We start from the raw sequence: 59,509 nt of genomic DNA, 5'->3' as shown, positions 1-59,509 counted from the left end.
AGGGGGCGGGCCGAGGGGCGGGATGGGGAAGGGGGCGGGCCGAGGGCCGGGGCGGTTTTACTGGCGCAGTAAGCCTAACTTCCCGGATGTTTGTTTCCTGATGTTTGGTAGGGTATGATGATTAGTACCTGCCTTGTCTGGTTTTTAGGGACAATGAATGAACCAGCTAATGTAATCACAGTGATCCCTATACTGGGGGCTCGGTCCCTGGTAACGGTTACTATGCCAGTGACTCTAAAGCCAGTTTTCTTTTCCTTTTTAAATATTAACGCTTCTACTTTTCTCCCTAGGAAGGTGGTTCTTAAACCTCCGAATCTGGAGGCTTTACTAAACCACGTGAACTTCAGCACAGCAGATTGGTTGTTGACGTTTGTTCAGTCAATATTTAATAGGGACCTACTATGTGCGGGGCTCTGCTAGTTTCTGGGTTTAAGACGATGATGAAAACAGTTCTAGGCGAGCCTACAGTCTGAGAAGAAGATGATGTTCAACAGGAGGTAATAAGCCCGTGTGTGAAGGCCCACGTGATATGTGACCTACTAACAGGTAAGCTGCCCAACATAGGGGTCAGGGAAGGCTCCTATTTAAGTGGAGGTTTGAGGGATGAGGCGGGAAAAGCTCATTCCAGGTTGATGAAACAGCCTGTGCAAAGGTCCCAAGGAGGCAACTGGTGAAGAAACTGGAAGAAGGCTCAGATGGCCTGAAAGAAGTCAACGTCTCATGTGAACTGATGTTGGGGAGATGGACAGGGACCGGGATCTCTGGCTATGGTAAAGATTTGGGGTTTTATCCTAAGAATAATGGGAAACTATTTTCTTAAAGGTTTTGCTTTTTGTATTTCATATAGATGATTCTAGCACTAGTATAGAAAATAGATTGCAGGGATGGGGCGGCTATTGCAGTTTAAAGCTATAGCCATACTCCAGAAGAGAGTGATGGAAGCTTGGAGGGCTATGGAGAGACATATACAGAGTGGAGAGGTTTTGGAGGGAAAAGCATAAGAACTGGGAAGTGGATTGGATATGGAGTATAGTGAGGGGCGAGAGGGGACAGACAAGACTCCTGCCTTCAGCACCTGGATTGCTGGTGCTACTGAGATGGGGAACACTGGACAAATACAGGTTTGGAGGGAAGGGGTTGAGGAAGACCACGTGTTTGAGGTGCCTTTGAAACATTCCTGTGGAAATATCAAGGTGTTGGATATATACATCTGGAGCTCAGAAGAGAGATGAAGGCTAGACATGATGTCAGAGGTAGGTTCTGGGGGGCCTGATAGTCGGCCTCAACCCACCCTGTCCTCTTACCAGATTCTTGACTCAACCATAGGAAGAGTTCAAGGGCAGAGTCACAGCAGAAAGTGAGAACAAGTTTAATATAACATAAGAAATACAGGTTCCACAGAGAGAGTGTGGCGTAGCTCTAGAAATTGAGCAGGGCCCACACCAAGTTTAACACAAAAGTAAGTTGAGGACAGACATCAAATCTAATGCAAAAGCAAGAAAAACATAAAGTTCAGTACAGAGTGCAGGCTGGCTCAAGAGAATGAACAGCCCTTGCTGAAGCTGAGTTTGATAGAAAGTAAAGTATACACACCTCAGTCAGCCAAGTGCCCTTTACCTCCAGGAAAGTTAGCAACAACCCCACCTTCTGCTGGGATTGGGCTTTCCTAGTTTCTCCATCTAATGAATATTCAGTTGAGGGGGTGGCTCCCAGTTATGTAACATTTCATCTTGCACATGCTCAGTTGGTCTCTTCCTGGAGCATGTTCATCAGTCAGATCCTATCACAGGCACCACTTATACTCAAGAATATTCTGGGCTCTCTACTGAGCATGCCCAGCCACTGGATTTGCATAAGTCAGCCCCTTGTGGTTTCATTTTCCCTGTGTTGGTGCTGAAAATAGGTCTAACTGGCAACAGTAACTTTCCTCCATAGGAGAGCCCAGAGGAGGGGGCCTGAGACCTCCAGGAAGTGGCTGGAAACCCAGAGGCGTGTCCTGAAATCTGAACCCAGGGAAACTGAGCACCTTTTGTATCAGAGATGCACATCTGTGTGACATCTGGGCGTAGGTGGGAAGGGAAGCTGTGAGAGTGAGTTCTAAGGGGTAGAGTGTAGAGTGAGGTGAAGAGAGTGTCTAGAACAGAGCTTTGAGATTTGTTGGCCAGCCAGAGGAGGATGAGCCTGCAAAGGAAGCTCAGGAAGACAGCTGGAGAGGAAGGACAGCCAGAAGAGTGTCTTGGATGTCAGGACAGGAGTGTCTCAAGGTCGGGGGAAGACTGTTGATAGGGGGAGAGGGCACGACAGCACCTAATGCAGCTGAGAAGGCAGGCAGAGATATGGAAGACGCTAATGACCTCAGCTCAATAAGTGACGGAGGAAGAAGCCATATTGCAGTGGGGCCAAGTGAATGGATCATGAGGGAATGGAGTCCATAAGGAGGGACAACTCTCAAGAAGTTTAGCTGGGAAAAGAAAGCGAGTCCTGGAGCAATAGCTGCAGGAGTTGTGAATGCCAGGGAGGATTTTTTTTTTTTTTTTGATGGTTGTTAGTGGGAGAAGAGTTGAGTATGTTTAAAAACCAGTAGGGAAAAACAAAACAATAGGAATAATCTAGTTAAGAAAGCTAGTCAGGGGCCGGCCCGGTGGCGCACTGCTACAGTGCGCTGCTTGGGAGTGCGGTGGCGCTCCTGCCGAGGGTTCGGATCCCACATACAGACCGGTTCCCGCTCACTGGCTGAGCGAGGTGTGGGAGCAACACCGAGGGTTGCGATCCCGTTGCCGGTCCCGGTCCGGTGCGGGCGCGACACTGAGGGTTGCAATCCATTGCCGGACACGAAAAAAGACAAAAAAGAAAAAAAAAAAAAGAAAAAGAAAGCTAGTCAGTGGGGATGGGTTCAAAGCATAGACAGGAGACTTGGCTTTAGACCTTACGGTAGGAGAGAAGAAGGAGTTAGATGCCTTCCTTGGTCGACCAGAGGGTAACAAGAAGTTAAGACAGTACCTTTGGATGATTTCTGTTTTCTCAGTGAATTAAGAGAAAAGAGCGTCTGCTGAAAGAGGGAAGGTGGGGAGGTCCGAGGTTTGAAGAAAGTAAAGATGGTTTGAAAATCATTTTACGTGAACCAGAAGTGAGCATCATTGAGGAAAAACCTGGTAGAGGTCGTCAACCTCTATAAATGTATAGGGAGACTGGCCGGTTAGCTCACTTGGGAGAGTGTGACACTGATAACACCAAGGTCAAGGGTTCGGATCCCCGAACCAGCCAGCACCAAAATAAATAAATGTATAGAGGTATCGATTTGCCTTGGATTTTTCTCCCCAGTATTCAGCTACAGGCACAGTGAAGGAAGAGGGCTGGGTTCATGCAGGTGGCTGCTATGAAAAGACAGAGAAGCAAGGGAATTCACAGGTTTGGCACTGAAATGGATGCTACGGAATCAAAGCCGGGTAAGGTAGGAAGTGAAGAGAGAAGGCAAGTTAATGGATGAACTTAGGACCCAAAAGGTTGAAGGATAGTGACAGGAGTGAGCTGGAGAGGGATGCTCTAGTTATTCATTTTGGAAATAGCTGTTTCAGGCAGTAACGCAGTCCAGGGGTAACTATGGGAGCAGAAGGGTGGGCGAGCTAGAGTGAAGGGGCCATTGTTGCACGTGAGGAGGTTAAGGAAGCAGAAGGCCAGGGTGTTGGAGCATCCCCAGGGACACTGGAGTCAGGAATATGGCAGGAGTGGTAGGACAAGGCCTTTGATGCGTCTGGGCGAGAGATGGGGAGGAACACACTCTACAAGTCATGGCTTCTCAGCTTCTACCTGAACATTCTGCTCTTTCAGCCATTGGTAGAGCTGAGTGGGGAGGCCTTTACTTGCTGTTGTGACACTTGGCATAGTCACTCTCCGTTTGCATCGAGGGGACAGGGTGGGGTCTCCTACAGGAACCTAGCACAAAACAGATATTCAATATCTGTTGGAAGGATTAATAGTTAATTTATTAAGAATAAATGAGCAAACAAAAGAGAGAGACCCTAACTGGTGGATGAGGTGAGGCAGAGAAGTCCAGAGCATATTAACCCCACACATTGGATAGCCTGCCCAAGTTGGAAGATGGAATTAAAACAAAAGGTGTCTATAATTAGAAGGAGCCGTATTAGCTTGCTAGGGCTGCCATAACAGAATACCACAGGCTGAGAGGCTTAAACAACAGAGATTTAGTTTCTCACCCTGTCCAAGATCAGGGTGTCAGCAGGGTTGGTTTCTTCTGAGGCCTCTCTCTTTGGCTTGCAGATGGCCACCCTCTCACTGTGTCCTCACATGGCCTTTGCTCTATGTGCACGCCCCTGGTATCTCCCTGTGTCCAGATTCCTTTTCTTACAAGGACACCAGCCAGATTGGTGGTGTCCTTGTATGAAGGCCCATCCCAAAGGCCTCGTTTTAACTTAATCATTTCTTTAGAAACCCTACCTCCAAATGCAGTCACATTCTGAGATACTGGGGGTTAGGCTTGCAACACAAATTTGGGGTAGACCGAATTCAGCCTGTGACAAGGGCTGGGTTTGAGACCCACTAGCTGTGTCGCTTCTCTAGGTTATGCCTGCCCAGCCTTGTTTGACCCCTTCCTTAGCTTCTGTCTTTCACGGAGTCTACCGTCCAGACATCAGCCACCCAATTTGCGAGGAAGGGCTTCCCAGGCAAGACTGCCTGCTCCTCCTCCTCAGAGCAATCTCTGTGCTGAGCAGCTGCTTCTGAGGGCAGGGACAGGGATCTCCCCATCTCACTGGTCGCCGTTGTAAAATTTCTCTTTGGAAGCCAGATGATGATAGCTTGAAAACAGTCTCTGTGAGGCCCTCGGTTTTGCAGTGATGCTGCCACTGCTGGGGACAGGGGCAGGCACATGGAGGAGGGAAGGAAGAATACATGCGCTACAGTTAAGTTATCTGGGGGCTGGCACATGTGACATATTTAGCTTGATGATTCTGAATCAGATCAATAACTTCATGTGCTAACTCTCTCACTATAGCAACAATCAGATTCTCTGCTCCCACACTTTAGGTAGAAAGTCATTGACTTTCAAATGCATCATTCCCTTTGCTCTTTCTCACACAGCTCTTTTCTAGATTGAATTCTGCTACTGCTAAGAATGTGCTACTTATTTTAAACCCAAGCTTGGACTAGTGAGTCAACTCTGGTTAGCCAGTACAGTGTAGTAAAGTCAGACTGTACAAACTCCTGCATTCTGGGGCACATGCTAAGGAATGAGCTCTCGATTCCTTAAAGAGCTTGAAGTCCCTTGGATGGGGACTAAGAAAAGTGTGGAGGGAGGAGGAACAAAAACCAGGTTCAGGTGAATATAGTTTTGAAGAGATAGTGCCAGGGCAAAATTTTGCTGAGGTACCGCACAAGGTGAGTGACTGGTACCCAAATAATTGGAGCATTGATATTCCTGAGAAAGAGACTCCCCTTTCCCTCTCCCCTCCTCCGTGTGAGTCAAAGAATGATAATGGTCACACTGGCCCAGTGATTAAGCTCACATCACACAGTCAGTGGTGGAACCAGAGCAAAGTTTTTGTTTTGTTTTGCAGCTGGCTGGTACAGGGAACCAAACTTTTGACCTTGGTGTCACAAGGCTGTACTCTAACCAACTGATTTAACTGGCCACCCCCAAAACTAAGTTTTTAGAAGTGGGGTTGTTCTAACCTGCTTCAAATGGCACCAGAGGCAGGTGACCCATTCATCCACAAGACTCTCTCATGAGAAGATGTTGAGGGCAAAAAACATGCAAGTTGCTTCTGTTCCTACCTGCCCTTCCTTCCCATGACCTCCCCTGCCCCGCCTGCTGCTGAGATGTTAGTTTCCAAGGAAGAGAGTGGAGAAGGAAGGGATGCCATGCAGAGGCAGCAGAATGCCCAGAGGTGCAGGGGTGAGGGTGGGGAGGTGGGGCGCTGAGGAGCAGTGGCCTGAGTGGTTGAGATATTAGGTACATTGAGCAAATAAATAATTGAGCAAATAAGTAAGTGTATTGAGAATAATGGGAGTCAGCTTACTCACTGAGAAGGGATTTACAAACCTGGATGGGGGAAGCTAAAAGAAACCTCATGTATTAGAAGTATTAGTGTGAACCCATGGCTTTAGAATATATGATATAGAAATAGATATAGATGTATATGTATACACATAACACACACACATGTACATACATGCATATTTTCCCTGCTCTGTAATCATGAGCAAACCAAGCACCCAAAGCAGCCAAATATTCCTGGGTCCTAAGGCAGGAGCCAAGGGCAGCATCCCCCACACAGAAGCAGGCAAGGAGTACACTGAAAACACCACTTCCATGCACATGGCCCACCATAGCCACTGCCACGGCCACAGCTCCCAAAGAAGCAGCTCAATACCACAGCAGTAGCCACAGTCACCATGCAGGTGGCCTGCCAGACACTTGACTGCATTGACACAAGGAGAGTCAGCAGCAGAACTGGAAAAAGAGGACATCTCTCTCCTCAAATCCCACTCCGGAGTAATAGAAGAAGCAACTGCTCTATCAGATGACCAGACATCAATGTAGTGATACTAGAAGTACAAAAATCCAAGAAAATATGACACCACCAAAAGAATACAGTAATTCTTAAATGCCAGACCCCATAGAGCAGGAAACCCTTGAAATGACTGAAAAGGAATTCCAAGCAACAATCTTAAGGAAACTCACTGAAATATGAAAAGACTCAGACAAAATAATGAAATGAGAAATAAAAAATCCAGGATATGAAGGAGGAAATTTACAAAAAGATTAATACCTTAAAAAAGAATGTAGCAGGGCCGGCCCGGTGGCGCACTGCTATAGTGCGCCGCTTGGGAGCGCGACGGCGCTCCCGCCGAGGGTTCGGATCCCACATACAGACCGGTTCCCGCTCACTGGCTGAGCGAGGTGCGGGTGCGACGCCGAGGGTTGCGATCCCGTTGCTGGTCCCGGTCCAGTACGGGCGCGACACTGACGGTTGCGATCCGTTGCCGGACACGAAAAAAGACAAAAAGGATAAAAAGAAAGAAAAAAAAAAGAATGTAGCAGAACTCATGGAACTGAAAAATTCACTCCATGAAATAAAAAACACAACAGAGAGCTGAAGCAGAAGACTAGAGCAAACAGAAGAAAGAATTTCTGATCTTGGACCAGCCCGTGGCTCACTCGGGAGAGTGTGGGGTTGATAACACCAAGGCCCCGGGTTCGGATCCCTTCTAGGGATGGCTGGTTCGCTCACTGGCTGAGCGTGGTGCTGACAACACCAAGTCAAGGGCTAAGATCCCCTTACCGGTCATCTTTAAAAAAAAAAAAAAAAAAAAGAATTTCTGATCTTGAAGATAGTCTTTTCAAAATAACCCAGGAGTAAGAAAGAAGGAAAAAATATTTTAAAAATGAAGAAAATCTAAGAGAGCTTTCAGACAGCCTTAGCACAAAAGGGGAGGAGAAGAGAAAAGGCATAGAAAACCTGTTCAATGAAATAATAACAGAAAATTTCCCAGGTATAGGGAGAGAGACAGACATTCAGATCCAGGAGGCTCAAAGATCCCCAAACAGATTCAACCAAAAATGGTACTCCAAGACACATTATAGTAAAACTGGCAAAGCTCAAAGACAAAGAGAGAATCTTAAAAGAAGCAAGAGAAAGTGTCATCACTTATTAAGGAGCCCCTATCAGACTAACAGCAGACGTCTCAACAGAAACTCTATAGGCCAGAAGAAAATGGGATGATATATTCAAAATACTAAAAGAAAAAAACTGCCAGCCAAGAATACTATACCCAGCAAGGCTATCCTTCAGAAATGAGGGAGAAATAGTGTATTTTCCAGACAAACAAAACTGTGGGAGTTCACCACCACATGACCAGACCTGTAAGAAATCCTCAAGGGAGTCCTGCATTGGGTATCTGAAAAATTATAATCACTTATCTTACTAGCTATAGTTCTGTTCAAACTCTGTTGTTTTCATAATTTAGTCTTGGTAGGTGGCGTGTTTCTAGGAATTTATTCATTTCATGTTAGACAATCTAATTTGTTGACCACCAATTATTCATAGTATTCTCTTGAATTTTGATTGCTGTGTTTGGTTGTAATGACCCCTTTTTAATTTCTGATTTTAGTTATTTGAGTCTTCTCTCTTTTTTCTTAGTCCATCTAGGTAAAGGTTAGTCAATTTCGTGGATCTCGTCAAAGTACCAATGTTTGGTGTTTCATTGATTTTCTCTGGTTTTTTTTTTTTTTTTTTTTCTATTTTCTATTTCCTTTATCTATGCTCTAATTTTTATTATTTACTTCCTTTGCTAGGTCTGGGCTTAGTTTGCTCTTCATTTTCTAGTTTCTTAAAGTGCAAAGGTAATTGTTGATTTGAGATCTTACTTTTTTATTAATGTACACATTTACGTTAAATAAATTTCCCTTTTAGCAAACAAAAACAAAATACCTAACCGGTAACCTCAAACCTGTCAAGGTCATCAAAAACAAGGAAAGTCTGAGCAACTGCAACAGCCAAGAGAAGCCTAAAGAGATGCGGCTACTAAAGGTAACGTGGTATCCTTCATGGGATCCTGAACACAGAAAAAAATGTCAGATAAAAGTTTAGGAAGCCTGAATAAACTATGGACTTCAGTTATTATTAATGTATTATATCATTGGTTCATTAATTGTAACAATGTCTATTTTAATGTAAAATGTAAATAATGGGGGAAATTGGGTGTGGGTTACAGGGGAACACTCTGTACTGTCTGCTCAATATTTCTGTAAACCTAAAACTCTTCTAAAAAATAAAGTTTATTTTAAAAAAAGGAAAACAAGCACCCAGATCTTGGTTTGTAACAGTAAAATACCTCAGGGCTTCGTGGAAAAGGGGCTGATTTCAGGACTGGAGCAGGGAAAGTACAAAAGGAGCCCTTGTTATACCAGAAATAAAAAAGAAATATTTAAAGAATGATGGGGACATATCAAAAGGACAAAGTAACCACTTTGAAGGAGCTCCCACTGGCCAAATTCTAGGATGATGTGGGCAGGCCGGTTAGCTCAGTTGATTAGAGCGTGGTGCTGGAACACTGAGGTCGAGGGTCGGATCCCCATGTTGGCCAGGTGCCAAAAAGACTTTCCAGGGCCGGCCCGTGGTTCACTCGGTAGAGTGCAGTGCTGATAACACCAAGGCCATGGGTTCGGATCCCATATAGGGATGGCCGGTTCGCTCACTGGCTGAGCGTGGTGCTGACAACACCAAGTCAAGGGTTGAGATCCCCTTACCAGTCATCTTTTGAAAAAAAAAAAAAAAAAGACTTTCCCATTGATCTGCTTTGGCCAATAGAGCTTAATTTTTGTGATTTATCTTACTAAGGATACTGTATACTGGGCCCGGTGGCGCACTGCTACAGTGCGCCGCTTGGGAAGTGCGGTGGCGCTTCCGCCGAGGGTTCGGATCCCACGTACAGACCGGTTCCCGCTCACTGGCTGAGCGAGGTGTGGGAGCAACACCAAGGGTTGCGATCCCGTTGCCGGTCCCGGTCCGGTACAGGCACGACACTGAGGGTTGCGATCCGTTGCCGGACACGAAAAAGGACAAAAAGGAAAAAAAAAAAAAAATATATATATATATATATATATATATACTGGCTTAAAACCCACTTAAAAAACAGGAAGCCATGAGTCTTTACTATAAATCAGTCGTCTGTGGGAGAAAGGGGAAATTCTTTTCTTTTTTTTTTTTTTTTGGCAGCTGGCCGGTTTGGGGATCCAAACCCTTAACCTTGGTGTTACTAACACCACGCTCTAACCAACTGAGCTAACCAGCCAGCTGATTCTTGCCTCAGAATACCTACTAATAAATGTAAAAGAAATGATGATAATCACTTTTGGCAATCATTACAGTGATAGAGTATACAGGAAGGAGTTATCAATGGATGTTAAGGCTGGTAGCGGTGGTTTGATGAATATCTGAATTTCTCCCCACAAAATGCTTATTAAATGCCAAGGGGAAAATAGTGGCGACACTAACTTGATGATGTGATTGAAGTTAATTTCATATCCCCCATGGTGGGATGAGTTGACATTGTGTGACTCCAGCTATGATGCTCTGAGAAGGCATGGTGTCACTTCTGGTCCTGAGGCGGTATGGGACAGAGCAGGAGAAGGGTGGTCCTGCAGAATGAGAGGTCTCTGCTCTTTAAGACTCTCAGGCACCTGAGAATTAGAGTGAGACTGAGGAACTGTTCCAGACTGATGAGACGTGACAATCAAAGCCACATGTGGTACTGGATAGGATCTGGGCCAGAAAGGAAAAGGAGACATTGTTTGGATGGTTGGTGTCATTGAATAGGGTCTATGGAGTGGGTGGTAGTGTTGTACTAATGTTGATTTCCTGATTGGGAGGGTTGGGTGGTAGCAATGCAGGAGTGTCCTTGTGGTTTGGAGGTTTACCCTAGATAATTTAAAGGTAATAGAGCATCATGTCAGAAAAAGACAAGACAGGGCAATGGAACAAATGTGGTAAAATGTTAACAAGGGAGAAATTTGGGTGAAGGAGATAAAGGGGTTCTTTGTACTGTTTTTGAAACTTTACCTGTAGGTTTGAAACTATTTCAACATTAAAAAAGTGAAAATAATACAAGTCTTAAAAGCAATTTTTTTATTTACAGTATAAAGGTTACAAAGGTATATGTGTATATATATATATATAATACCCTTAAGTTACAGATTTTCATTGTAATGTACAATGCTACATGTTGATGTGCAACTCAAGGGGAAGTGTTGTCTATGCATCTATATTTATAGAGTATAATAAAGCTTTTTTAAAATTAAGAACAGAAATTCTGCCCTATTTTATGCCATGAGTTTTTGATTTGGTAGCCAGAAGATTTGAGACTTAAATTTTAAACAAGACTTAAAAAGAAGTCTTGTTTAGATACAGGGTTCTAAAAAGAAGAAAAAACCAGAATATCATGTAATTTTAATTATTTGTAGAAGTATTATTCTAGTTTTCTAGTCTTTATATTTAACAAAAATGAAAGCAGTGTGGGAAAGAATACATACAAGTGGGTATTTTCAGCGTTTGCACAGATTTAGCCAAAATAGGCCTTCATAGGTAGTGGTTTCCCAAATTATCTTCTAAAAGACCTCAGGTCTGGTACCAAAAAGAAAACAGATTCTTTGGGCACCAAGGTCTTGTAATGCTGAACTCATCCAACAGGTTGTAAACATAACACTGGAGTCTTGTAATGGAGAAAAAATATATGAAACTGGTTCTTATGATGAGGGCAGATTTGCTACGAGGTGAGAATATCATCGACATTTACGATTGTGCCAAACCCAAAACAAATCATTTCCTCTCCCCCAAATTCTATTAATTCACAAAACAGAGGTGAAAAGACATAACTGACCCCCACTTTAACAGGACTGAGATAGAAGGAAAGTACTTCTTCCATTCTAGGAGGAACAGACACACGATAATACTTATGTGCTGGATTCTATAATATACAGTTGTTAGCACCTGATTGTCAAAGGTTTAAAGTAAAAACCAAGACACTGAAGGCATGACCTATTTTGTGAACAACTCCAGGACACTTAAAAACAAAGGGAAAGGAACACGTGTGATTATGTTCCCTATGTCATTCCAGTCACAGATAGCTCAGGTACTTTCTGGGCATGACTAAGGATGTTGCCTGAAAAGCTGACCCCAGTAATAAATGGAAGGCGAGCTGGAAAGAAAGGGACTGTTACTGTATGAAATTTATGGAAAAATTCAATCAACCTCTCTTATTTTCTTTAGGTGCCCTTTTCACTGAGTTTGAATGCCAGTGTTCTAGAATAAGTGGAATATTGCCAAGTTTTAAATATCTTCATTTTAATCCATCACTAATGGTGAAATACAGCATCTACCATGTTACAAGGACTTTCAGCAGATGCTTAAATGGTGTAAGTGTTGAAATGAATGTCAGCAAAATTCAGAAATAGGGAGTTGATGAAATATGCATTTAGCTTTGCTGTTTATAGTTAAGAGAAGCATTTTTTAAAAAAGACTTTCCAGGGCCGGCCCGTGGTTCACTCGGTAGAGTGCAGTGCTGATAACACCAAGGCCATGGGTTCGGATCCCATATAGGGATGGCCGGTTCGCTCACTGGCTGAGCGTGGTGCTGACAACACCAAGTCAAGGGTTGAGATCCCCTTACCAGTCATCTTTTGAAAAAAAAAAAAAAAAGACTTTCCCATTGATCTGCTTTGGCCAATAGAGCTTAATTTTTGTGATTTATCTTACTAAGGATACTGTATACTGTTTTTAGTTTCCCAAACTAAAGCCTAATTTTGCATTTATAAAAAAATCATGCACGATGAAAAGACCCACCTATTTATGTTTTTATTTATTTATATTTTTTGGCAGCTGGCCAGTTTGGGCATCTGATACCATGCTCTACTGAGTGAACTCACTAGCCAGCCCTAGACCTAACTATTTAAATGTGCTTGAAGTCCTTTCATGTTGGCATGGATCAAAGCCTGAGCATCACTTTAAACATTTTTCAGTTTGCCAGATCCAGATAAAGAACTGTAGATATACTTTGGTAAAAATATAAAGTGGTTAGGGCTGGCCAACTAGCTCATTTGGTTAGAGTGAAGCCTTCTAATGTGAAGGTCACGGGTTTGGATCCCCATACTGGCCAGCCACCACAAAAAAAAAAAAAAAAAAAAAAAAATACACACACACATAAAGTGGTTAATTACTGAACTGTTAATTGATAAACAGATGGCAAGGTGTGATTGAGAAATAATGGATTATGTGCTACTTCAGGATAGGAACTTTCTTTTGGACACTTCAGAATGCCTGGTGCAAAACTGTACATTAATATTTATTAGATGAAAGAATATATGAATTAATATGTCATTAATTAGCCTTGCAGTTTCAGAACTTCTCCAAGTTCTCAAAGAGTGTTTTCTGTATTCACAAGAGAGTTCTATTACTTTGGAAGAGGTGACAGAACAGTCAGGTTGCAAAGGTATATATATATGTGACTGGAATAAAGAGAGACTCAAAAACTAAAGAGCATTTGTATCAATTGCATGGAAGTTAAGATTACTGCAAAATTGAGGAAGGTACTTAGAGGACTCAGAAATTAGAAATCTAACTAGGATTCATAATCTTACAATATAATGAAGTATGATTTCTCTGTTACAGGTTTTTAGTTTTAACCAATATATATATTTTCTTAATGGCTGCTGGCCGGTACAGGGATAAGAACCCTTGACCCTGGTGTTACACCACCATGCTCTAACCTACTGAGCTAACCAGCCAGCCCCACAATATTTTAAAAGGGGCAATTCAAAGTTTACAGTTCATATAGTAGATTTTTGTTGAACATAATCAAATGTTCATTGGAGAGCAAGCAATAATTTGCAAAAGGCATATGTATGCATTATATTAGATGTGGGTTTACTTCTAAAACTAGAACATGCTTTAGTTCAGTTTCCCAAAGAGGGAAGTAAGAATAAAGGTGGCAAGTTTATGTTTTGAAACAGAAGAAGAAATCTTGTTAAAATATTCTTTCTAGTTATCATAGAACAACCATTCTTCTAGTTGGCAGTTTAGCTAGTGTCAAAAAGAGACAAGAAAACAGATGTGCTCTATGTGCCTATTTATTGTACATTACCCTTAACTTGAAATTCTATCCTTTAACAGAATGAATTTGTATCACTGATCCCTGCCAGATGTTTGGTTTTTTTTAGAGAAAGGGTTTCAAATCAGCCACTTAAGCAGTCTACATATTACTAGCATAAAATAAATTCCACTTAACATCATTACAACATAGGAATAACTATATTGCTCAAAAATACATAATTTTGGTATACAGCATAATTATTTTAGAACTGTTGATCAACACACATTTATCAAGTGTCTATGTACCCAGCACAGTGAAAGATATAACTTTTAAAAGGGGGTGGGAATGGACTACTATTATCAGTTGTTTTTTTTTTTTTTTTACTGACCGGTAACGGGATCGCAACCCTCAGTGTCGCGCCCATACCGGGGACCGGCAACGGGATCGCAACCCTTGGTGTTGCGCCCGCACTGCGCTCAGCCAGTGAGCGGGAACCGGTCTCCACATGGGATCCAAACCCTCGGCGGGAGCGCCGCCGCGCTTCCAAGTGGCGCACTCTCCAGTGCGCCACTGGGCCGGCCCCTATTATCAGTTTTTAAAGATAATATGTGGAAAGTCAAAATAATTCTCGATTACCAAGCAATTAAAATAAGGGCACAAAGAGAGAATGGTAGGAAACGGCAGATTCCTCCACTTTCATCTTCAGAGGGAAAAAGAAAAGCCCCAATAACAATTGAAATTTAACTGAAAGTGATTTCCAAACTCAAAGTAGACTCTGTCATACCTGATATATATAAAAAGAATGAATATGACTATAAATTCAACTTAAAGTTGAAGCAGAATCCCAAATTTAAATGTCTTTTTTCATACATAGATATTCAGATCTGACCACGGCAATTTGCTTTGAGACCAAAGAGATCTGGCAGTTTACTTTTATTAGGGATTGAAAAAGAAGACCTTTGGCTTTCTCACCAGCCATTCATTTATGGCATCAATACCAATGGCAGCCATGTGGAAATGTATGCTGGATATTTGGATAGTTTAAACATTATGTACAATCTATAGCTTATAACCAGTGAAAATAATAAAAAAATAATTCAGCATAAGTGTCCAAGATAAGATACAAAAAGGAGAGAAAGTGCTTGAGTCTACAGGTCTTCCCTGAAAGTTTCAAAAATGTTTAACTCTTTAAGCAGGTAGGGCTTTTAATAGAATTTGCATAGCAGCTTACAAGATAATTTGCATTAAAAAATATAAACAGGTTCTTCCATGGTTTTGAAAACAAACAAAATATATCTACATGCATATAAGTTAAACAAGAAGACCTGGAGTTTCTCACAAATTTAAAAAAAAACATCATAACCTTTTCTCACACTTTTGTCCATCAAAACCATTTACAGCAAAACCTGTTTCTGAAACATAATCTTGTCCAGATTCCACACAGCTCAATTTTTTTCAATAATAAATTTGGTTCATCAGCTAAAATGCATTTAATCAGCTGAAAAAAGCTTAGTTACCATTCTGCTTAGGAGGGTAAGTTAAGAAAGCAATCAGTAAAAATGTTAGCCATCTGTTGGTTAGAGAGATTTTTCTACTTACAAAAATATAAGAAATAAATAATTCAATCTCTCCTGCCATGCAATAATTTTCAGTGACAAAGTTTGTGAGAGTATAGATAACAGGCACTATCAGACTTTCCCTAGCCTAAAAAGTGCTAAAACATGGCTTTAAAATAAGTGAATGACATTAAAAGTACTATTTTTGATTGCCTGTACATGTCCCAATATTCAACTCTGTCTACTAGGTAGGTGAACTTACAATTACAACCTACTAATAAATACTGCATAAACATACATTTAAGTATTTCTTCATATAAAATATTAGATACTAATTTCCAGGTAAAGTTCGTTTGATGACTTCAAGGAAAAGACGTGTCTTTTTTTTTTTTTTTTTTTAAAAAGATGACCGGTAAGGGGATCTCAACCCTTGGCTTGGTGTTGTCAGCACCACGCTCAGCCAGTGAGCAAACCGGCCATCCCTATATATGGGATCCGAACCCATGGCCTTGGTGTTATCAGCACCGCACTCTCCCGAGTGAGCCACGGGCCGGCCCAAGACGTGTCTTTTTCTTTTGTTCCTTTCCTTTTCTTTTTATGGAGAGAAAGAAGAGAAGTTTTAGGGAAAGAGAAGGAAGACTTTTCTATACCAACTGGCTACTTATAGGCTCTGTGTGGAAGGTGGAGAAGATGTCCAAGCCCCAGGCCACAAGGGGCACGAGAAGCAGGTCACCTGAATGGTGGGGCCCTACTCTGCAGTTCCCTTTCCATTCTACACACAGGAACCCGCAACATGCTCAACAATTTTCCTAATTCAAAGTGAAAAGGCAATAAAAAGTTAGCTGGTTCTATAAAAGAGGTGAAATATCAAAAATGCCCATTCTTAGTTATCATTTGAAAATAATTTGCCATATTTTGGCATCTAAATACAAAACATATTATTTATCAAGGCATCCCATTCATTAAAAAATACTTCGTGGGTGGTACGAAAACCCCACAAACACACTTAATTGAAGAACAACCTTGGTCACCCATGATTGAAAAGCTGTTAAAGTATGTAACACAAGCAGCTTAAAGGCTCTTGCACTTCAGGCTGATAGTGGACAAAGAAACCTCCCATACACTTTCATTTCACATCAAGACTCAAAAGATATTAAAAACTCTATAGACCTCAGTGCTATACGTGACAGTTTAAGCTTGAGCAAAATAGGCCGAAATGCACACATGCCCTGCCTCTCCTGCTCATGTTTTAATCATACCTACTTTACAGATCTTCATATAACTAAAGAGCATGGTAGCTTAGAAGTTCCCCTGCAAATCTGCTCAGTGGCTTAGCCTTTCACTTTAACACAGAAAACCTCAACTAAATGGCCTTGCTGCTGAAGTCTGTGAATGCATCATTCAAGTTCTCATATTAATAACACACTAACTGCAATGAATGTCCAAGCTTTCTTATTATGTGTCGAAATTCTGCTTCTAGAAATCATAGCTGGACCTTCAAGACATTTTTTTCTGGGCCGGCCCGGTGGCACATTGCTACAGTGCGCCGCTTGGGAGCATGGCGGCGCTCCCGCCGAGGGTTCGGATCCCACATACAGACCGGCTGCTCACTGGCTGAGCGAGGTGCGGGCGCAACACCGAGGGTTGCAATCCCATTGCTGGACACGGAAAAAGACAAAAAGGAAAAAAAAAAAAAATTTAAGGGGGCCGGCTTGTGGCTCACTCGGGAGAGTGCGGTGCTGATAACACCAAGGCCACGGGTTCGGATCCCATATAGGGATGGCCGGTTCGCTCACTGGGTGAGCGTGGTGCTGACAACACCAAGTCAAGGGTTAAGATCCCCTTACCGGTCATCTTTAAAAAAAAAAAAAAAAAAAGACATTTTTTTCTTCCCTGAAATGCAAATTTATCTCAGATAGAACCAATCTTAGGTTTATGAATTTTCAAAACACAGAAAGCTCTTGAAAAACATATTCTTGTCTAGGTTTTAATTTCCAGTTTTAAGGGGATCAGATAATTCATTTTTGGAACTTCAACAATTATTTGAAGCTGGGGGAAGAACAGACATCTCTCCCCAACCTTGGCATACTGTTAGTCTCACTGTACATGTGGAAGGAAGGCTGCCTTACGGGCAGAGGGAGGACAACGGGGTTACAATGTCCACCTAGAACTCTCTCTGCTCATGAGTCTATTCTTTCACATCACACCTGTCAGGCCACACTCAAACCAAATAGCTCATGTTTTGCATACACAGTTGGGTTTTCTTTTCTTTCCTCCTCACCCACCTCCCCCCTCTGTAGTGCTCACATCCTCTTACGGCACTCCTGAAAAATCGAGTAAACAAGAACTAGTCCTAGAGAGCATCCGAATCAATGTTACCTTTTCCTTCAGATCCAGGGACTGTGCTAATCTTGATATTTTATATAGATATTATACTATATTAAATGTTTTCAGATATATACCCCCTTCAAAAGTGAGGAAAAACAAGGTGTGATTCTCCACTACCAAAAAATCAGCGATCTTACTGCTACTGTGTCCTAATGAGGACACCTGGCAACGCTTAGCAAAATGCAGGTGGCTGTTCCACAGTCTCATTACCCTGCCCACTGTAGGATGCGCTATGAAGCCAGCACTGAGTCTTGAGTTAGCAGCTGCTTGTCTGTGCTGCTTTGCTGCCACAAAGGGAGAGGGCCAGGGCCAGGATTCTGCGTGGGCTCACACAGCCCAAAGCAACTCGACGTGATGTTAATGTTGAAGAGCTGGCTTTGCCCACAAAGTATACTGTTTAAACAAACTCGCTCTTTGGGATTTTTCTTCCTCAAAGAGATCTGCCCACTAGAAAAGATATCATTAAGGAAACCCTCCTCAAAACTAGAATAGATGATCTCCCTGGAATGGCAGTGATATCCAGTTATTCAAACAGTGACTAATAAAGCTCCACTAACCTAACCAAAGGCACATTTGGTAAGGAATAAAAAATGGCTTAGCCTAAAATGAGGACTTTCCCTTAAAGTAGGTTTTAAAACCTGGCTCCTACCAAAGATAAAATCAGAAAAACCTAAAAGGAGCAAAACTTTTGTTTCAAAGCAGTGGTTTCCAACTTGGTCACCACTAGAAAGGGAGTGGAAGGCAAGGCAAATCAAATTTTGCAAGTTCTCAGTCCTAAAGTTAGCACTTATTAGTGGCAAAGCTTGTGATAAAGTGGGAAGTGATGGCTGCGGTGCGATGTAGCAAGAGCAAGGACAGCTAGAAGAACCCTCTGGTGATGCAACCCAAGGGCTTCCTAGGGTGGAAGGAGAAGCGAGGACGGGAAGTTCCCACAGAACATACAACCTATCTGGAGTGAACAAAAAGCAATGGGCTGCTGCAAACTAGCACCTGGGAAGGGAGAGTCATCCTAAAAAACAGATCCAGGCTAAGCCCGAAACAAATCCTACAGGAAGAAGAGAAAGAAAACTGCTCTTGGCTATTTGATTACGTGCAAAAAGAAAAACAATGAACCACCCTTTTTAACAGGAAAAATAAACCTAATTACTTATAAACCACATTATGCAACAAGACAAATCAATAGCTTCATTTTGGAGCTCATTAGAGTCTTGGAATTTCTGGCCAAGGTCGCTTGTGAAAGGTAGGCTCTTCTTGAAACACAGTTATGGTTCAGCAGTGATTTGCAGGTCCTCGGGAAGGCACTGTGCTGGAGGAGAGAGCAAAGAACTTTCTTTTTGTGCTTTTTTTTTTCCTTTTTGAGGTGGAAATACTTCTTGTGACAGTCAAGGCTCTTTTCTGATTTTTTGCTGCTCATACAAGCAGTCCCATGCGAGTGACTTTGGCTGACAAGAATGTGTGCAACACAAATACAATCGGCTTCGGACAAGAGTGCAGGTCCATGGTCTGTGGACAAAGGACATTAATTATCACCACCACATACAGACACTTTAATAAGCAAAGATGCAAAATAAACAAATTTAGATGTGATGTTTTACTTTTAAAAAACTTGGATAAAGACTGTGCCAGCACTATGGCAACTCTTGGGAATTTACAACCATAAACAAAAGTGTACTTTGAAGTAAGGTTATTCCATGCCATTATTTAACACTGGTTTGAGGTTTCACATCCACAATTAGGAGACAATTGGTGGTGTACTGGGTTACACCATGCCTGGTAAGAACCAAAAAGTAGAGGATTTAAAATAAAGAGGAATATCCTATATGGAGACCATGAATTGTAATTATATTCCCAGGGGGAACCACAGTCAACTGCTGGAGCATGACCACGTACGGGTGTGATTTTTTGATATACCTCATTAGGTTTGTTGTGGAAATGACAACTCTTGAGGCTAGTTAGGAAGGCTAGTTATACCTTCTTAATAAGCACAGGCCTCCAAATTGTACAGTTGCCACCAGATGAAACAGGAGACCTGGGGTCAGGCTGCATGAGTCAAATGGTTAGTCAATCTTCGGCACTGATAACAGAGATCAGGAAGAGGACCTGGTTTAGTTAACTATGCCTTTTGAAGATAAGTGCAACTTTATTAGAAACAAATTATAGATCACTAGTGTCACCACTAAACTTTATATCTATTAAATATAAAGCAGGGGTTAAAAACATATAAATAGCCAGGAATAATCTAGCACCTTTCATTCTAAGTGGCAACTGATATTAATAACTGGCTAACTTAATAGAGAGAAGGATTTAACTCTCACTAATACCCCAGGCTTTTGTAAAGCCCTGAACCATGGCCTATCCATAGTCTCCTAAAGGTTCATTTAAAATAAGGTTTCTAGCCACAGTTTTCTCATTTCGAGTTTGAACTACATTATCTCTAAAACCTCTTTCAGTTCTAAAATTTCAAGATTCAGTGTTTCTGAATTTACACCTTTTGTGCCTATGTCAGTGGACATAGATTTCATGTATGATAAGACTTGAACTACTGGGTCAATACTGATAAGAGAGAAAAGGTACTACTTTATTCCTTTATCATAATTTATGATTTCTGAAATATATATGACACATTTCTCTATTCCCTCTAAGAGGAATCATGACTTCCTGTCAATATTTCCTTTAAAGGAAAAGGAGATCATAAAAGACAATAGCTGTGTGGATATATCTGTTTCTTTTCCCCTGATCAGCAGAGTTTCTGTAGCAATGAAGTCACTCTATTACTCTTATCCCAACAAACTGCCGATAATAGCAATGGATAGAATTTATGCATTAATGTTTCCCAGCTTTAGAATTTTATATCTTATTTTTGATAAAAACCTGTTTCTTAAAAGGGCTATTTTTTTCTTTCTAACATTCAAACAAAACTTTAAAAAAAGAGAATGGTTTTCTTTTTTTTCCTTTTTTTTTGTCTTTTTTCGTGTTCGGCAACGGATCGCAACCCTCAGTGTCGCGCCCGTACCGGACCGGGACCGGCAACGGGATCGCAAACCTCGGTGCTGCGCCCGCACCTCGCTCAGCCAGTGAGTGGGAACCGGTCTGTATGTGGGATCCGAACCCTTGGTGGGAGCGCCGCCACACTCCCAAGCGGCGCACTGTAGCAGTGCGCCACCGGGCCGGCCCAAAAGAGAATGGTTTTCTAACGTGGAGAAAGGAAAACAACAATAACAACCACCCAAACTCAATGCCATCACAAAAACTGAAGCACGATTTCCTGGCTCTAAATGGAATGTCAGTCGATAATTTTCTATACAAGAGGTAAGAAGCAATGAGAATACCTATTAGAATAAACATGTTTTTCAGAAACATTCTTACCAGTTCTCCCTCAGGACCACCAAAATCCAGATAGAGATTTCTGATGCCATCATCAGCGGACATTTTCAGCCTCTCAAAGGGGTAGCGGTACAAAATGCTGCTGGAGCCTCCATTTTCCCTGGAGATAGTGAACCCATTTTCATAATGGACAGTGAGTCTTACCTCTTGGCCATTTAACGTGCAGCCTGTTGGAGACAAACCAAAAACATCATTAGTAAAGTTCCTACTTCAGTTATCAAGTAGAAAAGGATTCTTCTGACTTCAAAAAAGGAAAAAGTCTTTTCTTGAGAGTGTGTGATGCTTAACTTGTTTGGAACCTCCTAACTTGAGTTTTGTTTTGGTCACTGGAGTAAACATCTTGATTGAGATGAGGCAGAAATTACCATAACTCTCCTTGACACCTGATTCAGCCCAATTCAGTGAGTCTACTTGAACACTTGTGCTGGCAAGTGTGTGTAAGCTGTGCATGGTACTAGAGAGGTAAGAGGAATGGTCCTTTCTCTCAAGGACTTTACAAACACATAGGCATAAACATAAAATCCCTAACTGTATAAGGTAGAATGTACAGAAAATGATTAAACACAAAACTGAATAAAGCCAAAGTCAAGGAGAGGTTTCCTGGAGTAGCTGGGACTTTAGACAGGCCCTATTAGAATAGATAAAACTGGGCCGGCCCGGTGGCGCACTACTACAGTGCGCCACTTGGGAGTGTGGTGGCGCTCCCGCCGAGGGTTCGGATCCCACATACAGACCGGCCGCTCACTGGCTGAGCGAGGTGCGGGGGCAGTGCCGAAGGTTGCGATCCCGTTGCCGGTCCCGGTCCGGTACGGGCACGACACTGAGGGTTGTGATCCGTTGCCGGTCACGAAAAAAGACAAAAAGGAAAAAAAAAAAAAAGAATAGATAAAACTGCATAGACAGGGAGGAATAGGAAGGATTCAATTGGGCAAGAAGAAGGAACAACCAAAAGAGGAGATGCTTTTCGGGGGCAGTAACATGGTTTGGTTGGTGTTTGGTAAGAGAAAGATAATGTTTATCAAAGTTAAAGGCTATACTCGGCAAAAGTTGTACAATCAATCTTATCAAAGATACAATTCAAAGGAGATATCTGAATTGATAGGAAACAAAAAACTTTGATCATCAAACAGGCAAATGCCTTCTATCAACACTGGTGAAGTCCCAGTTTCATTAGCATTTGAGCATAGTTCTTTTTTTTTTCTTCAAAGATTACTGGTAAGGAACCCTTGACTTGGTGTTGCAGCACCATGCTCACCCAGCAAGCTAACCGGCCATCCCTATATGGGATCCGAACCCATGGCCTTGGTGTTATCAGCACCACACTCTCCCAAGTGAGCCACGGGCCGGCCCCGAGCATAGTTTTGTTGTTAGTACAGGTCTATAAGTGAGAGACTCTCTGAGTCCTGGGAATTAACACAGTCATCTGAGAGATGAACTTAAAATCACTTAAGGATCAGAGTTGAGCTATGTTTGGACAGAAACAATGGCTTCTGAACAAGCAAGTCATCATATCTAAACCAACCTATTCTTTCCCTAGATATGCAAAAACTCAATTAGTCAAGATGGTGTGTTTAGGAAATAGGGAAAAAGAATAACAGATAAGTACTAGTAGCATCCCTCTCAGCACTACTGTAAGCAGACAAGTTTAGACCATGAACTTTTAATATTAGTTACCCTCTGAAAAGTAACCTTGGAAGACTAACATGAATAAGACTATCTACCTGTAGAAGAAATCCAATGCAATAATCTCTAAATGAATGGCTGAGGGGTTTGGAGGAACAGCCAGATCCAAATCAAAGCAACCAGCCAGCATATTGTTTTCAAGAGAATTTAATTCTATTAACACCACTAAAGTATAGCCAAGGGTACTGAGGACTAAAGACAAGATAGGGATCAGTTCTAATCTAAAAAAGAAAAGTTCAAAGAGCAAGGATCTGCCCAAGTCCTTGAGCACTGATTGGAGAGGGCACAATGCAGGTGGGTGAATGTCCCTGCTTGTAAGAATGTCACCAGCGGAGTGAGATTAGGGACCACACTTATTAGCAAAGGCAAGCAATTAACCCCCAACAAGCTTGTCATATAAGAGATTTCTTAAATGTTCTGTTTCAGATTGTTTCCGCCCAGGAGGGAAGGCAAGGCAAGCGAATGTCAGTGTGTGTGTGTGTGCTACTTTAAAAATGGAATTTTGCTTATGATCACCTCAATCTTGAAAAGGAGAAGTAAAGATCATACTGAATATGTTTAGGTCTAGATATTGAGTTTGTTTTAGTTTAAAATTTATAATACCAGATACTTCTGAATGAGAGTATGACCTGGTCCTAGAAATGTTGTGCCTAACAGTATTAGTTAAATGGTTTTCCCCTAAATAGTAGATCAAACAGTGGAGGCAGTGTTGATTAAGTGTCTGACACCCTCACCCTCAGACGGTCTCAGGAGTAATGAACCAAAGAGAAATAAGCCTCAAACTCTGATTTAACAACTAACTGTGTGTGTGTGTGTGTGTCTCTGATTTAACAACTAACTCGTGTGTGTGTGCGTGCGTGCGTGCGTGTGTGTGCGTGTATTTTGCAGGAACCTGTGAAAACTGGCCCTATGCTGGTGGGACAGGATCTGCAGCCAAGGTCTGAACTGTTGCAATGGCTTATTATAACTATCCTGATGGCCATGATTCAATGAAAACACTTGGATGACTATAAATCCACCATCCACCCCAATTTAAAGATGTTGGTAAGAAATTTAATATATTGATTTTGCTTAACGGGGTTGTTACCAGAAATATAAAGACACACAATAGCAGTATTCAAGGACAATCACAGGATATCAGATATTGAAGTTGAAAGGGGAAAAAAACAACTGTTTTGAGATAATCAAGGGAGTGAGATAAACGAAACAGCACTCAGCAGTGGGTGCTTTGTGTTCCTTTTGTGGAATACAATGTGGGTTGATGCTGAGGAGCAGAGTGAAAGATAAGGGAAGCAACTTCATTAGTCTGGACCCAGAATAATCAGAAAATATACATGAAGACCAACTGTTCAATGGCATTGTGAATTACGTCTTAGTTTGCATGCTCACCAACTCATTTATTCCTATCTCTTGAACTCCCTGCTCTCACAGGACAGCAGGGAAAACAAACAGGTAATCACAACCAATGTAAACTGGAAAGAAAATTGTTTTAAGCACTTACTACGTGCCAGACATTGTGTTCGGTACTGGGAGACACAGTATCGAATAAAAGATGGTTTCTGATCAGACAAGTGAGAGAGAAAGAAAAGGAAACATGGGCAGAGTAGAATGAAATAAGTGCTAGAATAGAGAGATAAACAAAATGCTGTGAGAGGATAGAGAAGAGGGGACTAGAGTAACTCTTCAGAATTGGAAAAGGCTTAAGAGAGGTGTTGTTTCAGTAAGGTCTTAAATAGTATTAAAGTTATAACAATGGCCACTTTGTTATATATGGCCACTCTGTACTATATGCCAGAATTAATATACACATGACTTTTTTTTTTTTTTTTTTTTTAAAGATGACTGGTAAGGGGATCTTAACACTTGACTGGGTGTTGTCAGCACCGCGCTCAGCCAGTGAGCAAACTGGCCATCCCTATATAGGGATCTGAACCTGTGGCCTTCGTGTTAGCACCGCACTCTCCCGAGTGAGCCACAGACCGGCCCTCCCATGATGTTTTAACTCATCTAAAAATTAAAATAAACTTTCAGGGTTATTACTAAGTAATAAACAAAAAAGATATCTTCATCTCTTTTCTAAGAGTCATCTCATCACTGAGACCTACTTCGATAACCATCCACAACCTGGGGGAGGGGTCAGGGACAAGGTGGTGATCGGGGATAGAGGGACAGTGGAGGACCAAGGCGGTGATCGGGGATAGAGGGACAGTGGAGGACCAAGGCCTATGTGCAGACAAACCACAGAAAACTAGGAATCACTTATCTAAGACCAATCATTCTAAACAAAGTTCTCTGATGAGATTTTCCCTGTATCATGAATAACTTACACTTCAAAATTCTGATTTCATCTTTAAGGTTTTGATTATTCTCATCTTTTAAATAATAGCTCTATTGAGATATAATTCACACACCTTACACGCAATTCACCCTTTTCAAGTGTACAACTCAATGGTTTTTTGTATATTCAGAGTTGTATTTACTCATTTATTTTTAATTAATAGTTTTGACTGCTTAATAATATAAATTATTTTTCATCTGAAAATCTAAAGCAGTGGTTCTCAACACTAGTTGGACATTAAAATAGAATCTATGGAGGCAGAACTTTGTCATCTATATTATTAAAAAGCTCTCTGGGCATTTCCACTGTGCAATCGGGACTGGGAACCACTGATATAGAACATTAATACCTGGTTTTGGGTACAATTCCTATTGATTATGCTAACCTTATTTAATTAGATAAATATGAGACATTGGGATTGAGACAAAGTGCCAATATTTGGGCCTCAGCACAATCCATTATTTTCAGCCTTAGACCTCACAGGAAATTCTCAAGCTAAACTTCTACCACTTCTCCCAGCTTCTCAGTAATATTATATTATAGCATTCTTTATAGTGATGGTTTAGATGTATGGGGACTGATGGTTCCATGGGCAAAAATCAAGAATTGTTTTTCCTGATTATAAGCATGATATAACTTTAAAACTTCAAGCAACATAAAAGTGGCCTAGAATTGCACTTAGAGTTGAGGATGGAGTAAAAGCCAGGTATGTCTATAGCACAAATTGCTCACGAGCAAAAGGCAATGCCCACTTCAGCAGCTAAGGTGGAGCCCTACATCTCCACCCACCCTCTCCTCTCTCCATCTGTCCCTCTTCCAGGCTGAGGCCAATCCCTCCACCTGTGCTTTGGATTGTATCCACTTCCACCTTCCCCCAAACTGTACAAGTTTAATTATTCCTCCTTCCTCTTGTATTTTTTTATTTTTAAGATGACCGGTAAGGGGATCTTAACCCTTGACTTGGTGTTGTCAGCACCACGGTCCCCCAAGTGAGCTAACCGGCCATCCCTATATAGGGATCTAAACCCATGGCCTTGGTGTTATCAGCACCACACTCTCCCAAGTGAGCCACAGGCCGGCCCCAGCCCTCTCTTGTATTTTCAACATCTCCCTCTAAATGTCTAAATCAGAGTCCTCTCATTAACTTTTTCTTTTTCTTTTTTTTTTTGGTGGCTGGCTGGTATTGGGATCTGAACCCTTGACATTGGTGTTATCAGTGCCATGCTCTAACCAACTGAGTAAACCAGCCAGCTCAATACCCATTAACTTGTTTAAATGTTCAAGTCTCTCTCATTATTAAAAGAAATGCCACTACTCAACTCCTTACCTTCCTCCAACTACCCACCCACACCTCTCCTCTTCATAGCAAAACTTCTTGAAAGAGTATCTACACTCAGTTTGTCCATGTCACCTCCCAGTCAGTCCTCAGCTCTCTGCAATCTGCCACTGCCATCACACCATTAAGCATATCTCCCCAAAGGCACCAATAATCTCCATGTTGCGATATCTGACCTGCTTCTTCAGCTTCACCTTACTTAATACTTATAGTACTAACTGTTGGCTGTCTGTTCAGCTTCTATTTCTCCATTTTTTATAGCCAAACCCCAATTTTATTACCTTGTCCTAATGTGTTTCTGGGAAGGGTGACCCCCAACTTAAGGGTAGATAGCTTCTGGGCCAATCAGAGCATGGCTTTCCCCTGGTGATTGTTATGGTCCAGGGTGGGCATATGAACCAAACTAGCTCAATCAGATTAAAAATAACTACGATTGGGAAGAGATGACCTCTCTCTCCCTTTTACTCTTGCTCTCTCTCTTTTATGTAAGATATCTCTTTAATATTTAATCTAGTTTTAGTGGGCATTTTTATATTAATTTCACCCTAAACCTAAACGTATACATTTAACCCTCCTGATCATTCCTCTTCTTGAAATATTCTTTGGCTTCTAAGACACTTACCATCCCACCAACCATGGTTTTCCTTCTACTGCTCTGGCTACTACGTCTCAAACTCCTAAGTGGAGGGGGCGTTGGTTTTTTTCAGAGAATGAGAATATTGTTGAGTGTAATGACATAAAGAAAATTTTCTAAGGAGCTCCCCAATAGTAAAGAAATTTAATAAAGCTAGGAGGTAAAAGTCTCATTAACTAATAAACCAATCAATAGGGTTGCACCAAGGTGAACACTTGTAAATATGACTATATTATCTACTTTATTGCTTCAAATGAGAGACTGCTAGTGGTTACCAATGTATCATGGAGAAAAAGACCCTAATGACAAAGAAGTTCTATGCTACAAATCCTGTTGCTGCTGCTTGGGGCCAGTTACTTGGGAGGAGGGCTCTGGGGGGCTCCAGTGTTTCTAGCAAGTCTCCTGGCCCATCCCTACAGCAGACATAGGGCCATGTATGTCATGCAGGCTCCTCTGAGCTCTGCAGAGCAACACAGGAGGGAGTAAGTCTGGCAGGTTCAACCTAGCCCGACTGCCCAGGACTGTCTCGGAGAAAGGCTGGGGCAACATTCTTGGTGACTGCATGTAGGAAGAGCCAGCCCATCAGGTATAATCAATGGGCTAATCATGCATGGAGTTACAAAGAACACAACACTGTGTTCTAGCTCTTTGGTCAAAGACATAAAGTAGGTCTTATTTATTTTTATTTCTCTCATCACAAAGCACAGTACATGGTAAATATTAAAACACTCAGCAAATATTTGTTGATTTAATGAATTAAGAGAGGCTGACATTGTATGTTCTGAAGAAGTTTAATCTGGTCATAAGAATGAGTCATATAGAGAGGGAAATGCAGGGGTTTAAGGCACTGGTTTTGGAGTCAGAAAAGACCTCAGTTCAAGAACCAGCCACACATTAATCTCTGGTTCCCGTATCTTGAAAATGGAGGTGATAACAACTGCCTTAGAGGGTTGCGTGTGATGTTTAGATGATACATGTATCTCATTTATGCAGTATGACAACGCTGATATGTTTTATAGACACCAATTACTCTTTCTGTTTCTGTCCTTCCTATGCAGGGGTTATGCCTACCTTATTTATTTTATTATAGCTAGTTAAAGCACAGCTTATACACTCAAAAATATCTGCTGAATAGATGAGTAAAAAGGGATTCAAGAGAATTTCTAAGAAATTGAGAACAAACGATTAGAGCAAACTCTCCTCATATATTCTAATATAAATACTTTAAGATGCCCATTTTTCTTTTCCTCTCCCAGGTTTTCTGCATATTCATTAATGGAAATCCTACCTATATTTACTTCTTAGTCTTCATTATGACCAAAGCTACGCAAATATAAACTACCTTCATAAAGTTTTTGTATGATCTTAAAACTTTAATGGGGGCTGGCTGGTTAGCTCAGTTGGTGAGAGCACAGCTTTATAACACCAAGGTCACTGGTTCAGATCCCTGTACTGGCCAGCCACCAAAAAAACAAAAAACCAAAAAACAAGACTTTAATGGCTTGAATAATTGGTATGATAAAAATAAGCCTTTAATAGCACACTTATTAAAGTTGGAGCAACTATACAGATATATGTATTTTCACATTTTCAAATCCTGTGACAAATGGAAAATGGGTTTATGTACGTGAGAAAGTTAACTACATTCTCTGCTTACTCATCCTGAATTTCACATTTGCTAGAAGGAAATAGTATTTGTGTACCAGAAGGATCTCTGATCGGTTCTACTACAACTATAACAGAATAAGGGTTTAAAACTAAGTGAACATTATAAAAATCATGTATTGGGCCGGCCCGGTGGCGCACTGCTCCAGTGCACCGCTTGGGAGCGTGGCGGTGCTCCCGCCGAGGGTTCGGATCCCATGTACAGACCGGCCGCTCACTGGCTGAGAGAGGTGCGGGCGCAACACCGAGGGTTGCGATCCCGTTGCCGGTCCCGGTCCGGTGTGGGCGCGACACTGAGGGTTGCGATCCGTTGCCAGTCACGAAAAAAGACAAAAAGGGAAAAAAAAAAATCATGTATTGCATTTGTTAGTCAAATTTTCTAAGTATTTATTAAAAATTTTCTAAGTATACTTTTTTTTTTCCTTTGCTAGCTGGCAGATAAGGGGATCTGAACCCCTGACCTTGGTGTTATCAGAACCATGCTCTAACCAAATGACCTAACAGGCAGCCCCTGAAATTTTTCCAAATGGGTAAATTATAACTAGGACATGTAGGAGACAAGAAATAGAGCTTAACTGATTTCTTTTTGTTAACATCCTTTCTTTAAGGCCACAAATATGTGAGTAGGTGGTACAATGTGCCACAACTATAGTTATTAAATAAACCTTTCTGAATCTCCCAACAATTTAACATAGGTAGTAACATACATCTGAATGACTTGCTGGCTTATATACACATAAAGGAATTCTGGTTCTCAAAGTGCTTTACCTTCAGCCAGTTTAATATATCTGGCAAAGCTCTAAATACAGACTAAGTGATTTATAATTATAAAGGTTAACTTGAATTGTGGAAATAAAAGTATTACTGAGGTAATATTAAAATATAGCTGTGAAGGCCGGCCCTGTGGCTCACTAGGGAGAGTGCAGCACTGGTAGTGCCGAGGCCGCGGGTTCAGATCCTATATAGGGATGGCTAGTGCACTCACTGGCTGAGCGTGGTGCAGACCACACCGTGCTGAGGGTTGCAATCCCCACCAGTCAAAAAAAAAAAAAAAGTATATATATATATACATTATATATATATATACAATTATATATATATATATACATTATATATATATATATATATATAATGTATATATATATATACTGCAATGTGTAGTTTAGCTGATAGATGCCAAAGACACAATGTGAAACTAAAAAACAGGGAAAATCAAAGTAGCACTTTTCATTTGGGAACCATCTCTCTCTGGATCCTTGAAGAAGATATGGTGACCCAGATGTTAGGACCTGACCCTTCAGCTGCCCACAGGAACATAAAACATCACAGAACTTCACATGGAGGATGTGCCCATCTTAGAAAGCACAGTCTGTGGCCAAGACAAAAATCAGAGTCCCACAGCCCTTAATGTGAGGACCAAACACTCTATAGAAAAAGTGGAGGAGAGACAAATGCAAGTGAGAAAGACAGTATGGATGTGGTGGTTTTTGTCAAAATCCAAGGTGGGGGCTCGCTAGCTGTAGTGTCCCCCAAAACTCACTGAAACTTGAATTGTGTCCCCCAACTTTTATGTATTAGAAACTTAGCCCCCACTGTGACTGTTAGGAAGGTGGGAAATCCTATTATGGTAAATGAAAGATGGAGCCTTGAAGAGGTGACTGGATTGTAGGACCACACAGTAGTGAATGGATTAAAAATGGTGGTCAAGGGCTTGGTTCTGAGGGCTTGAAAAGAAGAGGAGAGTCTGTCTTTCTTCTCTCTCTCTGCTTCCACCATCTTGCAATGTGAGACCCCTGGGTCACTGTCATCACCACTAGATGGACTTTGGACTGCTCAGCCTCAGACACTGTAAGCAATAAATTCATTTTCTCACAAATTACCCAGTTCTATATATTTTGTTATAAGAAACAGACACAGACTAATACACTAGCTACGGATATCATTGCTTGAATCATCATTGTGGTTGTGAGAAAAATATCAGAAAGGTCCTAAATAGCTGAAGAATTGTATTGTTTTGAGAAAATTTTTTAAAAATATTGTCCCTGTGCCTGTGCTAGAAAATGACCCAAAGAAATGTTGCCTATCTAGTTCTAAAGCCATGAAGATCTCTCGTTTTCCAAAAGCAACAGAAAGAAAGATAATTAATAATATTTGCTGCTCTTTTTTTTTTTTTTTTAAGATGACCAGTAAGGGGATCTCAAGCCTTGGCTTGGTGTTGTCAGCACCACGCTCACCCAGTGAGCGAACCGGCCATCCCTATATAGGATCCAAACCCATGGCCTTGGTGTTATCAGCACCGCACTCTCCTGAGTGAGCCATGGGCCGGCCCAATATTTGCTGCTCTTGAAACATTTTCTCTTTTTGTATAAATTTTATAAAACTAGGTTTATAAAATAAAATACATAGAAAACAAAAGCAAAATAAAGTAAACCAATTTGCAAGCAAGGTAGTTAAGGTAAATCAAACCATGTTGGAAACTCCAATTGTGGCTTCATTTTGAGTATTGCCTGTTCTTGTTAAAATGAAAGCAATCTGGAAATATCTATACATATACATATGCACAAATACATGTATATGGAATGATACCCCAAATTCACAGAAACTAGCCACAAGAGGGCGCTTCCACAACGGAAAGAAACCACCAAGCTGTGATTTCCATTAGATGCTTGTTTGAGTAAGTGTTGGGCACACATTTTCAAACTTTTAAAGAGAAATTCCTATTCCAGGTCCTTATTTTTCTACAGACACAAGCTTGCCAGATGCTCATATTTTAAGGGTGTCTATGCATAACTTAGATTCCAAATCTTTTTAACTAAAGAGTTAACTTATCTAGTACTCACTAAATGAGTCCTTACACTATTAAATGCAGATTAAAATGACGAACAGTAAAAATGCCATGTTGTACATAGAATGTTATAAAATGTGTTTAGAGGGGCCGGCCTATGGCTCACTCGGGAGAGTGTGGTGCTGATAACACCAAGGCCATGGGTTCGGATCCCATATAGGGATGGCCAGTTCGCTCACTTCGGAGAGCATGGTGCTGACAAACCAAGTCAAGGGTTAAGATCCCCTTATCAGTCATCTTTAAAAAAAAAATGTGTTTACAGCCAAGTACCAGGCTTAGGAAAACTATGTTAGTGAAACAGAGAAACCAGATTTCTTTCTATCATCACCACTTTTAGCTGCTGTATTTTAGCACATTTTAAAGCCTAGCACACATGAGAGTGGTTTTACTTTAAAATAAATTAAAATATAACAGTTCCATTTAATTACTATTAGAAATGAGGGCCGGCCCCGTGGCGCACTCGGGAGAGTGCGGCGCTGGGAGCGCAGCGACGCTCCCGCCACGGGTTCGGATCCTATATAGGACTGGCTGGTATGCTCACTGGCTGAGCGCAGTGCGGGCGACACCAAGCCAAGGGTTGCGATCCCCTTACCGGTCCCGAAAAAAACAAAAAAAAAAAAAAAAAAAAAGAAAAGAAATGAAATGTCAGCATCTCTACCTAGAGAGACTTCCTTGATCAGCTCAGCAGCAGCATGACAACCCTGAACAAGTATTCTGGTCCAGGTCGACAGATCCCGATGTGTCTCCACCCTGAAGAGATGCATCTCAATGCCCTGCCGAGAGCCTGTCCTGGTAGCAAATGTAAGGTCAGATCCAAGTGAGGGAGATCGACATCCGGAACCAGAATGAACCAACCTAGGACCACAAACAGAGAAGAGAACAAAAGTAATTACTGCATTACGCTTACTGATAAGCAAAAACTTATAAAAGCCATCAACAGCTTTTGGATAAGTACTTTTCAAAACACAATTATAGTATCTGAAGCAGATACCATTCTGTTTTCCCATAAAATGACCTCTGGTGTCACAGTAAGAAAGGATACTGGGCTGGATGGACCAATTTCCCACAGGCTCTTTTACGCTCCCAAGAGCTATGCATATCGGGGCCGGCCCGGTGGCGCACTGGATAGTGCGCCGCTTGGGAAGCGCGGTGGCGCTCCCGCCCGAGGGTTCGGATCCCACATGCGGACCGGTTCCCGCTCACTGGCTGAGCGAGGCACGGGAGCAACACCGAGGGTTGCGATCCCGTTGCCGGTCCCCGGTCTGGTACGGGGGCAACACTGAGGGTTGCGATCCGTTGCCGGACACAGAAAAAGACAAAAAGACAAAAAAAAAAAAAAGAGCTATGCATATCAAAAAGATACAAGATACAATTTTGATTAGGAAATACTAAGCAAATCATCAGTGATAACTTCAGAGGGAAAATAAGGAAAAACTTATGGGTAATAGCATTTCAAACTTTTTAGCCAAAGAACTTTGAATAGCAGAAGCCAGTGAAGGGCTGGCCCATGGCTCACTTGGGAGAGTGTGGTGCTGATAACACCAAGGCCACGGGTTCAGATCCCTATATAGGGATGGCCGGTTAGCTCACCTGGGAGAGTGTGGTGCTGACAACACCAAGTCAAAGGTTAAGATCCCATTACTGGTCATCTTTACAAAAAAAAAAAAAGAAGAAGAAGAAGAAGCCAGTGATAGGGAGGGATTGTAGCTAGTAAAGACCCACAGCAAACACAGATCTAGGTTTTATGTTAAAAATTCATGCTGCTTTTGCATTTGACTCTAAAGTTCCTTGACCTATGAAAAAATGTTATGTGGAAAAAAAATAATTCTAGAATAAATAAAACAAACAAAAAACTCCTAAACTAATAAGTGATTACAGCAAGGTTACAGGATATAAGATTAATATACAAAAGTCAGTTGCTTTGAGGAATTGGAATTTGAAATTAAAAACATAATATGATTTATATCAGTACCATAGAATAAAATACTTAGGCATAAATTTAACAAAATATGTACAAGATTTATATGAGAAAAACTATAAAACTTTGATGAAAGAAAAGAAAATTTAAGTAAATAAAGAAATATTTCATTTTCATAGGTAGACTCAATTAAGACATCAATTCTCCCCAACTTGATCTATAGATTTAATGTAATCCTAATTAAAATCCTAGTTAAAAAAGCTATTTTGTGGATATTGACAAACTGATTCCAAAGTTTATATGGAAATGCAAAAGACCCAGACAGAAAATATAACAATAAATGTTGGGGGCCTGAAGCCCCACACCCCTTCTTGTGAGACCACTCCTCCGTGACAATCTGCTCAGATGGCCGTGCTTTACATGATAACTGCCTCCAAATGATGACGGGTAAGCTGTTATAGAATTGAACATCCCAACCTAAGCCAGACACAGCTCTTATTATGTTGGGCTATGTTTCCATTTCTCATATAAGAAAAGAAAGGGGGATATGTTGGGGGCCTGAAGCTCCACACCCCTTCTTGTGAGACCACTCCTACGTGACAATCTGCTCAGATGGCCGTGCTTTACATGATAACTGCCTCGAAATCTTTATGCCAGAAACTGATTGCTCCTGGCTATGCAAGTTAATTTGCAAGTGACCTTTTATCCTTCTCTAGAAACTGTTTAATCATAAACATTCTGGGTGGCAACCTTTACTTTGAATGTCCTGTCTTTGTCTCTCCTCAAGATATTATCATATCTTTACATTCCAGACCCTTTGCAGCATGCCTGCTTTTTCCTATATAAGATGTAACCTAAGAATCAATAAACGAGACTTGATCAGAATACTGTCTTGTCTCCCATCTCTCGCGTCTCTTGTTCCATACCCTTCCCACTCCCCCCGCCAGGGTCTGTGTTGAATATCCCGCGGGTCGGGACAAATAAAGAACAAAATTTGAGGACTGGAACTACTCAATTTTAAGACTTAGTATGAAAGCTACAGCAATCAAGACAGTGTGGAATTGGCAAAAGAATAGACAAATTGATCAATGGAAGAGAATAGAGCCCAGAAACAGACCCATACAAATAAAGTCAACTGATCTTTGACAAAGGAGCAAAGGCAATTCAATGGAGAAAGTCTTTTCAACAAATGGTGCTGGAACAAGTAGACATCCATACACAAAAAAACCAGTCTAGACACAGACCTTACACCTTTCACAAATACTAACTCAAAATGGATCTTAGATCTAAATGTAAAACACAAAACTATACAATTTCTAGAAGATAAAATAGGAGAAAATCTAGGTGATCTAAAAAGATGAAACACCAAAAATATAGTCCATGGGAGAAAAAATTGATATGTTATAGACTTCATTAAAATTAAAAACTTTTGTTCGGCAAAAGACACTGTTAAGAGAATGAAAAGACAAACCATAGTCACAGAAAATATTTGCAAAACACATATCTGATAAAGGTCTGGTATCTAAAATATACAAAGAACTCTTAAAACTCAAAAATTAAGAAAACAAAAAACCCAGATAAAAAATGGGCAAAAGACCTACTTCTTGGTATATATCCAAATGAACTGAAAACAGGATCTTGAAGAGATATTTGCAGATCTATGTTCATTGCAGCATTATCCACAATAGCCAAGAGGTGGAAGCAACCTAAATGTTCATCGACAGAAGAATGGATAAAGAAAATTGGATATATACATTCAATGGAATATTGTTCAGCTTAGAAAAGGAAATCCTGACATAATCTACCATGTGGATGAACCTTGAGGACATTATTCTAAGTGACATAAGCCAGTCACAAAAGGACAAATACTGCATGATTCTACTTATATGAGATATCTAAAGTAGTGAAACTCACAGAAACAGAAGGTAAAATGTGGTTACCAGGGGTTGGGGGAGAGGAGGAAATGGAGGGGAGCTGGTTCAACGGAGTTTCAGTTTTGCAAGATGAGAAAGTTCTAGAGATCTGTTGTACAACAATGTGTATATAGTCAATACTACTGTACACTTAAGAATAGTTAAGATGGTAAATTTTATGTTATGTGTTTTTTACCACAAAGAAAGCAATCCCTGAAGTTAGCAAAACTGGAGGAAAAATAAAAGGTAAAAGATCTGAACAGATACCTCACCAAGAAGATATGTATATTGCCAAAAAGCATATGAAAAAAATGTTCAACATCATATTTCAATAGGGTATCTTAAATTAAAACAATGAGATACCACTACACACCTATCACCATGACTATAGTTCAAAATGTGGACAACACCAAATGCTGACAAGGATGTAGAACAATAGGAATTGCTGGTGGGAAAGCAAAATGGTACTTCCAAAATGGCCGGACCATTTTGCCCGACAGTTTGACATCTTCTTACAAAACTTAACGTAGTTTTACCATATGATCTAGCAACTGTGTTCCTTGGTATTTACACAAATGAGTTGAAAACTTATGTCCAGATTCCACTTATAGTAAATGTCCAGATAGGCAAATCCATAGACAGAAAATAGATTAGAAATTCACAAGGGCTGGGAGGAAAGGGGAACGGGAACGGCTGCTAATGGTTTTTTCTGGGGATGATAAAAATGTTCTGAAATTAGATATTCTAGAACATACTATTAGATAGTAGTGATGTTAGTGCAACCTTGTGAATACACTAAAAATCACTAAATTGTATTTTTTTTTTTTTTAAAGATGACCAGTAAGGGGATCTTAACCCTTGACTTGGTGTTGTCAGCACCACGCTCAGCCAGTGAGCGAACCGGCCATCCCTATATGGGATCTGAACCCGGGGCCTTGGTGTTATCAGCACCACACTCTCCCGAGTGAGCCATGGGCCGGCCCCAAAATGCCCTTTACTGAATGGAGAAGAGTACAGGAAAAACAGATTTTTAGGGGAAGTACACAATTTGTTTTTAGAACTACGGAGTCTGAGATAGCTATTATCAGTTTCTGCCAATGCTGTCTAGTTGCCTACTCGACATCCATTCTTCCTTAGAAATAGAAGGCTGCTTTTATCCTGAATGACAGTGTCCATAGATAAAAGACTACTTCCCAAACTCCTTTGCAGAGAGATACGTCCATTGAGTTGTAAGGTGATATTATAGGGTAGGATTTCCAGGAAAGCCCCATAAGAGAGGAAACAAGGCAGCAGGAATGTGCCCCTTTTGTCCTTCTCCCCTGCTTCCTCCTGCCTATAATTTAGATATGATGGCTGGCACTTCCAGTAGCCATCTTGAGCTACTGTGAATTTTCAGGTATGTGAATTATATCTCAGTAAATCTGTTATAATAAAAATAACTGAGCACAATAGGAGGATATTAGTGAACTAACTCAATATTATGGAGGAGGTCCAGTTTCTTGTAATGACAAGAACATTACCATGATGGTCGAAGTGGGTGATAGAGATAATGTGAAGGACAACATTACTGGAAGAGAGGAGGTTAAGGAACCGAGAGTTCAGAGTATTACAAGTATCATCTACCTGGATATTAAAATTTTAAAAATTCTAAGATTAGTAGGGGAGAGGAGAAGAAGGGAGAAAGAGGGAGGAAAGGAAAGAAGACAGAAAGGCAGACAGAAAAAGAGAGACAGAAACAGAAAGAATAAACATGAACCAGGTGCTTAAAATCTTTAACAACAGAACAGAATGGCCTGGTAGTCTACAGATGATGCCAAAAAGGAAAGCATTCAGGTAGTATACTTTCAAGGTATGAACTTCAAAGAAGTTGGGGGATTTTAGGGAGGAGGAAGGAGGGAGGAACAATGGACTAAAAGGGTGAAAAGGAGCAAGGTGGACACCTATCCTATTTCCAAGCCCAGAGATAAGTGGGATGTGGAAGAGAAAACAGCTAACTTTTGAAAGAACAGAAGGGAAGCACTGTCCTTAGGGGAAAGCCAGATTTATAGGAAAAAGGTAAGGGGAATCTTCAGAGAAGAGGTTAGGGATATAAAAGACTTTACTAATGAATGAGTGAGTTTCAGAGGGCAAAGTGGAATAGTTTGGGCAAGGGGGCTAAGACTGGGTCAGATTAGGGTACAGCCTATAGATTCAGCTGGTGTCTTCTTCATTCAGGGAAACCAAAGGAGAAAAGGCCAAGAACAAGACCAATTCCTAAGCACAACAAAGGGTCAAAGTTTTGGCCTCACACCTCTCTATTGATGTCCCTTGTCCCAGAATTCTCAATGTGTTCTTAGCAAAGAGAAAAAGTGAAGCAAAGGCTTTTGTCACTTTTTTTGTTTGTTTTTTTGGTGACTGATCGGTATGGGGATATGAACCCTTTGACCTTGGTGTTAAAACACGGTGCTCTAACCCACTGAGCCAACCAGCCAACCCTTTTGTTCTTCTGGATAAGCTGTTAAAATAAATGAAATGAAAAACACTGAATAACTCCTGAGACAAGTAACTCAACTTTTATGAAATCTTAATCCTAAGGAGCAGGTCCAATGTTTGAGAAAACACTGGGCTATGTGACTCAATGAGTTATGTTACTCTCAGGGTTAGTGAATATTTTATATTTCAAAGAAGAACACTTGCTAGATATGAAAAATTAAGATGCAATCTCTCTAACAGAATTTCAATATTTACTGGGAAACATCACATTTATCACTTGGACTGAATGCCAACAGTCAGATAAATAAGAGAGGCTGTCACACCAACTTCTTCCTTATCTGATGAGTTGAAGCCAGAAGCTACTATCAGCTGCTGCGTTTCAATGATGCTCACAATGAACATTTCTTCATTTGTCTAACTCCTTGTTGACTGCAGCAGACACCGTTACTTCTGATAAATGTTGTGCCTGTGAACTTTACTAGTCTAATCTGCTCTAAAAGCTTACGTTTTGAGGTGGGAAGCTCTTCTTAGGCTGTGCAAATTATGATCAGGATGGGAGATAATTCACTTTTGTTCCATTGGATGGCCAATGAAAACTGATTATTTTCCTAAACTTTGGAACTCTCCCTACTACTGGGCTACCACTCATGACTCCCATTCACTTGAAATGTGATACTATCATGTTTAATTCCATTACATATTTTTTTTAAAGTGCCATCTTTTTACTTTAAAAGTGAGTTCCAATTCATTTTGGGGGGGTAGCTAGTGATGCTCCTTGTAATATTTTTGAGTATAACAAAATGAGAGCTTGAACTAATCATTTTGGAGAAAAGGTTAAAATCAAAGTATGGGACAGCATGGAAGTACACAGAATAGAAAAAAAACATTGAGAAACAATAAGCAAGACAGAATCTTACAGTTTCGCTCATACTCCTTACATATTCTGCCCCATGAGATGTCCATAAGAAGAGGGTTTCAAGGACGAAGATAAGAAATGTAACAGTCATGAACTAAAAACTATTTTTAGACAAAAGGGAAAAGAGCAAAATATTGCCTAAGAAAGTACTGTTAATGAAACATAGTTTAAAAATCCCTAACTAACAGCGAAAGACATCCTACAAAGAAATCCCAAGCCCAGATGGATTTATTGGTGAATTCTACCAAATACTTGAAAAAGAATGCCACATAATAATAATAATAATAATAATAATAATGCCAAATCTTTATAAACTCTTCCAAAAAACAAGAGAAGGGAACACTTCCCAACTCATTCTATGAGGCTAGTAATACCCTAACAACAAAACCGAAAACATCACAAGAAAAGAAAACATGGATGGACTTGGAGAACATTGTGTTAAGTGAAGTAAGCCAGGCACAGAAAGACAAATACCATATGATCTCATTCATTTGTGGAATCTAAAAAAAAAAAAATGTTGCTATTATAGAGGCAGAGAGTAGAACAGTCGTTAGCAGAGACTGTGGGTGAGGGAAGGGAAAACAAGGAGAGGTTGAGGTACAAAGTTCAGTTAGGTAGGAGGAATAAGTTCTTTTATTTTTTTTATTTTTTATTTTTTTCCCCTTTTTGTCTTTTTTCGTGTCCGGCAATGGACCGCAACCCTCAGTGTCGCGCCCGTACCGGACCGGGACCGGCAACGGGATCGCAACCCTCGGTGCTGCGCCCGCCCCCCGCTCAGCCAGTGAGCAGGAACCAGTCTGTATGTGGGATCCGAACCCTCGGCGGGAGCGCCACCGTGCTCCCAAGTGGCGCACTGTAGCAGTGCGCCACCGGGCTGGCCCAGGAGGAATAAGTTCTGATGTTCTATTGTACAGGATGGTGGCTATGGTTAACAGTTAAGTTTTGTATATTACATAATAGCTAGAGGAGAGACTTTTTAATGTTTTCACCACAAAGAAATGATAAATGCATGAGGTGAATGACACATTAATTACCTTAACCTGATTATTATACAACATATATATGTATAAAAACATCAGATTGTACCCCTTAAGTATGTATAATTACAACATGTCAACTAAAATTTTTAAAAACAAGAGGAAGAAAACTACAGGCCATTATCTCTTATGAATATAGACACAAAATTCCTCATCGAAATAGTAGCAAATTGAATCTAGCATGACCAAGCAGGATTTATCCCAGAAGTGCAAGGTTGGCTTTACATCACAAAATTAATTAAGGTAATATACCATATAAGTAGAATAAAGCACAAAACCATGTGATCATTGTCATAGACAATCAAAAACAAAAAGCATTTGACAAATCCAAAAATCTTCCAGGATAAAAACACTCAACAAATGTGGAACAGAAGGGAACTTGCTCAATATGATAAAAGGCATCAATGAAAAATACTCAGCTGACAACATACTTACTGGTAAAAAAACTAAATGTTTTCCTGATAAGATCGTGAACAGGACAAGGATGATGCTTGTGCCACTTCTAGTCAACATTGTACTGGAGGTCCTAGTCAGGGCAATTAGGCAAGAAAATAAATAAAAGCCACCCAGAATGTAAAGGAAGTAGTAAAACTATCTCTGTTTGCAGAAAACATGATCTTGTATATAGAAAGTCCTAAGGAATCCACTAAAAACCTATTAGAACTAATAAATGAGTTCAGCAAGGTTACAGAATACAAAATCAAGAAACAAAAAAATCAATATATTGATTGTATATTCTAGCAATGAACAATTCAAAAAGGAAATTAAGATGATTTCAAATAGCATCAAATGAAAAAATACTAAGAAATACATTCAACAAAAGAAGAATAAAACTTCTACTCTGAAAACCACAAAACATTGCTGAAAGAAATTAAAACCCTAAATAAAAAAGACATCCAGTGTCATGAGTTGGAAGATTTAATATTATTAAGACAGCAATACTTGCCCAAATTGATCCACAGATTCAACACAATCCCTATCAAAATTTCAGCTGTCTTTTTTTTTTTTTTTTTTTGACAGAAACTGACAAGCTCATCCTAAAATTCATATGGAAATGCAAAAGACTCAGAATCACTGAAACAATCTTGAAAAGAACAAATCTGGAGGATTCACACCTTCTGATTTTAAAACTTACTGCAAAGCTATAGAATTGAGAGTCCAGAAATAAACCCTCACATTTATGACCAATTAATTTTTGACAAGAGTACCAACAGAGTTCAATGGGGAAAGAATAGTCTTTTTAACAAATGGTACTGTGATAACTGAATATTCACATGCAAAAGGATGAAGTTTGACCATTACAAAAATTAACTCTAGATAAAAGATCGAAATGTCCAAGCTAAAACTATAAAACTTTTATAAGAAAATGTAAGAGTAAATCTTTGTGACCTTGGATTAGGGAAAGCTTTCTGAGATATGATGCGAAGAGTGTAAGTGATTTAAGAGATAACGTTTATCAACTGATGATCAATGTGATATATCTATGCAATGGCATATTATTCATTTAATGTAAATTTTTAGTAATTTTCTTAGTGATTACCTTGGGAATTACAATTAACATCTTAAATTTGTAATAACCTTGTTTGAATGATACCAATGTCATTTTGATAGTCTATCAACACTCTGCTCTTATACATGTGGGAAAAAACACAAGAAAAGTTATTTTCCTTAAGGTCATTAAACTATTGAATATTTTCTTTCATGACAACCCTTTAATATAGTTTAATCTATTCACTTCTTATAAAAAATATTTTTCCTATTTTTAAGAAGTGTTAAAAATAACACAGTATAACAGAACAAACATACTACTTCATTTATAAGGAATCACTCAATGTTTTCCATACAGGATTTTTAAAAACTTGGTGAGAAATGTACACCAATAAAAATAAATAAAATGGCCTGTTCTTAGCTTCATTATAGGCTGTATACCTATAAAATTTTTCTACAAATTTGCTGGTTCCTCCTTTATTCTTTTTTTTTTTTTTTTTTTAAAGATGACCGGTAAGGGGATCTTAACCCTTGACTTGGTGTTGTCAGCACCACACTCAGCCAGTGAGCGAACCGGCCATCCCTATGTGGGATCCAAACCCGGGGCCTTCGTGCTATCAGCACCGTACTCTACCTAGTGAGCCACGGGCCAGCCCTCCTCCTTTATTCTTTTTTTTTTTTTTTAAGATGACCGGTAAGGGGATCTTAACCCTTGACTTGGTGTTGTCAGCACCACACTCAGCCAGTGAGCGAACCGGCCATCCCTATGTGGGATCCAAACCCGGGGCCTTGGTGCTATCAGCACCGTACTCTACCTAGTGAGCCACGGGCCGGCCCTCCTCCTTTATTCTTATAGTAGTAACCTAAGCAAGAAGATATCTAAGAGCAAATAGATGCTCCTTTAGTTCTCAGGGAGTCACTGTTGGTTTAGATAATAAAGGCAAGAGCAACTCTCAAGGAAAAGGCAATTTCTTCTAATCTACCAATTTGGCTCAGCCAGGTTAATTATCATACTTCTCAATCCTGGCTGTACACTAGAATCACCTGATGCACAGCTTTTAAAACCTACTGATGTCTGGCTCATTCCTCAAAAAATCAGATTTAATTGGTCTAGGTTGGGGCTCAGGCAACCTTATTTTATTAAAAGCTCTCCAGATGATTCAAATGTGTAGCCCTAATAGAGAACCACTAAACCAGTGGTTTGCCAACTTTTTGGCCTGAGGACCAAACTATTAAAAACTACTGAGTACTTCAAAATGCTTTTATTTACATAGGTTATATTTACTGATAGTTACTATATTAGAAATTAACTGGGATTTTTTAAAGCTACTTATTATTATTAATTCATTTAAAAATAAGGGCTGGCCAGCCACCATACAAATAAAAATAACAAACCTGTTGCAAATTAATGTAATCTATTTTTATTAAAACAATTTTCCAAAACAAACAAAAACTTGATAAGAGTGGCACTATTTTACATTTTTTACAAATCTCTTTATTGTATAGCTTAATAAAATAGCTAAATTCTTACATCTGCTTCAGCATTCTGCTACACTATGTAGTTGCAGTATATGAAGAAAGCCCAGCCTCACAGAGGTATGTAGTTGGAAAAGGGAGGAATATTTTAATAGCCTTTTTATTTTTATTTTTTTTCCTTTTTTTTTTTGTCTTTTTTGCTGACCGGTAACGGGATCGCAACCCTCGGTGTCGCGCCCGTACCGGAGACCGGCAACGGGATCACAACCCTCAGTGTTGCGCCCGCACCGCGCTCAGCCAGTGAGCAGGAACTGGTCTCCACATGGGATCCGAACCCTCGGTGGGAGCGCCGCCGTGCTCCCAAGCGGCGCACTCTCCAGTGCACCACCGGGCCGGCCCTTAATAGCCTTTTTAGATAATTGTGGATATCCTGTCCACGGAACCAAAACTGAACAAGTGGTTTCTTAAAGGTTAATTGCAATGTGGAATCTGAAACCTTATCAATAAAGATCTGACTTGATGGTTCAACAAGATTTTTTGACTTTCTTATGATGGTGCTTTCAGATATGTATGTTACGGGTGAGTACCCATACAACCATTCTGTTTTTCACTTTCAGTACAGTATTCAATAAATTACATGAGATATTCTACACTTTTTTATAAAATATACTTTGTGTTAGATGATTTTGCCCAATTTAGGCTTATGTAAGTGTTCTGAGCACACTGAAGGAAGGCTAGATAACTAAGCTATGATGTTTGGAAGGTTAAGTATATTAAATGCATTTTCAACTTATGATTTTTTTATTTTGGGGTTTACTGGGATGTAGTGCCATAATAGTCAAGAAGCATCTGTATTGGGAAGCTGTCAAGCTCATGGTAGCAGACACAAGTTTTCCAGAATTCTAATTTTTGCTTGAAAGCTAGAATTTTTCTCACTGGCAGCAAATACTATCAGTGTTTTCCTTCAGGGACAGGTTCATTTTGGTCATTTTCTTTTTTTTCTCCCACTCCCTTCATTTTGGTCATTTTAGAGAAAATGTCTGACAAATACCCAAGTCTGACTAACCATAGTTTGTCAGTCAGACATTCTTTCAAGTAAAAAATGGTGTTCCATAAAAAAAAAAATCAAGTTCAGCTCACAACTCAATTACACGTGCTTCTCCTTGAGACAATGATCATACTTTGGTGTGCAGCAGAAATGCTCTATGAGTACTTTTCACCACACAAAATATTGAAAAGATGAATACTCAAGGGTCAAGATGAAATAAAACTAATAATTTTTACTACTTCAACATAGACATTTTGAAGTTAAACTGGCATATTTTTTTTTCCCTGCCAGTTTGTGTAGGGAAAGATATAATGACTTGTAATTGTTTAGTGTCAACTGCCTTGATTCATGCTAAGACGCCAGCAATCTTACCCACCTACCCTCACTGCAAATGTCGACACAGTGAAAAAAAGCAAATAATATCTTAGTATTACTGTGAAAATGCTTTGAACTCACAGACCCCCTGAAAGGGGATCCCCCGAGTCCATGAAGTATACTTTGAGAACTGCTTTACTGAGCTGCTTCATGTAACTCCAATATGCCATTTAAACATTAGCTATCTCAGAAAGAGTTAAATAAGTTTCAAAATTAATCCTCATATGATCCCAGTAAAAGAGAGTGTTGGGGAAGTGACAGAGGTATTCTACCGTATTCAGTTTGATTGCTAATCCCAAGCCAGGCATTAAAAAATATAATATCTAGGAGAATTTTTTCCTACAGATTTGATTATGAAATATTTGGCAAAGGAAATCTAATTCAAACCAGCTGCCGAACTCTTACTGAGCAGCAGTTCGTTAGGACACACTGCCAAAAGGCCCCCTTTTTGCAGGGAGGCCAGATGAGCTCATGCAAAGGCATTTTAGCAGCTTTTGTCCCATAAGTCCCATAAGCACAAGACCAATTTTCCACATTGTAAAGTAACACACTTTCTTTGAGATCTTTTTCTCTTCTAGTCAGAGAAAGCTTATAGGAAAAGATTACTAAGTCCATATCCTGAAAACTTATAGAACCAATGTGTCTTTCTATCTGTCATGTATCTTGCTTTAATCTCAAGAAACGTGTAAAATAAAAATCCTGTTCATTTATCACTTTCATGTTTTACTTAATTCCTCACCAACCTGAAATAGCTATTGAGAAAACGAACACACGCACACACAGAATTTTGGTTTCCAAGAATGTGTAAATGTGCAATTTAATATAAATAGTAACTCATATTAATTTATATCACTCTAACAATGTTATCTGATTTTAAACTATAATTAATTCTTAATTTATCAGGGACTATCTACTTTTGTGGATAATCAAGGTCCTTAATTTCCTTTCCTTCCCTATGTGTTTATGCTATCTCTATCTCTCTTTTTTAATCTCATCCACTCATGAGAACATCTATGTTCCAAAGTATTAGAAATAGAATTAGAGAAAATGAACATTCAGCCCTTTCTCATTACTCATATAAATCTCAAACCCTCTCTTTCCCCCACACTAAAAAGCCATAAGCTTACAACTTTCTGGCCTCGCCTCCTTTTGTGGGATACCTCCTGGCCTTGTTCCATCCTCTGGTCTCCCTCAGTGGCTACCCTCTATCCCCTCTGGCTGGTAGTGATTAAGCACCACTTAATTCTATCATGGTTGAAGTGACTTCAACTAATTCCACCTGGCCAACATCACGGCCACATGGAAAAACTAAACCTGTCATCTGCCTGTCATTTTGGATCCTAATGCACCAGTACTTCCTGAACAAGGAGTAAAGAATCCCTGTTGCTACATTAATTAAACTTATTAAGAAACAACATGTTTAGAGAGCTACAGTACCCATCCATTTAATTTACGGTCAGTTCAATTTGCATGTCTAGGTTGATCCAAATAACGCATTTGAATTCTTCTTGTTTAATATGAAACTTTGACTATGTATAAAAACTAGTAGAGCAAGAGCTCCTCTTTTAACATGGCCAAATTAAACCAATTACTTTACTTTTTACATAGAATTCTTCTTTGATATAATTTTTATTTAATAATACAAAACTACTCTTACAATTAAAGCAGCTAACACTTACCTGAGCAGTTACAATATGTCAGGTGCCATTCTAGACATTTTTCAAGTATAACTCATTTAATAATTACATGAAAATCTGTGTCACAGAAAGTTTCAGTAACATGCTCCCAATCATGTACTATAAATGGCAGAATAGGGATTAAAACTCAGTTTATTATGTATTGGTCTTAGTCCTTCCTATTAAATCTTGTGGGGTTTGTTTTAATCATAACAGCTTTATTGACATATAATTCACACACCATACAATATACCCATTTAAATTCAATGGTTTTTACTATATTTAGAATTGTGAAACTGTCACCACATTTGATTTTAGATTTTCATACCCCCCAAAAAAAAGACTATACCCATTAGCAGTCACTCTCTATTGCTCCCTCCCCCATTTATCAGTTGATGGGCACTTGAGTTGTTTCCATTTTTTTTGGCTACTGTGAATAATGCCATTATGAACATTCATGTATAAGTTTTTGTGGGACATAAGTTTTCATTTCTCTAGGGTACATACCTAGGACTGAAATTACTGGGGCTTATGGGGACTCTGTGTTTAACTTTTTGAGGAACTTCCAGACTGTTTTCCACAGCAGCCACACCTATTTTACATTCCCACCAGCAGTGTATGAAGGTTCCACATCCTTGTCCACTCTTGTTATTATCTATCTTTTTAATTATTGTCATCATCCTAGTAAGTAGGAGATGATATCTCACTGTAGTTTTGATTCGCATTTCCTTATGGCTAATGATGTTGAGCCATTTGTGTGTATGTATGTATGTGTGTATGTATGTATATGTGCGTGTGTGTATATTTGGGGGGGCAGCTGGCCAGTATGGGGACGCACTTGTATATCCTCTTTAGAAAAATGCCTATTCAGATCCTTTTCCCTTTTTCTAATTGGACAATTTATCTTTCGATTACTGAGTTGTAAGAATTCTTTATATATTCTAGATACAAGTCGCTGATCAGATATATTTTTCAAATATTTTCTCCCATTCTGAGTTGTCTTCACTTTCTTGATGGTGATACCTGAAGCACAAAACTTTTTAATTTTGATGAAGTCAAATTTATCTATTTTTTTTATTGTTTCATGTGCTTTTGGTATCATATCAAAGAAGGCTCTGCCTATCCCAAAGTCATGTAGATCTACTTCTATATTTTCCTCCGAGAGTTTTGTAGTTTTAGCCCTTAAATTTTACCTATATCTTTTGCCTAGTTGCCAATTAATACCACACTGACAGAACACACACAACCACCCTACTTCCTTCTTTAGCACCAAAATGCTTTGGTGTTCTATGCCTAGTCTAGTCTATGACCAGAAATTATTTGTTTGTGAAATTGAAATTTCTAGTATTGAACAAAGGCTCACCTATGGGATGTGGTAAGTTTCTGCCCCATCCCTCCAGTGGCACACAGTTAAAGAAATGTCCAAGCATTCTCGTATTCTATAATCATAACTAGAGTGTAAGCTTCTTCCACTAAATTAAAATTTAAGAGATCTCCATAGTCATTTTTTTTTTTTTTTTTTTTTTAAAGATGACCGGTAAGGGGATCTTAACCCTTGACTTGGTGTTGTCAGCACCACGCTCAGCCAGTGAGCGAACCGGCCATCCCTATATAGGATCCGAACCCGGGGCCTTGGTGTTATCAGCACCACACTCTCCCGAGTGAGCCACGGGCCGGCCCATAGTCATATTCTTAAGCTCGAAATCTTTGGAAAATAAAATTTGATTGCCCTAATTATAACTACTGAGACATATCCACATGTTTTTGTAGGATTCCTGTAATGTTCCCAATGTAACCCTGACAGAGAAACTACAATTTAAGGAACAGAATTTAATTCAACTAAGATTTACTGAGGGCCTACTATATGCAGAGCATTGTGGGAAGTGCTGAGAAGATTAAGTCATAAGTCCTGACTTCAGGGAGGTTATAATTTAGTGGGGATAAAAATAAAAAAAATTTAAAAAAACAGAGAAACTAACAGTTAAATTCAGTCTTTCTGGGGCCGGCCCGGTGACGCACTGGATAGTGCGCCGCTTGGGAAGCACGGCGGCGCTCCCGCCCGAGGGTTCGGATCCCACATACAGACCGGTTCCCGCTCACTGGCTGAGCGAGGCGCGGGAGCAGCGCCGAGGGTTGCAATCCCGTTGCCGGTCCCCGGTCCGGTATGGGGGCAACACTGAGGGTTGCGATCCGTTGCCGGACACGGAAAAAGACAAAAAGAAAAAAAAAAAAAAAAAAAAAAAAAAAAAAAAATTCAGTCTTTCTGTAAGACATTTCTGTTATAAAGGCATTAACAAGGGCATACCTTTCTTCTAAAGCCTAACAAATCCATTCTCTTTATTCTGTGATCTAGGAGCTCCATCTCTAAATTAAAGAGATAATCCTGGAAAGCTATGTAAAAAAATTGTATTTTTAAAAAAGAATGTAAAAATTATATATTTTATAAAACAAATGATACATGTAAGGAACTTGGGAAGTTGAAGGAAATCCTGTATAAAGTGAAAGTCTTCCTGTAATGCAAAGAATAGTCCTCCTTACATGAATCTTTTTCTGCTCAAAACAGGAAACCCCCACACTGTTCTCTATAGAACATTCTAGATGGTTTCATCATTTAGCTCTTTGGACTACCAAATACTTTTTCTGTGGAGCTCCTTTTCAATGTGTACTTTTGAGTTACATCAACACCTGACTCTTTGTGAAGTACAAATAAAATTGAATGTAAATGTTTTCTAATTTATCCATTAAGACATTCTGGCCCCCAAATCTAAATTTCTCCATTCTTTTCCCTTCTAACCTCCCAAATCTGGCATGCTAGAAATATACTTTAGCTTCAGGTCAAATCAATGTTTATTTGATGGAATCAAAATTATGTGTTCTTACATTAGAAAGAGAGGTTAAAGAATATTTTGGCAGAGTTGTGTGGTTTATTCACAGTACCACATTCTGGTTTAAATGATTTCATCACTCAGTCAAAGGCTATCACAATTTCAGTGGTTTTCTAGTCACAGTCAATAAAGTAAAGAAAAAAAAAACACAAAACTATTATCTTCATGACGAAGCAAGTCTTTAGGGGAGCATTTAGGAAGTTGCTTCACGACTCAAAAAGTGCACACAAAAATACTAGTAACATAAATACTTTATTTTGAGCTAGGAGCTGCAAAATGATCAATAAGGTTGTGAGAGAAAAGTTTTTGTCTACGTCGACTATATCAGCTACTTAAGTGCTATTTTAGGCACCTAAAATAATAGAATTCACTTTGAAACTCTTTAGTAGATTTAGAGTGGGATAAATATTTTATTTTTTTGTCTTTAGTCTTACCTTGTGGCAACAAGAGGGTAGCTATGACACGGTGATGCCCAGGCATCTCTTGTCCACGGCATACAGTCATAAAGAAGCAAATCTTTCTCAGTCACAGCCATCAGAATAGGTCTCCATTGTTGTCTTCCACCATCTAGTTTTGCCTGTTACAATGGTAAAATCCAGAAATCAGAGCTAACTATAATTATATGTCATTGCAAAAGTTCTTTCAGTGATGGCCTAACACGGTGGGCCTCCATTTTGTTTTCCCATCCTAATACACTTGAGATACAGGAAACATCCCATCAAGTTCCTTCCCACTGGTAGAGATTCTCCATTGGGAGGTGTCAGGTGGTGTGTACATTCTTTTTTTTTTTAATGCTGATCATGATCCACTGTCATATTTTAGAAAATGCTGAAATAAAGTATTGCCAGAGTTCCCCATTATATTTTAGGAAGTTTATTTCTTCAGTTTTAAATGTACCATTGTACTTACTTGGATAAAGCAAAGTTATCTCTGTAAAGATTTAAAAATGCAGGAAAACAACCACTTTATCTGAATTGTCAAGGATCCAAGGCCAAAAAGCAAAAGACTGTGTTCAAGAGAAGCCCTGCCATCATCAGAACTTTTGCTCTCTGGGCCGGCCCGGTGGCTCACTGCTACAGTGCGCCGCTTGGGAGCGCGGTGGCGCTCCCGCCAAGGGTTCGGATCCCACATACAGACCGGTTCCCACTCACTGGCTGAGCGAGGTGTGGGAGCAACACCGAGGGTTGTGATCCCGTGGCCGGTCCCAGTCCGGTACGGGCGCAACACTGAGGGTTGCGATCCGTTGCCGGACACGAAAAAAGACAAAAAAAAAGAACTTTTGCTCTCCTCAGACCTTTGAGCAGGGACTGCTTAACAACACTTATTTTAACACTGATCCTCATTATCACCAGGATTCAAGTTGATAAATCGCGTATGTCCTAAATAGTTGTCTTCATAACCACTTCTCATTTTCTTTTCCTTAATGACTTCTGAAGGTATTTTGGACTTGGCAGAACACCTTAAGAATACTTTTATAGGCTGGTTAGCTCAGTTGGTTAGAGCATGATACTGATAACACTGGGATCCAGGGTTTGACAACACACGCACATGCGCGCGCACATACACACACACACACACACACAAATCTATAACCTGAAAGTGGACTGAGTGGTTCAGTTCTGTGTTATAACACCTACCACCAAACTCTTTTCTCCTAGCCATCGCCCCAAGCTAATTGTAGTAGTGGGAAATGAATTCTAGCCCATGAAAGGACTCATGTTCTTCCATGTGCTGAAAGCAACAAAAAACATGACCTAACTCTGAGAATTCAAGCAGAGTATTGTAGAAATTATTATACTTTGCTTATCAATGAACCCTAGTTTTCTAAAACTCCATATGGGTAATTGTGCAATATCTGGAAGGAGAGTATCGGCTCTAAAGAGGTTCCCTTAGATACTTACATTTTTGGATCATAGATACCCTGAAGGAATTTTTAGTTTACGTTCACTGGTAAGTCTTTCTTTGCAAGATTGTTAAGGACAATATTTCAATAGGGGAAATAATATAAAATCTATCTATCAAAGGGTTAAAATAATAGTCTCATTTTTAAAAATAGACTTTTATCTTAAGTTACAAGAGGGGCATTTTTTTTTTTTGTCTTTTTTCCGTGTCCGGCAACGGATTGCAACCCTCAGTGTTGCCCCCGTACCGGACCGGGGACCGGCAACGGGATCGCAAGCTTCAGCGTTGCTCCCGCGCCTCGCTCAGCCAGTGAGCGGGAGCCGGTCTGTATGTGGGATCCGAACCCTCGGACGGGAGCGCCGCCGCGCTTCCCAAGCGGCGCACTATCCAGTGCGCCACCGGGCCGGCCCTAAGAGGGGCATTTTGAAGGCTAGGCCAGAGTATATGCTATTTGGAAAACCTAAAATAAATGTATTTCTTCCAAAATAAGATATTTTGGGCCCTAAAGAAAAAATGCTAATGGTAGGGCTGGCTGGTTGGCTCAGTCAGTTAGAGCATGATGTTATAACACCAAGGTCAAGAGTTCAGATCGCTGTACCGCCAGCCACCAAAAAAAAAAAAAAAAAGCTAATGCCAATAGAAGCAATGTCTAATTTCAAGACAGAGAACTTTTTATTTAATTTTTTAAAAAATTTTTTTAAAGTGTTTATTCTTTAGATAAGTCCTTAGTTTTTAGAGAACATCTTTTTCCTTTTCTACTTACCATTGGAGAAAAATGAAACTACAATTTTAGTAATTTTATTTGCCTATTTGCCTTAACTTTTAAGTATATTGTTTGCTTTTACTGGAGTCAAAATGCTGTCTGCTATGTATAGTATTTGTTTTCTGTTGTGATTATCAGCACAGCAGTCTTATGGCTTCACTACTGAATTTTTAGCTGGAGAAAAAAGGGATACTAATGTTAGGGTTTTACTTTGCTTGTGTTTCTATACCCACATGTACATACACCTGGTTAAACAATAGCATTCTCCAAATTTTATTTATTTATTTTTTTTCCTTTTTGTCTTTTTTTGTGACCGGTAACGGGATCGCAACCCTCAGTGTCTCGCCCGTACCGTGACCGGCAACGGGATCGCAACCCTCGGTGTTGCGCCCGCACCGCGCTCAACCAGTGAGCGGACCAGTCTCTATATGGGATCCGAACCCTCGGCGGGAGCTGCCACGCTCCCAAGCGCTGCACTCCACCGAGAGCACCACTGGGCCGGCCCTTATTTTCTAATAAATAGAGTTGGATAGCACTAAAGATGAAAAACTACTAATAGTTATTATTCATTCCCTAAATCCTTTAATCCTATAAATCTCTTTTTTGACAGGTAATGTACATGTCCTCCATTTGGTAGATTCAAAGGAAATTCACTTTTAGAAATATAAGCAGACTCTGAAAAGCACAAGCAATGGAAGTAAAAATAGACAAATGGGATTACATCAAACTAGAAAGCTTCTGCACAGCAAAGGAAATAATTAACAGAGTAGAGACAACCCACAAACTGGGAGAAAGTATTTGAAAATGATACATCAGATAAGGGGCTAATATCCAAACTATGCAAGAAACTACTCAATAACAAGAAAATAAAAAACCTATTTAAAAACGGGCAAAGGACCTAAATAAACATTTCTCAAAAGAAGACATACAGATAGCCAACAGATACATAGAAAAATGTTCAATATCTCTATCATCAGAGAAATGGAAATTAAAATCACAATAAGGTATCACCTCACATCTGGTAGATTGGCTATTATCAAAAAGATGAACAATGGGCTGGCCCGTGGCTCACTCGGGAGAATGTGGTGCTGATAACACCACGGCCATGGGTTCGGATCCCATATAGGGATGGCCGGTTAGCTCACTTGGGAGAGCGTGGTGCTGACAACACCAAGTCAAGGGTTAAGATCCCCTTACCGGTCATCTTTAAAAAAAAAAAAGATGAACAATAACAAGTGTTGGTGAAGATGTGGAGAAAAACCCTCGTACACTGTTGGTGGGAATGTAAATTAGTACAGCCATTCTAGAAAATGGTATAGATGTTCCTCAAAAAACTAAAAATAGAATTACCATACAATCCAGTAATCCCACTTTTGGGTGTATATATCCAAAGAAATTGAAATCAGTATGTCAAAGAGATGTCTGCACTGTCATGTTTATTGTAGCATTATTTACAATAGCCAAGATATGGAAACAACCAAAGTGTCCGTCAACAGACAAATGGATTTTTAAAATGTAGTATATAAATACACAATGGAATACTATTCCACCTTAAAAAGAGCAGGAAATTCTGCCATTTGCAATAACATGGATGAATGTAGAGCACTTTACGCTAAGTGAAAGAGCCAGGCACAGAGAGACAAATACTATATGATCTCACTTAAATGTGGAATCTTAAAAAAATTGAACTCATAGAAGTAGAGAGTAGAAGGGTGGTTACCAGAGGCTGGGGCAGGGTGGGAAGCAAGGGAGATGCGGAACAGAGAGATGTTGGTCAAAGGGTACAAAATTTCAGTTAGATACGAAGAATAAGTTCTGGTGATCTATTGCACAGCTGGATGCCTATAGTTAATAATATACTGTATTTCTAAATAGCTAAAAGACAGGATTCTTAAGTATTCTCACCACAAAGAAAGGATAAATATTTGAGATGATGGATATGCTAATTAGTCTAATTTGATCATTCCACAATGTATATGAATATTGAAATGTACATTTTACCCAACAAATATATGCAATTATTATTTGTTAATTTAAAAAAACCTCTGTAAACACGGGGAGGGGGGATGAACATAACCAATTAAAGGGTAAAATATCAGTCACGTAAAAACCAGTTATCAGTAAAGAGATAGATGTCCTATATATAGAACAGATTATCTATTAGTTACCAAATACCTGTTGTATAGGTATTCCTTGTTTTAAGCAAACACAGTGTATGACAACATGAAGTAATAAAAAAGATAAATTAAGGAGAGATCATTTAAAGTTAAACAAACGATCCTTCCTTAATTTATCTGCCCCAAATGACTATCTTCTCTAAGTGGAACTGAAACAGTTTCATTTACATGCAAGTTATTCAGGAAATTCACCTCTTGCCAAAAGGAATGTTTACCTATACTAAACAGATTACATGATCCAAATTTTCTTGATCATTTTCATACTCACAGAATTAACCAATCTTATAGGTAGAAAGGGCTTTGGCATTTACCTAGTTCATTAGATACATAAAATCATTATAACACCTCTGAGAAATGGTATACAGCCTTGTTTGAACACCTTATTCTGAGAGTGATATTTGATTTGAGTAAACCAAGCAACTACTTGAAAAAATAAAAGTCAAGAGTATGGGCCGGCCCGGTGGCGCACTGCTGTAGTGCGCTGCTTGGGAAGCGCAGCGGCGCTCCCACCGAGGGTTCGGATCCCACATACAGACCGGTTCCCGCTCACTGGCTGAGCGAGGCGTGGGAGCAGCACCGAGGGCTGCGGTCCCGTTGCCGGTCCCGGTCCGGTACGGGGGCGACACTGAGGGTTGCGATCCGTTGCCGGACACGGAAAAAGACAAAAAAAAAAAAAGTCAAGAGTATTTTAGAAACAGTATACTCTGAATTAGTTCAGTGGTACTATTTTTAAACTGGTTGAAACTTCTTCACTTAATATTATTTCCCAACCTTGAACTTGTGTTCTTGGACAATATTTTATAATTAGTGACCTGTCTGATTGCTTTTTATATGTATGTATGTATGTAGACAAAGAAAAAAATAACAGCATCTATTACACACAAAGTACTAGAGTAAGTTTTCTGGAGGCAATAAAGATTTGGAGAAAATGTGCTCCTATCTTCCATGAGCTCCCAGTTGAGTGGTGGAAACACACACATAAACATAGTCCACAAAAGCAGATTGTAATGAATTGGTAGCTTTATTTTCCTCCTTTCTAGCATAAACCAAATTAAGTCCACTTAAAAGTCTGGCAACTCTCAAATATTTCTGGTGGGAATCTAAATTAGTACAACCCCCATGGAAGGCAATTTGGCAATATTTATCAAAATTACAAATGCATATACCCCTCATGGTAATTTTAAGATATGCCCACAAATTCTCTGCTACTCTTCCTTTCAAGAGGTGGAGACTGAATTCCCTCCCCTTGGGTATAGGCTGGACTTAGTGACTCATTTCTAACGGAAAGAAGAAAGCAGAAGTAACAGTGTGTTACTTTTGAGATTAGGCCATAAAAGGCACCGTTGCTTCCATCTTGTTCTCTCTCTCAGATCACTCTTTGGGGAAAATCAGTAATCGTGTTGCAAGGACACTCAGGCAGCCCTGTGAAAAGGTCCACATTGGAGGGACTGACGACTTCTGCCAATAGCCAGAAAGAAACTGCCAACAGCAAGGTAAATCAATCATCTTGGAAGTAAACCATCTACCCCCAGATAACTGCAATCCTGGCTGATCACTTAACTGAAACTTCATGAGAGATCCTGAGCTAGAATCATCCAGCTAAGCACCATCAGATTTCCGATCCTTAGAAACTGAAGTGAATGTTTGTTATTTTAAGCCACTAAGTCTTGGGGATAATTTGTTATGCAGTGATAGGTAAGTAATAATATACCTTTTGACCCAGCACTTCTAGGGATTTATTCTAGACATATAGAAATATCGCCTACTGTCTGAACTCTTACTATCCAGACTTAAGAACTGATGTAAACTTTTGGATAAATCCCCTACTAACCAAAGTTTTACTACTCACTATCAGAAACTTAAGAACCAAATATATTCTGATAGTGTGGGTTCCCTTCTTGTCTAATCTATCTGAACTCAGGAACCAAAGAGTTTGGATAGAGCACACTTGAAAGGACAAACTGCAAGGCTATTCATTGCAGCATCATTTGTAATGGCAAAATATAACAACAAAACTGGGGCAAGTGCTTATTTAATTACAGCCACATAATGGAATACTTTACAGTTGTAAAAAAGAATGAGGTAGTTCTCTGTGCATTGATATGAAAAGCTCTCCAGGATATACTCTTTAATGAAAGAAAAAAAAAAAAAAGGTTTTTTTTTTTTTTTTAAAGATGACCAGTAAGGGGATCTTAACCCTAGATTTGGTATTGTCAGCACCACACTCTCCCAAGTGAGCTAACCAGCCATCCCTATATGGGATCCGAACCCGTGGACTTGGTGTTATCAGTACCACACTCTCCTGAGTGAGCCACGGGCCGGCCCAAAAAGCAAGGTTTAAAGTAGTATGCATAATATGCTATCTTTTGGGGGAGCAGGGGTGTGTGGCTGGAATCTTTTATAAAAGAGGAAAAGATGAATAAATGCTCATATTTTCTTATAAAGAAACTCCAAAAGATTTAGTAGGAAGAAATAAAAGTGATTCCTTCTCTGGGGGAAAGGGGATGGGAAGTTGGTGGATGGAGGACAGGAAGAAGAGCAAGACTTTTCACCTATTAATTTTTTATCCTTTGACTTTTGAACTATGTGAATGTGTTACCTTTTTAAAATCAAAGATTTCTGGCATTACTGAAAGCACAGAACAATTTTCATTCAATCCAGTTTTCCAACTACAATTTAAAAATAATATAGAAATAATGATAAACATAACTAAAATATTAAAACTTCTAAAGTCATATGTACTTATACCATGATTTTCATTATTTTCATGATTTTCAATTTCATTTTCAATATTTCATGATTTTCATTTTCATTTCTTTGCTTAGTTATTCAAATTATGCTTCACAGAAATGATCACTTTACTAATTCTGTGTTCTAATTTACTATAATTTTACTTGAAACACTCATAAAATTTCAGAGGTTAAAAAAAAGGATTATTGGGATCCAAAATTGGTTCCACAGCATAATTACCTGGGGAGCTACCAAACAAGATTGCCAGGCCCTGCCACAGATCTACCAAATTACAACTTTGTTGGGGACAACATCCTCTCTAAATAAACAAAATCAACCTCGACTGGAAAAATAAAATAAAAACTTTGTTGGGGAGGAGGGTGAGTAGCAAAATTGGGAAACTATTTAAAACAAAACAAAACAAAACAAAAGAACAGAAACCTCTCTAGGCTGATTCTAACATATTTGAGAATCAGTGCTAGTCCATTCCCTGTCCCTTTGCAGACACAAGAGGGAACTAGGAGTCAAAGAGATGGAGTTTTAAAAAGGTCTAAAACCAGAGAAAAACAGAGCCAGCATTTGAACACTCATCTTTGAAATCCCTAGTTCAGTCTTCTTTTTTAAGTCCCCCTGGCCCAGCTGAGAGTGAAGACCCCAAAAGAAAATAGGTGTAACTAACGTCACGTAGAACTTTCACCCTCCTTTTGTCAAACCTGGGATCTAAAATAACTTGGATTGTTGAATTCTTCCTTTCCCATCACTCAACATTCACTTAGGCTCTCTTGTTTCTCTTCTTTTCAATTTTTAGTTAGAAAAGACAGTTGTTACCTTTGGCTAATGGCTTATAAGATATTTTGTATATTTTATACTTTTCCCAGAGCTGAGAAGCAAACTACAGCCTGCTGACCCTGGAAACTCTGCCAATAGATTAGAACAAGGGTTGTGAAAATTGTTAATGATCTCTGGCCCAAATCCAGCCCACCACCTGATTTTGTAAATAAAGTTTTACTGAAACACAGTCACACCCATTCATTTTGATATTGTCTATGACTGTTTTCTTGGTACAAAAGCAGAGTAAGAGGGCCAGCCCATGGCTCACTTGGGAAGAGTGTGGTGCTGATGACACCAGGGCCACGGGTTTGGATCCCTATATAGGCATGGCCGGTTAGCTCACTTGGGAGAGTGTGGTGCTGACAACGCCAAGTTGGGGTTAGGATCCCCTTACCGGTCATCTTTAAAAAAAAAAAAAAAAAAAAAAAAAAGCAGAGTAAGTAGTTGTGATGCTACCTGGCCCTTTACAGAAAAAGTTTGCTGACCCTGTTCTAAAATCATGATAATTACTTTCTGTCATTAAAGACAGAGAAGGTAATGAGAACCTCTTTTTCTTAGTCAGGTTGTGATGAAGATTACAACCTGATAGTGTGATTGTTAATTCTTCTGGTGGAGGTGTTAATCAGCAACAAATAGCTGAAAGGCAGAAAGGAAAAAAAGGAGGAGAAGCAAAAGACTGATGAACAAAAGAACTGCAAGCTAGATATCCAGGACCTAACAGCATGATACATATTACAGATATATGAAATGGGGGAACCATTCTGGCTCTGAATGGGGACCAGGTGAGATCCTGCCCTACCTCCCAGCCTACCTGTTCTGCCAGCCAGGCAATGTGTTTGACTTCCTTGCTGCCTCCTGCTGTACTGGTTGCACCAAGCATGGCATTGAGTTCAGCCAACACCTGTGGGAGGAGAGCCATTATGTTGGTGTGGATAGCTACGAACCAGGAGTGTGCTGTGGCTGTATCCTTGCAACGCAGGATCAACGTGTTCCTGCTATCAGGAGAATGCAGCTCTATCAATCTGTGTAGAAAAAGAAAAAAGAAAAAAAAGTGAGCTAGGTCAGAAGTCATCAAACATGCCAGGGTTTAATACACATAACTGCAAATTTATTTTAATTTTGCATTCCTCAAATAGAAACACTTTCTCTTAATTCCCTAGAGTCCAATTCCAGAGAAAAACCACATACGGAAAGATAATCATCAGAAAGACTAACTGCTGGATCTGCTGTTTCTGTGGGTTCATAATGTAATGCTCTAAGATGAGGGAACCTATTGTATAACCTACAGCAGAACACTTCACTTTAATTTCCATGTCAAAAAATAGAAAGCATGCTTGCTGAACCTCACAGGCACATAGTAAAGAAGAAACTGGTATTTTTAAAAATACTTATGAAATTCTGGTATAACGTATTGTCAGGTAAGAAAACATACTGCCAAATAATGAACTGAAATTCATACTATGTGAAGTAAAGAAAAGGGAAATTAGCAGAACATTATTATTATTATTATTATTATTATTTTTCCTCACTGGTAAGGGGATCACAACCCTACACTCGGTGTCGTCTACACCACGCTCAGCCAGTGAGCACACCGGCCATCCCTATGTAGGATCTGAACCTGCGGCCTTGGCACTATCAGCACCACACTCTCCCGAGTGAGCCACGGGGCCGGCCCAAGAATATTACTCTTTATGAAATTTGGAACTGTGTTTTAGTGTCTGGGTAAAATTATATGATTAAATCATTCACTGAGTCATGGTAGAAAACTAGTTAAGATCTTCAGTACTATCACTGTTCTGTATTAAAGCTCAACGGAGAACAATCTGTATTTCAAAAGTAACCTTTAGGAATTAGCTAAAAAGTTTTTTAATGTACATTAAACAAATTCCTTATAAAGCTATTTATTGGGTACTGTTTTGTGTTTTGGTCAAAGTTCTTGCCAAGAAGAATTCAAAAAGTCAAAATAACTAACATATATACACTGCTGTGTTCCAACAGTAACACATATATCTTTCAAAATGGAAAAGGAAAAGGAAAAAGCTATTAGGAGTGTTTCTCATGGCAGGCTAGAAATTGACAAACTGCTGGGCCGGCCCGGTGGCGCACTGCTATAGTGCGCCGCTTGGGAAGCGCGGTGGTGCTCCCGCCGAGGGTTCGGAATCCACATACAGACCGGCCGCTCACTGGCTGAGCGAGGTGTGGGAGCAACACCGAGGGTTGCGATCCCGTTGCCGTTGCTGGTCCCGGTCCGGTGCGGGGGCGACACTGAGGGTTGTGATCCATTGCCGGTCACGAAAAAGGAAAAAAAAAAAAAAAAAAAAGAAATTGACAAACTGCCAATTACGAGGGAGGAATCTTTATTTTCTTTCTTTCTTTTTTTTTTTTTTTTTTTTCCTTTTTCGTGACCGGCAATGGATCACAACCCCCAGTGTCCCCCCCGTACCGGCCCCGGACCGGCCCCGGGACCC

At 39.9% G+C, this 59,509-nt stretch overlaps 1 protein-coding gene and 1 pseudogene across 1 annotated transcript; one reads left to right on the top strand and one right to left on the bottom strand.

Annotated features, from left to right (window-relative positions):
• Positions 1-18,901: 18,901 nt before the first annotated feature.
• On the bottom strand, positions 18,902-58,063 carry SNTB2 (syntrophin, beta 2 (dystrophin-associated protein A1, 59kDa, basic component 2)). The gene is made up of 5 exons (XM_008567879.1): positions 57,853-58,063; positions 49,073-49,215; positions 32,093-32,289; positions 20,916-21,100; positions 18,902-19,052 (listed from the first exon to the last, which is right to left on the bottom strand). Exons 1-5 carry the CDS (start codon positions 57,958-57,960, stop codon positions 18,960-18,962), a joined length of 726 nt encoding a protein of 241 aa, XP_008566101.1. The 5' UTR covers positions 57,961-58,063; the 3' UTR covers positions 18,902-18,959.
• On the top strand, positions 29,909-30,132 carry LOC103586595 (annotated as a pseudogene).
• Positions 58,064-59,509: the final 1,446 nt, after the last annotated feature.

Source organism: Galeopterus variegatus, unplaced genomic scaffold (assembly GCF_000696425.1).
Source record: "Galeopterus variegatus unplaced genomic scaffold, G_variegatus-3.0.2 Scaffold354, whole genome shotgun sequence".
Classification (NCBI taxonomy): Eukaryota; Metazoa; Chordata; class Mammalia; order Dermoptera; family Cynocephalidae; genus Galeopterus; species Galeopterus variegatus.
This window is presented reverse-complemented; position numbering and strand designations above follow the sequence as displayed.

Excerpts from the sequence above, each read along its gene's own strand:
- SNTB2 (XM_008567879.1), bottom strand. The coding sequence starts at position 57,960 with ATGGCTCTCCTCCCACAGGTGTTGGCTGAACTCAATGCCATGCTTGGT. Across the intron at positions 49,216-57,852 it reads TTGCCTGGCTGGCAGAACAG|GCAAAACTAGATGGTGGAAG; the intron begins GTAGGCTGGGAG and ends CCATTGTAACAG. Across the intron at positions 32,290-49,072 it reads TACCCTCTTGTTGCCACAAG|GTTGGTTCATTCTGGTTCCG; the intron begins GTAAGACTAAAG and ends TTGTGGTCCTAG.